Raw genomic sequence first — 72,089 nt, 5'->3', positions numbered from 1 at the left:
AATATTTTATCACTTTAATTTGAGCTTGATTTGCAATTGAACTTTGATCATAATTTTTTGGACCCATTACTTAGTCTGTTTTTAAATGCTTAAAGATGAGGTTTAACATCTAATGAAACCCATTACATTGGCCTGAATAATACCCAAAATGGTTTAATAAAAACCAATCCTTAAAACCCATTAATAACTCATCGTTGGTCATTAATAAAAACAAAACCAAATAAAAAAATCAAATAAAAATATATAAAATATTAAAATAAAAATATAATAATAATAAAAATATAATATAAAAACAATAAATAATTAAATATAAAAGAAAAAAAAAGAAAGAGCTTGGCCTAAAAACAAAGAAATGGAAAATGAGCTTGAAGCCCAAATGGCTAAAGCATACAACCCAAATAAAGCCCAAAATATTAAAAAGAAAAAAAAAACACAAAAACACAAATAGGCTATCAACCATGGCCGAAGTAAAATAAACAAAGCTCACTTGGCTTTGTTAAGTTAGTCATAAAGCGTGAAAACGTGAAGAAGCCATGCACGTAGGCGTGAGATGAAGAAACTGTTGTTGCCAAAAATGGTAAAAGCTCACACATGATGCAAAAAATGGCATGGGACGTGGGATGTGTCGTGAAAAGAACTGCATGAAGAGGGAACGTGGGGCATGAAAAACAGAAATGGGCAGGAAGAGAAAGGATCCAATTAGCAAAAAAAAAAAAGAGAAGCAAACCAAAAAAGAAAAAAAAGACAGCAAGCAAAAGAAGCAAAAAAAAAGTAGAAAAGAAGAAAGCCATGTTAAAAAAAGAATAACGAACTAGAAACAGTAGCAGAAAAAAACTAGAAAAAAGAAAGAAGAGCGAGTAAAAGGGTGGAACGGTTACAGTAGAAAAACGAGGAACCAAAAAGAAGTAAGGAGCAAAAAAAAAAAAAACAAGGAAAAAATGGTAGAAACCAGACCAGGGTGGAAGTTTCAGCAGTAGCCATTAATGAAGAAGAGAAACAAGAAAAGGTAATCCTTCTTTTGCTTATTATGGTTTGTTGCATGAATAAAATCACCATGTTTTGTCCTTGTTTTTTTTTTTTTTGTGCGGAAAATCCATGAAAATCACCAATATGACTCTATACTATATTTCCTATAAAAAGAAAAGAAAAAATTGGTTGGGGAGAAAAGTTTTTGGTCCTGTTTAAGATATCAACTGTGGAGTTTGAAAGCCATTCTTTTTGGCTTAGATTTCCCCAGTTTAGCATGGGAAAGCTTTTGAAAATCGAAAGTCATTGTTTTTTTTATAGATGGTAAAACTATCCCCAAACATAGAGAATGGAAATGGTGTGCAAAAGAGAAGATACAATGTTTAAATCCTACCTTTCTTGTTTGTTTTTTTTTTATTGCATGACAAGCGTATGCTAAGTTTCCAAAGGCTTAAAGCTTCATGGCATGTTTATTGTGGCTTAAAGTTTTTTCTTCTTTTCTTTCGATTTGCTTCCTCTATATATCTATGAATTATTTTTATGTATTACTTTTTATCTTGGCTACTTTGGGAAGCAAGAGATTCCATTGCCTTTGGTTCCAACCTTTGTTCCAAGAAAAGTATGAAGAAAAATTAGTCTCCTATTAATTAGATATGTGCATGAAAAATAAACTAGAATAACATCACATGTTGCATGTGTATGGTTCTTTATGGACAAAAAAAGTTTTTACTACCAGTTATAGGTTGGCCGAATATGGGAGAGGTTGGATTTATTTGCTGGCATGAATTTGTTGCATAGGTTTGGTTAGGGTTTTTCTAAAAAAATATTATAATAATAATAATAAAATAATTTTTATATCATTGCCTTAATGTTGAAGGGAATTAAAAATTATATTTTAAAAATTAATAATTCCGTCTGGATGTCAAAAAATTATTAAATAATAAAAGATAAATAATAATAATAATAATAATAATAATAATAATAATAATAATAATAATAATAATAAATTTTTAATGAAAAAAGAAAATATATAAAAATATAAAAATTAAAGTTTGAAAATCATAAAAAGTGATCTTACTTTAAAAGTCTGCCTAGATGTTCAAGACTTTTAGAGATATTCGTAAATTTGTTGAACCCTAAGTAAAATCCTCACCCGAAACCTAAAGTGAAACCTAAAATGAAACCCTAAATTAAAACCAAAAAATGAAACCCCAAATAAAATTCTAAATTTTAAGTGAAACCTCGAAACTTAAAATTAAAACCCTAAAACCCTAAATGATATCTTAAATTAAAAGCTTAAGTGAAACCCTAAAATTGAAACTCGAAATGAAATCCTAAAATTAAAATCCTAAATGAAGCCCTAAAGCCCTAAATGATATCTTAAATTAAAACCTTAAATGAAATCCTAAAATAGAACCCTAACTGAGACTCGAAACCTTAAGTGAAATCCTAAATTCTAGATAAAACCCGAAACCCTAAGTAAAACCTCAAAGCCCTGATTGAAACCCTAAATAAAACCTTAAAGCTTAAATCTAAGCAAAACCTCGAAACCATAAGGATTTATATAAAGATTTCTTATAAAATAATATGTTCTCGAATACCACCTATATGATGGGATATTTAGGAAATTTTGTTTCATTAGGAATTTTCATATAATTTAGTGTTTTAAAATAATAAAATTAAAGAAAGAATAAAAATAAAAAAAAATTTAAATATAAAAAATCACATCTAAACTCTATCCAAATGATAGAGAGTTCAGGTGGTTTTTTATATTTAAGAACTCGATCTTTAATTCGTATCTCATTGTCATTTATGACACACATTTACATTTGTATTTAAATTTATTGCTCATATATATGTTTTATTTAATTATTGATGTTTATGATTAGTTATTTAATTACTTAATTATTGTTTAAAAATTTTTATTCCAAAAGTAAATAAATAAATAAATTTGAAATAATATTTTAGAAAATATAATTTTTGGTACTTTACCTAAATATTAAAGAGTCGCCAATAATTATTATTTTTAAAGAATATTATTTTTATTTTTAAGGAAATGTGGTGGTAAATCTTAAATGAAAATGATTATCTTTAAATTCTGCCTTTATGTTTTAGAATTTTAAGATATTTTTTTAATTTAGAGATTTTCACACCATTTCTCAATAAAGATTTTTAGTTGATTTTATTTCTTAAAAATGAATGGAATTATAATTAAATTTCATATAAATACTATTTTTGTTCAAAATTATAAATAGTGTGAAGGTGTTAATTTTTTTCCATACGTAATCAATTGTCCAACCTAATTCTATTTTCATAGACCAAAATTATCTTTTTAATAAACCTTAAACCCATTTTATTGTTTTATTAAAAAGGTACAATTTTTGGGTGACCAATCACACTCTAAAAAAGATTAGTGATGACTTTCTATTTTTTCACGGTTTTAAATTTTTGCATCTAGCAATTGAGCTTCTGGACCAATACGCTATGATAAGGCAATCGATTACCATATGCTTGTATGTTGACGATCCTTGTTTATTAAGAAAGGCAATTGATAGTCTATGACAAAGAAGTTGATTATGTTAAGGAAAAGCTAATGACAATCTCTGTATGATTAATAATTTACTACTATTAATGAAAATCAGTTCAGTCGATTCCTAATTCTAAGAAAATCAATTACTAATTGATTGACAGTCTTTTGAAAATTGAGTAAGGTTATAATAATCCACTACTCTTAAAGAAAAGTTGATTGCTCTATGATGGAATCATTCTAGAAATTGGTAAAAACCGACTGCTTTTAAAAGCAATCAATTGGTCAAGTGATGAATGCATATTGATAATTGAAAGAAGATGATTGTTCTAAAGAAAAGTTAACTACCCTACTCTAGATAGCATTCTAGAATTTGAAAATATGAAGGGGCAATCAACTACCTTCTAGGTAGAGTCAACTACTTTACATAAAATGTTACAATTTCCAAAATCGTGAAAAATGATTTCTCTTAATATGAAAAGCTTGACCTATTTAAGGAACTAATTCATTCTTAATTATTCGAAAAGGCATATTTCTAATCAAAAGAAGTGATTTGATTAAAACAACACAATAAAAAAATCATTCTAAATAGAGATTGCTATGGGTTTATTTGATGTATTCAGAAATTCTGAGTCATTCTTTTTTTTTTTTTTCATATTTTCTTTATAGAAGGCTTGTTGTTTTAGTATTAGTTTTTGAAAAAAAAAAAAAAAACTTTCTTATAGACAAGGTATTTTGTCCCTTATCAAGGGGCTTTTAGTGGTTTGATTTTACTAATATAAGCTTCAACAAAGGCTTGATTCTATCTTATGTCATAACATTTAGGTTGGGAGAACCTATTCATTAGACACAAAAGTCATGGAGTCATAAGCAATCTTTTTTTACCTAGTTGTGATTGGTCACCATGTGAATCTATTATTATTAAAGTTGTCCTAAGTGTAAACTAAAGGTCCCTAAAAAGAATAGGTTCTTTTTTACATCAACAGAACTAAGATTGAGAGTCGATTACGTGTAATGAAGGCATTAGCACCCCATTACACCTAAAATTAGTACCAAATTAATTATGTATTATCTTACCTAAACCTTATCAAAGATGATTTTTTATCATGCAAACAAATCAATTCCAATCCGTTTATTTATTTACACAACATTGTTATACAAAAATTTTATAAAAAAAAATCATGTAATCATGCAAAAATTAAAAGCATGCAAATATCAAGCAAATATATTATAACTCATACCAACAATCACGTAAAAATATCATAAATTATATAAAATATCATATAATAATAAACATGTAAAAATTATCATGCAATAAATATAATATCATACCAAAAATATGACATGATATCATGCAATAAATATAAAATCATGCCAAAATCTTACCAAAATATCCATGCAATAATAAAAATTATCACAAAAAAATGATCATGTAATAATATAAATTATCATGCAAATATAATATAAATTATCATGTAATTGATTAATAATCATGTAATTAATAAATAATTATACAATTAATAAAAAAAATAAAGAATTCTTTTTTTAAATTAAATTAATATAAAGGGAAAAACAAAATCAATTTTTTATACTTAACTTCATATCAGAATCAATCATATTTTTACTAAAAAATCACAATTTCATTTGGTTATAGATGTGGAATGACAACAAAACTATTGAATTTTATCATGGTGGGTCGTTTATGCATATTCCTAATAAAGTTTCGGTAGAAAAATGATGTAGCATGGGTGGATGATTATCCTTTAGATAAGTTGTCATTTTTTCAATTGCAAGATTGGGATATTAAATTGGGGTATGATAGTTTTAGTGACATGTTTTATTGTATTCCTGGGCTATGCAAGATTGGGATATTAAATTGGGGTATGATAGTTTTAGTGACATCTTTTATTGTATTCCTGGGCTATCATTCTATGAGGGGTTGAAAAGAACCATTCCAATATATGTTGTAGCAGGTGAGCTTCCTATTTTCATTATTTATACATGTACACCATCTAGGAATGAAAAAGAGGTACAAACATGAAGATCTACTTAAGAATTTGTAGCTGAAGATAATACTATTATTTTGACAAAAAACAATGGTGAAAATAAGGTACATGATGGTACAACTAATTTGATAAAAACCATTAGTGTTAATGAGGTTGATGTGGTACTGTTAATTTGGTAAAAGATAATGGTGCAAATGAGGTTGAAAATGATGCTTGAAATGTTAGTGAAGAAGCTGAAAATGATGAAAAGAAAGATGGAGAAGACAGTGATGAAGATGATAATGACTATCATGCAAGCATATTGTTTTCTATTGCTGAGCATGTTGCAAACCCTAAACCCTAAAACTGAAACTAATAGAAATAAAAGTAGCAAAACCGATTGTAACCTTAAATAAATATCATGCAATCCATGCAATTTTAACAAAATTGAAAGCCTAATATATTTGAAAACTTTGCAACTAACTTAAATTAACCTTTAAACATGCAATAGAATTAAAATAAATCAAAACAAAAACTAAACCAATATATTAAACCCTAAAATATCAAAACTCTACTCTCATTCAATTTCTTAGAAACCTAATGTAAAAATCCTAAACCAAATTAAACAAACCATAAAAATCAAGTGAAAACAAAATAACAAAAACTTATTTAAACCAATTACCATGAAAACCAAATAGAAACATGCAAGACTTAAACAAATAAATCAAGATTTAAACCTAAACATGCAACTTAAACCAATTAATCTTTAACCAAAATTAAATCCAATCTTTACACTTTAACTGAATCCTTTAAACTAAGAATTGACATGAAATTGAAATAATTGAACCAAAACAGAACATGAATCAAATAGATCTAAACAAAAATAAAGTAAGAACATAATTTATATAACCAAGAAAACAAAATCGAATATAAAGATTGAATGTTGGAACCAATGACAATAAACCAAATTGAAAAGAATTTCAAATAAAAAATTTATTACATAAAAACTTAAAAAGAATGTACTAGAACCAATCTCGAAAACTAAAAAATTAAAAGAACAATAAATTTTTAAAACAAAAACTTGAAAGCTAAAGAAAGCTTAAGAAAACTTAAGAACAAGAAAACTAAAAATCACTAACAAGTTGTTTTGTCACCAACCCGTTATTTACACTTTTTCTCTAAGATTTAAACATGTATTTATAAGCACAAGAATACCTAAGGTAGGTTTGGCCAATAAGAGAACTCAAAAGGGCTTTGCATAGTTTTGGTTGGACTTGAACTCTTTGATCTAAGAATGCCTCTTGTAGTTGACATCTACTAGAACTCTCCTAAAAGAAAGCTTGTACACCATTCTTGACTTTTAAATCATATCCATCATCTAGTAACTCACATCATGCATAAAACAAAGCCATAGCCGAATCTTACTTTAAAAAAATGCATTCAACATGAGTTAATCTTCTTGAATGTTGCTTCAATTTCTTCAATCTTGTATCCTTCATGTAGTCACAGCTTGACTTGAATTGTTACTTGAAACATTAGAGTTTAAAACCATGTAGAACACTTCATTAATGTCGCCTATAAAGAATGGAATTTAAATGCTTCATGTAATCCTACTCTAAGTAGGAATAAAAATACCAAATCCTAATCCATATAAGAAATCCAAATCTAAGTAGGAAAAGTAATTAGAATTGCTACCTCATAACGCCACATCATCTTTCTTAACTGATAAAAAAACTCTTTATGCCATGCCATCTATTAGTTATCATATACATGTGTACCTACATTAGCTATCATGGACTTGCAAGCATTTAAAATTACAATTTTACCCTTCATTTTTGTCGACATTACCAACTTGAATCTTGCATGAATTTTCTTCATTCTCCTTCAAGATTGCATCTTTTCTATTTCATTAAACTTCATAAAACCAATTTTGAACTTTTTTCCCATTCTTTAACTTCAAGATTTTCATGAAAATCAAGAACTTGCAAGAGCATCACAAGATTCCTTCTTATGCATAAAAAGTCATCAAGATTGATCAAAAATCATTAAGACTCTTCAAGATTTACTCTTTTTTTCAAGAATTCTTATAAAATAAAAAATTTATAAAAAAAATATTTTGCTAAGAACTTAGTAAAAATCAACCATTTAAGCACTAAAAATAAAGCCTAGATAACTTTATTTTATAAAGTTATCATGTTATAGGAGTGAGATACATTGAAATTAATTAACCACTAGCTGAAATTATAGCAATGGCATCTAGATGATGCATGCAACAGGATTTGAGTCCATGTTGTCCAGTTAGGGTTGTTCTCACTCATCGACTGCACCTATCATATAGTCAACAACTCAATTGTCTCCGCTTTTATTGAAAGGTGACATCCAAAAATAAATACAATTCATATGCTATTCGATGAGATGACTATCACGTTGAATGATGTTTTTGTCCTTACAAACATACCGATCGTTAGGACCATGGTTTTGGTGAATCATTTGACAATGTTTGAGATGAACATAATATTGATGACATTGCTTGGAGTTCCTTATAAGGAGGTTAAAGATGAGATGAAGTGGGGTAAGGGATCCACTGTTCTAGTAGCTTAGTTGCGTAATACCTTTCGGAATGTCATTGATGCATCAGATGATGAGGCTATTGCTTATCCATCATAGGCTTTTCTACTATATTTGCTAAGGTGAATGCTATTCAATGATAAGACTACGATAAGAGTCTCGATAGTGTACCTACCTCTCTTAGAGGACCTCACTGCTATTGGTAGCTATGCATGAGGGATAGTTGGCCTTATTTACTTGTATAGGTAGCTCGACATTATGAGCAAGGTAGAGGTGCATCAGATCACTAGATATCTGACACTTCGTAAGATTTGTATTTATAATTGCTCATAAAATATTATAATTAGTTGATGTACTTATTACTACTAATATATGTGATTATCTAATTAAATATTACTTATGTATTTCTTGTAGACGTGGATTTACAAGCACTTTCAATCATTGGGCCTAATTACTAATTTGACATACTCAATAGCTTTATCGCATGCTTAATGATGAAAGGCTCATATTTATATTGATACATTGTGAACATTGTAAGAGTGCCTAGATGGGATAACAGTATTTAAGGTGTGTTAGGATCTATATGTTGATGGATGGGAGGCACATATATTGCTCGATATTACATTTTTCAATGGATGTATCAAGTGTGAGGCAATCATAGAGCAATATCTTTCGTAGATGATTTTACAACAGTTTGGCTTTGTGCAGACTATTCTTTTTAGATTGTTGGCCTCATCACATGTTGATCGAGAAGCATCATCCAACCAAGATGATATTGCATATAACATTCTTCACCAATATTGGGTTAGATAAGATATGTACGTTATGTTGTTTGAACGTCGAGGCTAGAGATGTTAAAGGCCTAGAGAGTGTTCATTAGACTACGATACTTGGTTTACGTCTATCACACCCTCAAATTCAAAATTCAAAGAATTGATCCAAATTCTAGCCTTAGTCAGTTGATATTACACATATAAGTGATTTAATAAGTTATAAATTTTATCATTTTAAGGTTTTTTAATTATTAGTTGATTTAATTATATGATCTCAATATTAATAACGTTATTAATATTTTCGTAGTGGAGCTTGGTGGCTTTATCTTTTATTAATCATATCTTGACTGACAGATTTGGTTAGAGCATTGATTATTGGAGAGATGTCATTATCCGAGCAGAAGCCATATCAAAAAGTCTAATCATATTGGTACAAGTAGCAGTAGTTAGTCTAGACGACATCGACTTTTATACCATCAGTTCATGCATTCAGATTGCCTAAACCATCTAGGTTACCTATGCTTACTCCATCTATAATTTCATCAACACCAGCACCGTGAGCCCACTCATGCATGCTCTATCACCACCTTGTGCATTGGCCATATCATTATCGTTCCCAATTCTCTCATTTTACGAAGATGATATTATCAGCCGTGCTAGAGACTTTCACGTAGATAGTAGAGCCCACTTCTTATGTATCACTTTTATATTTGCGAGGTAATAGGTCTAGGGAAAGGCCGACGAATAAGGATTGATACTAATTTTTTATTGTTAACATGTATTGATATTGATTTTATCTTTAATTAATTATGTTTAAGGTACTAATTTTATTTCTTATTTATTTTTATTTATATTTAATTTATATTTATCAAATATTAATTAGATTATTACCTCTTTAATAGGACATATCCATTACATAAAATTTCAAATATAACAATTGTTCATTGGATAACATGTTTAATATGTAAAGCATAAATAAACCTAAACCATAAACATTAGTATAAACTGTTAAAAAGTATTACAAAAAAATATATAATCAATGTTTATTGTTCATTTTATAAGTGTAATCTATAATCAAGACTGATAGAAAGGCTTGCAATAAGTCCATACCAGCAAGACGAGCCCAAAACTGGTTTTTTATATAGTTGCTTGATTTGTTATACCTATGCCAGTCTAGGTATTTATAATCACTCCACTTCTTCATTAGTTGTTGCATTTATAATCTATCAATGTTTTCAACATATTTTTGTTTTTAATTTCATTATACATTGTCTTTATAATGTTGACATTCTTCTCATCATATTGTTTTATGGTCAATAGTATACATTTGGGTCAGACCATATTGTTTGATACATTAGCAACTAATCTTTTTTCTTTTCAGTTAATCGACTTGCATATGAATGTCTCTCTAATTGTTGTGTTGGTAAATGATTGTGAATTTTACAAAGTACTGTCACACCCCAATCATCATCTATTACCAATTTAATATCATGTAACTCAAACTGGCAACCATACTTTTTTGTTTCCATTCTCTTACATTTCATTTTTTCTACCTTGCCTTATTCTTAAATTGTCTGTATACTTTGTTCACATGCCAATTTTATTCTAGGTTTTCTTAAATCTTTCACTTTAGAGTTTTTAATCACAATCACAAAACCTTGATCTTCTCCAACACATCTAGCCCATGAAATGAAAGTTTCTCTACTACAAAATACCTGTACAACATTTTAAACTTATTACGTCTATACAAACTAACATTTTATGCTTTTATGCCTTCCAAATAACACTAAATCTCATAAATATAATCTTACCTTTTCCATAGAAAATGAATCTATGCAATCATATTTAGTAAATTATGTGATGATTGATCCTATTATATTAGTGTAATTTTCAAATTGATCTACACATCATAATATGTTAAAAAATATTATTGATAGAAATATACAAATTGTAAAAAATTATAATATGTTTTTAGAAAATGGATTTTGGAAAATATAATAGTATACTTGGAAATGAATTTTCGAGAATTACTTATATTATCAAAAATTCATTTCTGAAAGTTATATTAAATTTTCAAAAATGAATTTTTGAAAATACCAAATATTATTCAAAAATCCATTTCTAAAAATTTTTTTTATGTTTTTGAAAATGGATTTTAGAAAACATAAAAAATTCAGATTCAATTGGGTGAGATTTCATTGCCTTACCTCTTCTTTCCCATTGTTGTTTCTTATTTCTAAATCCATTCTTAAATGGTTTATAAAATTTAACAAAGGTTTCTAACTTTTGGTTTTAGTTTTAAAGATTTAGAATTTAATTTATGAGAAAAAGGAATGAAAGAGGAAGAATTATAAGGAAGAAAAAAGAAACAAGAAGAAAAATAAGGTTTATAGGATGTATGAGAGTTTGAGGGTATTTTGTATTTTTCTAAAGGCAAAATTTGGTATGATATGTGGGTATTTTTAAAAGAAAATTAATGAGGTATATATAGAATATTTTGTGGTGTAAATAAAAGCCTCTTAGAGTTTTAGTTTTAATGATTTTTTATTCCTTCTTTGTCTTTACTAATTTATTAGTATTACAAGCAAACCAACATTACCCATTCACTTTTTATTTTTTGTTATAGCCATTGTACATCACTTTTATTCTCACTTTTTTTTTTTTGCCTTTTTTAAACTACATTAGCATCATTCACTTTTCCTTTTTCTTTTTTTGTGATAGTGCACAATCCATAGCCACCAAAAGGTATATTATTTGTGAACTTTTTGTTTTATTTGAATTTATTAAATTTTGTATTATTTTATGTCATTATTCTTTTATTATTATTATTTGGTTTAAAGATCTAAAATCAAAAGTCTTTTTCTAGGTTTTATTAGTATTTGGTGAGTACTTTTATACCTTATTAATGAATTAGTTTTCATGCCTTTTTACAGGTTTTTGTTAATTTTAATATATTCAAAGTATTTATATATAATATAATATCCAAACTTGTTTAGGATCCATGTAACAAGGTAAGAATTTTTAAAAGCTAAAATATAAGTATAGTATGATTAACATGCATTTTACAAATGATTTAAAAGTGTACTTTCTTGTTTTCTTGCCTATGTAATATCAATATGGATGCATTGAATGTTTAGTTAAAATTTTTCGCTTGATGTTGAGATGATGTTGAGATAGATATCTGATACAAATAAAAATAAGATTAAGGAGTCTTAGAATATAGTGGCAAATAATACTTTTTTATGAAGTGTGTGTAAGTGGAAGAGGTCAATGTTGGTAATCAACCTCACATTGATTTTACCAAGGAAAACTGGGCAAATGTGATCAACAAGTTCAAAGATAGGATAAAAGAAATTACAGACTATATAAAGCAATTGAAAAACAAGTAATATAATGATTGGGGTAAATTGTAAGTGCACAAACTGTATAAAGTAATGTAATGATGGGTGAGTTACTATTTTCTTGAGGATTGATTTAAGGGTTGTGTAGGTCTAAGTACCAATGGACAATATCTCAAACTATGTTTAGCCTAAACGAATTAAAAGGCAACGATTTAACATCTAACCTAATCTAAGAAAGCATTTAAATTACAAATAAAGAAGTAACCAAACAAAGTAATGCAAGTAAAACAAGGCACAAGTAAATGAATAAATGAACTATTGATCTAACCTAGGAATGCATTAAATTGGTAGCCATTAAAATGAACATGAATTGAAATGTAAAGCATAGCAATGGTCTAACAACTATCAAAACAGGAAACTTTATGTGATGAAAACAATAAAATCGAAAATGAAAATGCATGAAACAAGTATATGACCTTAAATCTAAGTGCATCAATGTAAAACAAGTAAATGAATATGGAATTAACCTAATTTAATAAGGAAATGAAAGCAAGGCATGAAAAAAAAAAGAGAAACCAAAGTAAAGATCAAGAACTGGTACAGAGTTTGAAATTTAAGCAAAAGAAAGATAAGACCTGACTTTCAAACAAAAAAATGAACTAAATTTGAACTAAGAACATGAAATACAATAACTAAATTATAAGATTAAAGAAAGAAATAAACTTAAAACCAACAAAATTAAGCTCAATGAACAAGATGGAAATTCATGCTAAAAAACAGATAAAACATAACCAAACAACAATTAAACTTAAAAATCATAAAGAAATTGCATGGAATTTAAAGACAGTAAATGTAAATCTACTTTTAAATTAAAGAATTAACAAGAAACAAATGAGAAAATGAAGCAAACCAATGCCTAGTTAACTGAATAAGGACCAAATAGCCATTTTACCTCATCTTTTGCCAGCAGCAGCAATAGCAACTTCTAAAAATTAATGCAAAAAATATAAAATAAATTTGAAAGTTTATAGAATGTAAATAAATTGTCAAGAAATTGCACGTAAATTTGCACAAAAAAAAAATGCACAAGAAAATTATGGTGAAAAGATGAAAAAATCAAAGTTACATCAGTGCAAGAATTTAAAAACAATAGTCAAGATCAATGAAACATTACATGAAATTGAAATAAATTGAATTGTCAAATTACATAAAACTATAAAAGAACTATAAATTGCATCAAATGTAAGTAATTTGAAAAGAAAATATGGAACAAAATCAAAGAAAACTCATTCAAATAGCCTTAAAAAAGAAAGTAAAATAAGGTGCCAAGAGAAAAATGCAAGGGAAGTTTGAAAAAATACAAAAAATATAAAGTCTCCAAATGCTGCCCATTTTAGTTTATTTATAGGCAAATCTTAGATTTAGTTCAACTAATGAACTCACTCTAAATTGCCACATAAAATGCCACTTGGAAAAAATATTTTCAACTCATCCAAATTCTTCTAGAAGCTTACTTGTGCAACTCTTCTCGACATCTTCCTTTCAAGTCATGTGGGAAATGTGAATCTTGGATCCAATACATCTTTAAATTGACCAAATGGGAGCTCTAGAATTTCTAAGTCAATGTGTCTGTTGGCCTTCTTTTGTGTTAATATTTAGACAACAAAGCTTTCATTTTTCTTCCTAGGTTTGGCCATCTTTTTTTTTTTTTTTTTTGCATTTTGCACTTTTCAAGCTTTATTTTGGTAATCTTTATGATGGAATTTTCAGCCTATGAAATGTCTCTAAAATGCCAACTAAGTAAGTAAAATTCCTTAAAAAATTTAGCTTATTTGTTGCTTCCAAAATGCCTTAAACTTACTACTAGTTGCTACTCCCTTCTTTGAACTCTAATGCAATCCTCTACAAGACTTAATCGAGTTTAATTAGCTTAACAAAGAGAAATAGACAACTTAAACATTTAAAACATGACTTGAGAGAAACACATTTAGCTCAATTGTATATAAAATCAATCTCATTTATAGTAGACCTCAAGATCAATAAAAGTATCTCTTTAATACTATGATTGGCCTTTGATGCAAAACACCTTCAAATTGCACCAAATTGCCCTTAAATCATCTAAATTCATATTTTTCCTTAAAAATGATAAAAATACCTACACAAGAGAAATTTCCTAATTTAAAAGTTTTTTTTCCACATTTTCTTAAGAATTAAGCAAAAGTCATCATAAAAGACTATGAAAGATTCTAAAAATTATAGAATTATAAAAAATTATGGATATAAGCAATTAAAAAACAAGTGGGATGTATTGAAGAGAGATTGGGTGGTGTGCAAACAATTTGTAGAAAGTGATACATGATTAGGATGGGGTCATAGCAATAATACTATTAATGCTAGCACAAAATGGTAGGCTGATAAAGTATTGGTTATTAAACAATTTAATAAATATTTGCTAAATTCTTATTTAATTATTTTTAAACTAAAATGATAGAAATAGTATATATTTGTGCTAAAGCTCAAAGTTTTGTAAGGGGGGATTATAACATATAGGGCTGATGGAAATCATGTTCTTTAGGAATATGGCTATAGGTGAAATTGCATGGACCCCCTCATCAGGTGTTATGCCATGTCAAATCAATATAGATAAGCAAGATGCAAAGGATTGGGATCTTGATAGTGATTCAGATGAAGACATTGATATTTTTAATCCTACAAATTTGACAATGAAGTCTCCTCTAAGAGGAGTTTAAGGAAAAAAAAAAACAAAGCCATAAATGATCAAATAATGAAACAAATGAAAGAAACTAGTAAGAAGTTGAAAATTGAAACTGTTATCTATGTGTCAAAACAAATGGATTATATAAGTGAAGCAATTAAGAGTTTTAATTTGACAACTACAATGACACAGAAATATGAACATTCATTTAGAAAAACCAACTTTTAATTTGCCTTTTTATTTTAGGTAGTAATCATAAGTTTTTAAAAGGTTTAAATTTCACATGTTTAAAAAAAAAGCGGAGAAATGATACATTTTCATCTTGATCATGGAAAAATAGTTATGTAGGGTAATTTATGCTACGATTTAATAGGTTTAAGATAATAATACGAACATTTTGAAGAGATAAAGTTCTCATGATTATTCTGAGGCAATTTTGTTGCTGTTCTTTGAAAATTTTTTAAACATGTTCAAATCTGAATAGAAGCATCCCTAAATTTTAGTTTTGAATAAGTAATAGGTGATTTCCAAACGAATACGACAAGAGTGACCTTTTTGGGACAAAGAGAATCATTGTTTTGAATATTGTATTTATATCATTTAGTGAGCATATAAATCTTTGTTTTGAATATTCCACTTGTATTATTTTTCAGACCATACATTTTGCATCTTTTGGTGAGCATTTAATTTTTTGCGTTTTGAATGTTACATTTGCATCATTATTAGATCATGCATTTGCATTATTAGGTAAACGTATAAATATTTTAACTATTGCATTTACATCATTATTTGAATATGCATTTGTATCATTTAGTGGGCACCTAAAATACTATTTGGATTATTGCATTATCATCATTCATAAGGAGCATTTACACTTTAGTAGTGAACATTTATGAATGTTTGCATCGTTTAATGGAGATTTTGGAAATATGCTTAAAAACATGAGAGAAAAAAATTAGGGATTATTGCACTTACACTTTTTAAATAGGAAATTTGCATTTTATCTTGGTGAAAGAATAGTTGGATAGGCATTTTCATTTTCATTTTGATAAAAAGCAATTGCATTTACATTAATGAAAAAAAATGTTTACATTTATATCTTGGTTAGGATGCATTTGCATTCATATTATTTTTAGGACATGACATTTATATTTTTGTGAACTTTGAAGAGAAAAAATTGATAAGGATTTGATATTGGAGACAAGAAAAACAAAAGGAATTTTCCCAAAAAAGAGATATAAAATGTTGAGAATTTACAATATTATAATTTAAACTTAGATTAGCTAGCATATGATAAAATTTGAGTCTAGTTTAGCTAGCATATGATAAAGATTTAAGTTAGTTTAGTTGGTGCAAGATAAGATTTAAGTTTAATTTAGCTAGAATATGGTAAAGATTTAAACCCAGTTTAGTTGACTAAAGATGAAGAGATTTTTAAGCTTAGCCAAGCTGACACATTAAAAGAAAATGTTATGGTTTTCACTTTAAAGTTGTTGAGCATTGTAGGAGAGCTTTTTCAAATATGAGATTGATTTATAAGATCTTTAGGCACGATTTATAAGACTTTCGAGCATAATTTTTAAAATTTTTATGTATCTTTTTTCCAATATGATTTTTAAAGTTATAAAGCCTTATAGTAGGAGTTTTTTTTTTTTCAAGGTAAGTATAATTTATAAGACCTATGGGCTTAATTTCTAAAACCTCCAAGCATGATTTTTAAAACTTTCAAGTGTAACCTTTAAAAACCTCTAGGTAATTATTTTAAAAACCTTCGAGTAATCATTTTCAAAATCTCTGGGTTTTCATTTTTAAAACCTTTGAGTATTATTTTCAAAGCCTTCGAAAAGAATTTTTTGTATTCTTTAAATGCGAAACTCTAAAATTTTCAAATGTAAATATTTAAATTTTAAATGTGAATCTTTGAAAATTTTAAATACAAATCTTTGAATATTTAGATAAGAATCTCTAACATTTAGTTGCAAATCCTTGAATTTTTCAATTGCGAATCTTTAAATTTTAGATGAAAATCTCTAAATTTTAGTTACAAATCTTTAAAATTTTCAAATGTGAATCTTTGTATTTTTAAATGAGTATTTCTAAATTTCATTTGCGAATCTTTGAATTTTCAAATTGTGAATTTTTTAATTTTTATATGAGAATTTTTTAAAATTCAGTCGCGAATATTTGAAATTTTCAAATTGTAAATCTTTAAATTCAAGTTTGTTTTTTTTCAATGAGAATCTCTAAAATTTTACTTTAAAATTGCCTCGGATGTAAGGAATATTTATGTCTTTACACAATTTTTGTTTCACAGAGAATACACAAAGAGCGACAACTATAAAAACCTTTTTTTCAAGATCATTTGATTTTTTTTTTTTTAAGTCCAAGGATTTGCTTTTGAATTTTTAGGCCGTAATTGGACTTGGTTTTGGTTTAAAACAAAAATCAAGAATTTAAAGGAAATTGAAGTTGATTTGGACTAAAAATTTAAAATTCTAATGAAATTACAAAAATAAAATTTTAAAGACCAAAATTCTTTTTGATTTAGAGTTTTTTTAAAATTAGGATTAAATCTCTATAAAAATAGCAAGAACTAGTGAGAATGAATAGGGAGATAAAAAAAAAAGAAAAAAGATTGAGAGAGAGATATAGAGAGGGTTTTGGTAACAAACATATTGTAGTAGAGATTATTAAAGAGAATGAAAATCCCTTAGAAAAACAAAAAGAGATGAAGAATGGGAAGGAAAATTGTTTTGCATATTGTTTTTCAACAACGACAACATCATCATCTTCATTATCAACAATGAAATTTTTGTTCTTTATAGTTTCATTGATTAGAGTATAATTCTTTGTTTTTGTTTTGGTTCCAAGGCATTCAACTTGGGTTTTAAATTTTAGCCTACCTTTTTTTTATATGTTATTACTACTACAAATAACAAAGAGAAGTTTGGTGCAACTATGCTTGCAAAAAGAAGTGAAGAAGTATTAGAATTGTGTAATAAGATAGGGACAACAATGGATGTTCATGGCAGTTTGGGAGAAGTGGCACTGTCAAATGAGGTTGCACTTAATTGCACATTTTCATCGCCATTTGTTGTTGAAGCATTAATCGAAATTCATGAATTAAAGGGAATGAATGAAAGAAAATAGCTTAAATATCATAATTAATAAGTCAAATAGCTTAGATATTTCCATTACCCAATACTATAATATCCCTGAACCAATCAATTACTTTTCGCTTAAAAAAAAGTAAACAAGTTTGAACTAGTTCTACAAAGAGCTCAAGTTTCTATAAAGAAAGGTTGCTATTTGCATCCTAACAATCACTCAACACACCTTCTACTTTTTTTACTCAATACACACTACACCTAAAACACAAATTTACTAAAAATCCAAATATCCCATCTACTTTCCCTTATGCGCTATCTCTTTTCTCTTTCTTTCCAACCAAAAATCTTAAAAGATTAAGCCCCAATCAAGCCATATTCAAAGGGCACATATTTCAATTTAAAAAGCATAAAATGAAAGGTAAAACATTTATTTATTATGCTTTTTCGTTTGATTTCCTATTTAGTTTTGTAAGAATTTATGCTAAAATTATTGGGTGTGACTCAGAACTTTTAAAAATTCACTTCTAAAAGTTTTTAAAGGTTTCTAGAAATGGATTTTTGGAAGTATTTAAAAACTTCCAAAAATGGATTACTAAAAATTCTTAAAGGCTTCTGGATATCCATTTCTAGAAACCTTAAAAAGCTTCTAGAAATCCATTTACAAAAGCTCTTAAAGACTTTTGGAAATTGATGTCCAAAGGCCTTTAAGAACTTCTGAAAATTCATTTTAAAAAATCTCTTATAAATGTCTGAAAACCCAAAGCACTTTGATATGTGTGATTATGTACTAATTAAGTCATGTATATTTGTTTCGAGAACTAATGTGGTATCATTTAATATTTATAAAAATAAACATGGCACGAATGAGAGGAACAAATGTTTGTCAAGGTAGTGGATGTGTTGTAATTGATATTCAGAGGCATTTGATTGCCTTTGAGAGAAAACGACGAGTTGATATCATATATATAAGCTAGTTGTTACTCCAGTATAGCAGACCATAGAGCAGCCAAATGTTGATCCTGTAAAGTTGGTTGTTCATCCCCAAAGCCATTTCTTGAAAGGCTGATAGATATTTTTTTGATATGAGCTTAAGTGCTCATATTGTAGCATAAATATTGAATGGGTAGGGAATAAATTAAATGAGATTGATGATTGTTGCTTACTTTTGTTACTTACTTAATGTACGTAAAATTAATATTTAGTTTCTATTTGTTGTTGTTTTTATAAGAACGAGATACCTTAAAAGCAAGCAACCATAAAATAAAGTTACAGCATTTACAGTATATTCATGATCACATTGTTGAGTTGGGATTACTGCCTTTGATCGATTGCACCATCGAATGTGAAACAATACGATGTGTCAGCATTTATTGAGGGGTGGTAGTCAAAGACAAATACCTTTCATTTACCAGTCAGTGATATGATGATCACGTTGGATGATGTCTATGTGATGATATCAATTCAGAAGTTAATAACAAATAAGGCGAACGAATTGTTGGTGAAGCCGCTTAGAATCTTAAAGGCTGTGGCATCCACTGAGACAAAGATTGCTCATGGTGCAACTATCAAGTTACAATGGCTATGGGATACATTTAAATGTGTTATCAATAGCGCTTCTAATCGATATATGGAATGAGTTACAAGAGCTATTTTACTCCATCTCTTATGATGCATGCTTTTTGTCGACAAGAATGGAGATAAAGTATTAATGGGGTACTTATATTTGTTTAACAACTTGAGCACTATCGGTACATATGCTTGAGTGATAACTTACTTAACATATTTATACAAGCAGCTTGGCATAGCGAGTAGAGCTTAGATTCATCAGTTTATTGGTTGTATTACACTTCTTCAGGTATATTAATTACATTAGTTTAATAATTTATATATTAGTTATATTTGTTTATATTATATTTCTTAATGTATCTATATTATATAATTTATGATTTTTAATGTAAATGCAGGCTTGGATTTATAAGTACTTTTCTACACTTGGTCTAGTAGCCAATATGGGATATTCTGATGATTAGCCTCGTGCTCAGTGGTGAAAGCCCCATAGTATACCGATTCATTGCAACAAATACAAGAGCAGTTGGATAACTTACCATTAGCTTGGATGTGTTGGAGCCCTTATAAGATATAACGACAACATCACCCTTTGCAAAAGATTACTTATTTCTCTAGGTGTATGATGTCTAGGGTTATCATTGAGCCTATCATCTAAAGAGGGTGTTACAATAGTTTGGTTATGTATAGACCATTCATTTTACTCCTCTAGTTTCGTATCAAGCTAACCTTGGTGCATCCTTTAATATGTACGAGACGAGTATAACTTTTTGCATCAATTTTACGATTAATGAGATATGCATGTTCTACTTGTTGATCCTCTAGGGCATCAATCTGTTAAATCGTACAAGTCTTCATAGGATTATGATGCTTGGTATGCATTATTTTCTCATTTGTACATTTAGAACCCAATGCATAGATCCAGATTTCAGTCAGTCTCAGTTGCCTCAGTTGTTTGTAGGCCTACTAGAGATATGGTAAGTTATAAATTTAATAGTAATTTCTTATACAATATACCAAATTACATGTTTTGGATATTGATTTTCTTTGTTAAAATTTTGTAGGTGATATCATAGGCACTGGCTTCAAACTGCTATTTTTTATAGTCTACATCAAAGACTGGATGTATGGAGAGATGTAATTTTCAGAGCATATGACATCTTGTCTGGGTTGCATACATAGATTCTTGGACCATCTTTGATTTTAGTGTCTAATCCCACTCACTCCTGACCTTTAACCGCAACAACAGCACAACCTGATTCCCTTCAATCTTTAGCTCCAACATCAATGGCAACACTACCTGACTCCTTACGCATCTTATCTCTAGTATCGATGGGAGTACTACTTAGTTCACTGCACTTCCCACCTGTAACATCGTCAATAGCACCTCATGTATATGTTCAAACTAAGAGACTAAGGTTTAGAAAGTAGGATTTTATTATTGTAAACCTCATACGTACATTATGTTATTGTAATTATTTTTTCATATGATTATTTACATTTTTTATTGTTCATTTATGTTGGTATATATGATATTTGATATATAATATATGCATTAAAGAAGTTGCTAAATATATATATAAAAAAAGACATCAAATAAAATATCAAATAAAATATATTAAAAATATAAAAATCTATATAAAGTCATCAATTAATTTTAATCATTTCTTGGGTGGCTACATCAGAGTCTTTGCTAAATAATAACTTAAAATCCTTTATGCACACTACATATGGAGCCTCTCATCCTCAAGCACACTCATATTGAACCCTTATTCAATTGTATGCAATCGAAGATATTGATGAGAATGGCTTCATGAACACCTATACAAAATAAATAGAAATGATAAGTATCAAGAAATGATATGTATCAATTATAATGTGATTATAAATAACAAAAATGATTAAAATCAAATCTAATAAATGGTACCTACACGAAATGACAATCATTTAAAAATTCAATCATAATGACTTTATGCTTCAATGGTACAGGTGGTATAGATCTAATTAAAGGATAGGTTAAGCATTATCTTAAAGTGATATAGACTAGTATGACATTATGTCGTGAGGTAATCAAATGACCCATATCAGGTAAGGTCATCCATTTATCTTTTAAGGCACAAGTATCAAAACATGATAATGTTTCTATTGATTCCTCAACACACTCAATGGATTCATATAATGTGACATATTTACCTTGATATCGAATCGGCCTATCAATTAAATTTTGTAGCACTTGTACCCAACCATCTATACCCAATCCAAGTAGTCTAACAATAAAATGAAAACCATAATTTCCATTTGTCTTAACACCAATGATGGTTTGTATATATGGATGTAACTCCATTCGAAAACTAGACAAATATTGCATTTTTTGTTTACCACTTGAGCACTAAACATAAAATTTATCATTTAAGTTATCGCTTTCACTAAATTAGTAGTGGTTAATGGTGATGTACTATCTTATACAAATAACATAATCTCCCACTGTGATAAGTCATGTTATATAGATTTATTTGCTTTAATTACTTTATAACTTTCTGTCTTGGTAATCTTTAGTGGTGGAATCAAAGTAGTCATTGATAGATCATCTAGTTATCGTAGTTTTTTTTATGGCTAATTTATCAAATTCATCATACTCGTTAAAGCATTAAATGATTCGCTTAACCTCTGACGTAATGATCAGCTCTTCTAATTTGACATCTACTTGTTTTTTCATTAAATCTAACTTTTACCAATAATGATGCACTTCAAATAAAGAAATTGGACTTACTATCCTTATGTGCTCTACATTCTCAGAAGCATAAGTAATTCATGAATACATTTAATAATACAACCATAACATTGCTTGTTAATCCTAACCTGATTTGTTTGTTTCGCCTCTGTGAGTATTATGTTAAGTGCACTCCTAGAAACCAAACTTCGTAACTTTTTAAACAAAGAAGACTTGTAAGTATGCTTAATAACTATAACATTTCTCTCAAACAAAGCCTTTATCTTTGTATGTTGTAGCTCAATAAGGCTGTTAATTATAGTCTATAATAATTTAAAATCTCTTTAGGATGATCCATGGTGTTTCTTAAATTTTGAAAGTGCATTCTCGACCCTAAATGAATTAATAAATGTATATTAGAACGATGGTCTTGTTATGAATTATGTAAATCTAAATAATCTTAATAAAAAACTATACAAAATCATACTTATTAGTTCTAAAATTTTCAAAGTGTATTATTTTATCTATCCAAACAACAATAAATCTCTACTTATGTTTTGTCAACTATTCTTGTTTGACATACTTAATTACATTTAGATAAGTTTGGTAATCAATCTCTAGTGAATTTAGAAGTTTTTTATACTCATCATGGATATAAGAGAACATAAAGATACTTCAACTTGACATGAATGCCTCTCTTTTTTCTTTTTGTTTAAAAAATTTCTTACAGTTCATAAGCACATTTTTTAAGATATGAAATTTAAATAGAAGATTTATTGTGCTTGAAAACATAGTATGTATTGCATTCATCAATTTTAAATCTCTGTAAGTAAAAATGACATTAAAAAATGTACCAAAAAGTAGCAAACCTTTTAACTTCAACAATGCTCAACTATAATTGTCCTAACTTTCGGCCTTCATATACATAAATGCAACAGAAAATGTTATTTCATTAGAAGTCACATCGATAATCTCTAGCTAAATGAGATGGTATCTTTTTGTTTATAGGTCAATCTATAATCAGGATACTTGGAAAGACATGAAACAAATCTATACTAGTAAGGTGAGCCTAAAACAAGTCTCTCACATAGTCATTTGACTCGTTAGTCTTATGCTACTTCATACATTTACAATCAGACAACTTTTTCATGAGTTATTGCATTTGTGATCTACCAGATTTTTCAACATATTTGTGTATTTGACGTTCATTGTATTTGGCCTTTATAATGCTAACATTCTTCCCATCATGTTGTTTTATAGCCAATAGTATGTTTTTGTGTCTGATCATACTATTTGATAAATCAACCACTATTATATTTTTTTTGTTAGATAATCGACCTACAAATGAATATCCCTTTAATTATTTTGCTTGTAGATGATTGTAAAATCCACATACTACCTTCACTCCCCCACTCATCATCGCTTGCCAATTTAAACCCATATAACTGAAATGGGCAATCTCACTTAATTGTTTCTGTGCCCTTATGCTGCATTTCTTCTATATTTGACTTATTCTTTTATTGCCATTTTTCACCACGTTCACATGTAAATCTGATTTTAATTTTTTTACCTAGACCTCATAAATCAAAGTTTTTAATCATTACCACAAAGCCAATATCTTTTCCCACCTATCTTGCCCAAGAAATCAATGTTTTCTTACTACAAAATAACTGCACAATAGTTTGAATTGTCACATTTTGCATCTACATAAACTAATATTAAATCACAAATCTTTATGCCTCACAGAGTTTACTTCACAACCATAATCTTACCTCTTCAATAATAAATGAAGAACTGTAATCGTAGTTGTTATTTCAATTCACTGGTTTATTCCACTATATCTGTGCATTTTGAAAATTGTTCTGCATGTTAATCAAACAAAATCAAAATTTTGGAAAAAAATTACTTCAAAAAATGTATTTCTAGATCATTGCATTGTTTTTCAGAAATGCCTTTCTGGTAGATTGAGAAAGTTTTTGGAAATGAATTTTTGGTAACTTTTCTTTACTTCTGAAAATCTATTTTTGGTAAATAGCTTGCTTTTTCAAAAATGAATTTCTAGTACATATTTAGCATTTTTTGAAATGTATGTCTGGCTACATTCACATTCTTTTGAAAATTCATTTTTGATAAAATCTATCTAGAAACATAATGATAATTTTGTAAATCAATTTTTGAAAACTTAATATATTTTTTGAAAAAGTATTTTCAAGAAATTCAAAATTTTGAATTTTAAGATAAAATCAACTTGCTCAATCGTCATCCCCTAATCTTCATTATTGCAGTTGTTTTCCATTTTGATAGTATATAAGATATTAAAAATTTTTGTTATGAATTTTAACAACAATCTTGTTGTTTGTTAGGAAGAAGAAGAAGAAGAAAAGAAAAAAGTTGTGCTGGAGAGAAAGAGATAAAGAGAAAAAAAAAAAGAAGGGGTGCATGAAGGAAAAAATGTAATTAATTAACATATATTTAAATAATTTTATTAAAAGTTAAATTAGGAATATAATTTTTGAAGTACATTAAAAAAAGTTGGGTACAAATAATATCACTCTAAAAGAAGTTAAACAGGAGAGTTAGTTACAGGCCATGATTATGTCCCAATAAGTCTTCCATATTGGGATGTTAAGGCTTTTCACAAATACCAAAAATGCTGATCACAAAAGCCATTGAAGTTAAGCACATCGTAGGGGTTTGTGATAAGGTCCTATAGTTTGGTTCCACTAATGTTTTGAGTTTGGATCCAAAATTAAAAAGTTGAAACAAGAATTAGATGATATGCTTAAAGGAGAATAAAATAGCCTTTCACATGGAAATGTGGTTCTAAGGTAGATAATTGTGGCATGAAACCTTTTACAAGGGATGTGAGAACCAAGTTCAAAGGTTTAGGTGACATATAGCTATGATCCAAAAATTGGTAATTCAAGTTTTATTTATTAGTTTATTTTATTTTATTTTTATATATATTTGAATGGTCAAATTAAGAAAGACCTAAAATATATGGGTTAGCAAAAAAAATAGTAAATTTAATTTTTTTGTATAACTATTTTTATTTGTATCATGTGATTTTAGCATGAATGGTTGATTTTTAAAGAAATTTTTAGATGAGAATTTTTTATTTTTTAAATTTGGACTATTATAATAAATATTTTAGATAAAAATTTCAATAACAATAATGGATATTTATTTCCAATTAAAAAATTAAAATTTAATTGTTATAAATTTTTGAGAATAAATGAAAATTATCTAATGATGAAATTCTAAGAAAATCATTAATGGTTGATTTTCTAAGAAATTTTTAGACGAGAAATTATTTTTTTTCTAAATTTAGCCAAAATAATGAAAATTTTAGATAAAATTTTCAATAATAATTAACATTTATTTTTAAGAAAAAAATAATAAAAATAACATATATTCTTTATAAATTTTTTAGAATAAATTAAATGTTAATTATTCTAATGATAAAAATCTAAAAAAGTATTATTGGTTGGTTTTTTAGAAATTTTTAGGTGAGAAGTTTATTTCTAAATTTTGTTAGATTGATGAAAATTTTAGATGAAAATTTCAACGACAATAATAGATTTGATAATTTAAAATACGACACGATAACACGATATGAAAATAATATAATTGAGAGATACGATGGTGATACAATTTCAAATTTTAGCAAACATCATGGTTAACAAAATAGAGAATATATTTTATATTTTTGTATCGACACAAATTATGACACATAACTTTTAGATGAAAATTTCAATGACAATAGTAGACTTGATAATTTAAAACACTACACGATAACATGACACAAAAATAATACAATTGAGAGATACGAAGGTGATACAATTTAAAATTTTAGCAAACATAGTGGTAAACAAAATAAAAAAATATATTTTATATTTTTGTATCGACATAAATTATGACACATAATTTTATATAAAACATAAATAAATACACTAATTATTAATATTTTATACAATATGAATATACAAAGTTCTAAATCTAACAATAGTTAACATTTATTTTCAAGAAAAAAATAAAAACTTTAGAAGTAATAAGAATTCAAAAATTAAAAATAATAATCCTTCTCCATAAAATATTAAATCAATAAAGAGATTCTTCAAAATAATGATTAAAACTCTTAAATACTCTTTAAATAAGAAAATTTTTTAAAAATTTTACAAGGTTTATGAAAAAAACTTTAAAATTTTTTTTAATATTTAAATGATAGAATTTAAACTAAGAAAAAAAAAACAATTTAACTAAGATAATTCTTAGATATTCTAAAATTAATTGATCCAATCTTTAAATGGCATTGTGGAATAACTTTTCAATTTAATTTTGAGAAATGATACTATATATAAAAAAAAAGTCTTGTGCTAGTGATTATTAATTCATTGAAAAAAAGGAGGAGGATATTGGCAATTGAAAAATGAATTTGAATAAAGAGAATTGTTTTTTGTTAAAAAAAAAAAATAGATGAATTTTTTTACGAAAATTTTTTAAAAAATTGTTGATAAGATTTTGGTCTGTGTCTCAGGCAAGAGTGGAGTTGCGATGCAAGAAAGTAGCATTGCTCTTCTAGAATGAGATAAAAATAAAGAAACGGATGTAGTTGCACGAATTGAAGGAAAAAATTGGTGATGTGAAATGCAATACTGATGTGGAGTCTAATTGAGTAAAAGTATGTTTATCTGGGAATAAAGATATTAAGATTAGAGAATAACTTTATTCAAGAAAAATGCTTGATTTGAGAAATAAAATTAAAATCAACCTATTTTGGGATAAAAATTTTAAAATACTTTGATGGGATAAAAAAAAATCCAAAATTTATAAATAAAAATAAAATAAAAATACGGGACAACATATATTAGTTAAATAAAAAAATTGTATTCGATTGGGTTAAAACTTCAAACTCTATTAGTTACAACATCTGATTTTTGTAATATATAACCATAACAAATATACTAAGACAGATCAGATCCGTCCTGAATCAAATACTATCATTGCTTGGTGGGGGGCTTTTTGGCTTCCATCCTCCGGTCGCGTCTTGCTGCTTTTCTTTCTTCCCAGACTTGTCTTCCTCTCTCTAATCAAAGTCTACTTTTTCTACTTTCGTAATTAACAAATTGATATTTAAGTATTTTTAGTTGAGGGACTTGAGAGAATTCCATAGTTCAGTTGAAAGTTGACAGAGACACAGAGAAAGCCTTAATCATGGAACCCTAAAAGGCTTTTTCCCTTGCTCTTCATCTGCAAAAGGACGAGAAATTCGGGGAAAATCAATTTCAATTGCAGTCAAACTGAAGAGGAATAACGCAGAGAGCTTCTTCGCAGATATTATCATGTGGACAAATGTTTTTAGAATCGTATGCCGCTTCAACTTTTAATTTCTACTTTTTCTTTTTAATTTCCTTTCTTTCTTTTCTTTTCTTTTTTTTTGGATCGAACTAGGGTTTTTGTTAGTGTTATTTAATTTAATAATTCTGTTATTGTTCAAAATGCGTTCTATATTATAATTTAATTTAATTGTTACAGAAACTAGGGAACATTTTCTTTTCGGAATTTTTATGTCCGAGGATGCCTTATCTATTTTAGAATGTTTGCATTAGATTCTAGGGATTAGACCTTCTACGTTCCGTTTCCTCGCTATGTCTTTGGTCTTTGGATCCTCACATAACAACTTATGCTTTTGGTTTGAGTGGTTCTTGACAAGGTATCAAAGCCAACGTGGCTTCTTACCCGTTTTTATGTTGTTTATTGCCTAAGAACAAAGATGAGTGTTCTTGTTCACAATTGGTTAAGTTTAGAGTTTCTTGTCTCTTGTTTTAAAATTACGGCTTTCTTTCTATTTCCAATTGGTTTTAAATTGGGTGTTTAACATGGTTTCAGAGCCTCTTTGACAATCTAGTCCATGGATTGAATTTTGACTAACCTTACACTGCTAAAGTATTAAATTTTAGCTAACTTATTTGTGGATCTATACTTTGGTCATGCTTTGTCCAGTGGGCTTGAACATGCTTGTTGGTGAAAACTATATTTGTACCCTCACATAAAATCTTAAGCTTTTTGGGTTGAGCAGTTCTTGATGGAATGCTTCCTCTCTGCGGTGCATACAAACAAACTAAACAGTACAGGCATTTGATCTCACAATTTTTATTTTATTTTATTTGTTTTATATTTTGCACTGAAAATGCTGTGCAAATTTTTTGAAGCGAATAAGGACCCATCCCCTAATTATAGAATTACATACTTCATTTAACATGGGTGGATTGTCAGGCCTATGTTGCCTGTCTTTTTAAGCATTTGTATCAAGCTGCAGTAAATTTTTTTGTCTCCAATTTTTTTTTTTTGAATTTTAGTACCCATAAAATTAAAATATTTTTATAACATGGACCATTTCTACAGGGAGGTCTCAGTCAAATATCATGGTTCCAGTTTCTCCCTTTTGAATCTGAATTAAACTCTCTCCCTGACAAAAGGTTAGTATCCACAGCATCTTTTTCTTCATATCTTTCTACAGTCTGCTTGGAGCTTTTAAGAAGTAAATTATCAGAGTTACGGAAAGTAAATAATCATAAATTTATAATCTGGTTTTGAGGCTGCACAGCATAAAAGTAGAGCAGAAAGATGCTGCTACGTTGCTAGTTCTCTCAGCCCACCTGCAGCTGCAGAAGGAGGGATGCCTTAGTACATGGACAAATTCCTTTGTTGGGCCTTGGGATCCATCTCAAGGTCTGCATAATCCAGGTTAGTGTCCAAACTTTTGTCATTGACAATTAACTTTCTGTGGTTTAACTTTGAAAGAAAGAGATACCAAACTCTAATATGCTACATCTAATGGTCTTTTATGGTGCTTTGTAGATGAGAAAATTAAGCTCTGGCTTTTCATCCCTGGACGTCATGTATCTGTTCTGGAGTCTGCTCAATCTGCAGTGTCCAGGTTAAGAGGTATCACATATTCCTGAGTTTTCATCGTTGACTCTGTTCTTTTCTTTTGGTACATGTGTGTCTGCATGCTTGCACGCTTAGTTCCTTACTTGTCTACACGGACTTTGTAGATTAGAGTGCAGTCTTCTTTCTGTTCTAAGTTTCCTTTTGTTACCCACATGGCACTTATGCTGTATTACTGTGTGAATTGCACCATTTTATTCTAATTTATTTATTTATTTATTTATTTAAAGTTGTTGCATCTGGACTTTGGTTGGCTCCTGGTGACTCAGAAGAGGTTGCTGCTGCCCTTTCTCTGGCTTTAAGGAATCGCATAGAAAGGTTTCTTTTCATCCATTTCCTAGACCATAAGCAGTACATCATCTTGGATATGTCTTGACATCGGTATACTAACTTTACAGGGCACTTCTAGGACTCTCCTACATGAGATTTGGTGATGTATTTTCAAAGTATCATCCTCCACAAATTGAAGAATCTTTCAGGTTTGTTTATATTTATTGTCGATTGATAGTAGTTTAATTTGTACAAGTAGGTATTGGTGGCTGAAAAGACCATGGTTACTGCAATTAGATTAGCATATGATAAAGAAATTATTTAATGATTATCTATGTTTAAACTTGCTATGCTGCTGTCAATATCATTATTGTCAAGATAAGAATCTATTGCAATTTGAAATGTTTAATTTCAATTTAAAGCATTCTTTCTTAATGATCCATCTTTGTCAGCGATATTCACTTTCATCTGTTTTTGTTAAAGCAAATATACAAAAACCGAAATGATTTCTATGATGTTTTGTATGTTATCCTATGTGCTTTATTGTGTTGCTTGTGAAGGCTAGGTTTCATGCATACTTGTTTGTGTTCTGGTTGCTACTAATTGCTCGATTCATGCTTTTCACAACATATGGTGAATGCATTGCTGTGTCACCGAGTTACTCTAGATGATTGTACTCTTTTGGTTGCATTCTTAAGACTTGAGTCAAAATTTATATTTTTGGAAAGATTTCCTCTTGGACTGTGACAGCCTTTATTTTCTGTTTGGCATTTATTCTCATTTTGAAAGAAATATAGATGGTGAATTTATGGAATCATAACCACTCTTCTACTATTATACCTTTTTGGTAGGGAAAATTTTCTTTTGATAAGTTGCAGGCCTATTGTTTGGAAAAAATGGTGCTAAAATTTGAATACAAAATGTTGGGCGGATGATCCCTTACATATAAAAGGATCTCTTGGGACCTTGAATAGAAGTCCTTACTTGGAAAGATTGCTGATAGAGATTTTTGACTTCATGGATTAACACAATTCTGAGGAGTTTGGTTTGTGACTCTATTTGATAAAAAAGTCCAATATGGTCCTTGTTGTTTTCTTGAAATTATCTAGTTTATTCAATCTTTCTTTTGTTTGATCCTTGAAATATTGTTATCCATTAATCTATGCACTAGTCCTTTGCCCATCCGCTAAATGGGTGAAAAAATAAAAAAATAAAAAAATAACTTTGAAGGAGATGAAATGTTATAGTTTCAAGTGTTGTGTTATCTTAATTTGTAAGTGGGAGAAAAAGTAGGAACACTAAGGCTTTGTTTTGTTGGTGCTTTTGCTATTTTCTTTGGAAGCAAAGAGTAAAAGCAAAGAGTAAAAAGCGAGTTAAAATACAAAAGCAAATAAAATTTTTGAAGGATCATACACAAAATATGTAAATTGTTTTAGACAAAATGCATGAGTCTACTTTAATATTGACCAATTATTTTATAATTGGTGTCACACTTGAGTTGTTTATACATTTAAAATCAATTATGATATTGCTTTTATCTTTAGCTTTTGCTTTATAGAAATTTTTCAAAAAGCTAAAACCTAATAGCAAAAAACAAGTATAAAAAACATCAAGCTCAATGGAGCCTAAATGTATAGTTAATTTAGAAGAGAGAAAAAATAGATCAAGGGGAAGTTTACATGAAGTTTAAAAAGATGGAGGAATCATGTCCTAATTTATATGAAAGCAAAATGATATATTTATTCTTATTTTAATAGATAATTTTTTTTTTGCTTAAAATTGGTTTTTATGAATGGGAATGCACATGTTTAGGTGATATTTATAGAAAGAATTTCGTAATCAATGTATTGTCTCTTCTTGAATTTGGTGAGAATAGTGCTTTAAATGGAAGATGATTTTCTAAAATATTTAACTAATCTTAATTAGTTCCTATAAGCACCGGTAATTGGAGTTGTTATCTCTTAACTTGTGTCACTAAACTTAACTATTGGTATTATATATTGTAGAACTTATAGTTGCCTTCATTTTGGGTGATTATTAACCTTTACTACTTTGTTTACAGTAATTTTTGGAAAATTACACAAACTGTCTCCAAATTTTAAGTCTTTTAAATCTCCCAGAACTTGCAATTTGAACAACCATATGACCCAAAATTTGATTGCAAACAATCAAGCCCTTTGGTAAGTGTGCTATTACCCACATCAGATACCGCATCAATATTTGAATGGTTATTTTTGGCTATTTTCTTTTATTAATAAAGCTTTGTTTATTAAGGCTATTGTTAAAATGACCCTATAAGTTGCCATATTAGATACCATGTCTTCCATGGATCAAAATTTAAATGGTTTTTTTCGGCCATGTCTTTTTTGGTAAAAAGTTAATTTTTTTTATTATTTTTCCTTGTAATTGCGAGAGACTTCTTTGATCTCTCTCACTCTACCTTTCTTATGAAATTGACAACCTCACTCTATTTATTATCTTCCTTTTTGTCATTACATCAATCGCAATAGTGTATCAAGTTCATTTTGTTCCTAACCTTCTTTCTTTTTCCGTCTTTTACTCTTTCTCCTTTCATTTCTCTCGACCCTCTCTTTGCATCTATTTCTTTCCTTCTATTACATCTACAAACTCCTAACCAAGATTGCTGCCAGCTATTGGGTGAATTCATGGCCTTCAATCATCAAATGGATTTTGTTCCTGGAAAGTGTCAAAGAGTTTCTTGAGCTACCCTTGGAAAAAGGAAAATAAAAGCTTTTAACACCAATAAGGAACGTGAGGCTGCTACACCAATGACCTATTCTTGTGTTGGGTGATAATGGTTCGATTCGGTTATTTCTGTTAATGTATAGTGTTATGAATTTTTAAAAACTAATCCAAATCTGAATCGGATTTCTTTTGAAACTGATTTGATCTGAACCAAATTTTATCGGTTCAGTTCATTGGATTTTAAAATTTAAATTTTTTAAAAAAATTTTGATATTATTTTAATATAATTTTTAATATATTTAAATAGATTTAGATATAAAATAATTACTTTTATTTTATAAAATTTAATATATATATATATAAATTAATCAAAATATATACTTTGGTTTGGTTAAGATATTTTTTGTTTTTTTACTTTCCGATCGGAAATCTAATCCAAACCAAATAGAAAGATTTAAAATCCGAACTTAAACTGAAATGAATAAGAAAAAAATTGATCTGAACCAAACTAAACACTATGGTTTCATGGCAGTTTTCTTGATTTTTTCCTCACCCCTTGATGGCAAAGTGGTTTCTTCATGAGAGTTGATGGTCCTTCTTTTCTTGTGGAGTCTCATTGTAGCCTTGTCTTAGTATTGACTGCCTTGGTGGCCATGGCATCTTCATAGCCTCTGGTGTTTACTCCACCTCTACCACAACCTAGAATGCTTCCTTTTCCTGGGGATACTCTTTCCTATGCACCACCAAGCTTAGGAATGCTGTCGCCACCAATGAGAGGAAGAGGAAGCGGGCTCAACTGATATAAAAACCAAGAGAGGAAGAGGGTCTTCAAAGAGATGAACAGAGTAAAGTGAAAGAGAAATAAAATAAAACAAAGAAAAACGGAGATGAAATATAAAAAGATAAAGTAGGGTTATTCTATTGTTGAGCATGCTTTTGCATTTCCAACGCAAATTATAGTGTAGGTAGATGGGACCTGCATTTAAGTGTGACAAAAATTGCAATTTTCTTTGAAGAAGCCAAATTTGGCTTGGAATAGGTCACCAATTATGTGGCATTACAAATCCACTAAAATTTTGACATGTGTATTTATGTGGTGTGGTGATGATGTGGAAAAATCTCATATGACTTGGCATTTTTCTTGGTAGCTTATGTGGCTATTTTAGTACCTCTCTCAGCAGCCTTGTGATGGAAGGATTTAATTGTTAGCAATTGAAAATGTGTGGTGATGATGTGGAAAAATCTCATATGACTTGGCATTTGTTCAAATTGAAACTTTTGAGAGATTTTGGTTAAAGGGCTTAAAGTTTAAGGATGATTTGTATAATTTTCATGTATTCTAGTTTATATGAACTTTTTTTTTTTTTGGTTGAGTCCTTGAACTGTTGCCATAATCATTGAGGCTATATGGCATTCTGATTGGAGTTGCATTGATTACAATCACTGAATTTGGACAAAACACAATGGCAAAGAAGGGTAAATTTACGGTAAAAATTCCTGATGGCTTTTACTCTCAGTAGCGGAAGCAAGTTGATGCTTTTGCAATTGCATTGATTTTGCCTTCAGTTGCAGCATTTTTGCACTACAGTTTTCAATATCAATCACAATGTCAAACTAGGCCTTAATCTTTGTATTAATGTTAGCCTCTTTTTCTTATAATTTTTTAAACTTTTCTTACAGTGTACTTCTGTGCCTCATTAGGAGTGTTATACGTCAAGTCTGCTCTGTTTTGATTCTTGAATTAATTTGTTTGTTTGGAATGTTGATATGTGGGTATCCATCTCAAATGCTTGCTGGGAGAATTTTCAGAGACACAGTAGGGGGAACTACTTAATCACTGTCACCATGCAATTGGATGTTTCTTTTCGTTGTTCTTTCTTGTCCGATCACCTTCCTTCAATATATGTTATTGACCTTCTACTCCTTTTCTTTTCCTCTCCTTTTTGTCCTCTCTTCAACCCCTTTGTTGCCTCCATTGCCAGGATTAAAAAAAAAAAAAAGAAAATAGAGATAGAAGCAATGGAAAAGCTGCAAAATTTTGTATAATAACCTATGTAGCTAGTTGTATTTTGCTTCTGGCTATTTTCCCCTTTTGGAATAATACTTTATTGTTGTTTTGCAGGAGAGCACAGCCTACAATTGAGTTCATCTTTGCTGCTACGGAAGAAGCACTTTTTGTACATGCTATAATATCGTCAAAGTACGTGAAGCTTCACATCTTAGTTTTCTAGCAGTTTGCATTTGGGTTGCTTTATGATTTTTCCCTCTAATATGCTAACTTTGATACCTATTTTAATTCTATTTTCAGGCATATCCGGGTGCTTTCAACTGGTGATATAGAACAAGTGTTAGATCATTCTTCTAATAATTCCAATTACGTGCTTCCTGGTTTGTCTAGTTGCCCTTTGGGATTCTAGTTCTTCAAAATGATTTTGAAGAGGTTTCTGCTTGTGTTTTTGTGTGTGTGTGTGTGTGTGAGAGGGAGAGAGAGAGAGAGAGAGAGAGAGAGAGAGAGAGAGATGGTCATGTTGAGGGTAAATGTATTATCAAGCCAATAAACTGACATTACTGTCTTGTATAATCTGTCAAGTTTCCTGCTTTTTAGAATTCTAGGTTATTTATTACATCAAACTGATTATAAATGGCAGTTATGCAACCTTTGCTGCATCAACAAGCTTTGTAATTGTGTTTTACTTTAATGTTTGGCTGCAGTAATAATTTCCCCACATGGAATGTGTGGTAGGCTCACAGGAAGTTGTCCAAATGATCTTGTCAAGCAAGTATACTTCAGGTGGACTTTGTTTGCAATCTGTTAATTTGTATTTTTGCACTGTTCCCTTCTTCTTTTGTTTATATGCTACTAACTCATTCCCCATGGTGATAGTGCTTGGATTAATATTTTCTTTCTGCTGTTAAATTTCTTCTTTTTCAGCAGCTCTGGAAAAATTAGGAACTCTAATGCTTTTATCGGTCTACCATTTCATACTTCCCAAAGTTCTGGTTGCCAATTGAGGGCCCACAACTGCTATGTTAAAGTTTGTCTTGGTTGCTCTAAATCTGGAAGTGACAAGGCATTAAATCGAAACTCCAATTTTATCAGGAATTTACCCAAGCATCATTCTACTGAAGCTTCTGTAGCGGGAAGAGGTGATCAGAAGGGATCACTAGATCTCTTATCAGTACATGAGAAAACATTTATCTGTCCATCTGAGGCTGTACTTGTCCCAGTCTTGCAAACATCCTTTGCTAGATCCTCTATGAGAAGGTGTGTTTGAATTCTGTGGTAATTTTATTCGTGCCAATGTTTATTTGTATGCATTGATCTGGATTATAAACTTGCAAGGCCAATTTGTTCAAGTTGGTGGTATCTAGTGATTTTGTTAAATATAAAGCAGCATTCTTTAAGAAATTTCTAGTGTTCGATGGTTAAGGATCTTTTTAAAGATGGACTAATGAAAATGACTATACTACTTCCTTGCCCTCTTATGTTAACTTCCTTTTCCTCTCTCCAAAACTTATTTGTGTGACACATTTGCCAAAGCATATACCTGTTTTGTTTAGGTAAGCAACCTAGTTGATTGATCTTTGGTATTGGTAATTGTTAATGATACTCTTCTAGTTCTAGGTCCATGCTAAGATTTTGCTTGGTCTTTAGCTAGTTGTAGCTCCTTTTACTGCTATATCTTCTGAGTCAGTATATGTTAACTTGCAGATTTTGGTTGCAAAATTGGATAGGACCTTCATTGGCTGGTTCATCTTTTTTTAGGCATTGGTTAGTTCTCTCCCTCTCTCTCCCTCTCTGTCCCTCTTTCTTCCCACTCTCTTGTTCTTTTTTTTGTTTATCAACTTTCATGGATTGCCTTGTGGTATTCATTTAAGTATTTAACCATAAGAACTGCATACCAATGAATTCACAACCAAAGCAAATGAGCCTTGTAAACAACCCATGGAATGGCTGTTCTAAATAAAGAAATTAATAGACGCACAAAAGTTCCTTGATACCTGCTCTATTCAAATTCAATATCAATTTTGAGACAAATGAAGGTAAGCCACAAACATAATAGCACAATTGAACAAATATAAGAAACAACCAGCAGCTTCCTATTTTGTGTGGCAACATTAGAATCTGGGTGCCTCTATTTTAATGTTGGCTGCTTCCAGGAATATGTCAGTTATAACATGGATAAGCAGGCGGGACTCATGCTGTAAATTTCACTTGTTTTAGTGGGAGAAGGAACATATGCATGGAAGTAGGGCTACCTGGCAATCATGAGTGATCTATTTTTCACTTTATACCACACAATTGAAAAACAATTTTTTTTTTTTGTAAGTAACTGTTTTATGGATGCATAAGCTAGTTTAGCTATGAGAAAGAAAAATTCTCTGATTCATTTCCATTTTCCTTGCAATATGATAGATGAATGCAGTGGATGCTGCATTTTTTCCCTAAGGTCTACTTGAAGGGACTTGCTAGCACACCTATGTAAAATGCATTTGTAACAAAACATCCAGACCTGACTATTTTAGTGTTAAGGTGAATCATTATCCCGAATGAGTAATAATACGTGAACCACAGTTGATCTTGGTTGCAAGCAATTATGTAACTATTTTAACATCCAGAGTTAGTCCCCTGAATCCTCTTTCTCTTTTTTAACCTGTTATTAATTTTGCAGTGGTGGAAATATAGATTCCATAGAAAATTCGTGGGTTGAATTCAGTGGAGTACATACAAAGCATGGTTTCAACAGCAGCAGCAATAGTAATGATAGCAGCATAAGTTCCGTAAGTAGTAGTTCCAGTGAAAGTGTGACCACAGGAGCTCATGACCTGGAGGCAGATGCAGATTCTTCGTGTAGACAGTCTGGCTTATCTTCTAATGATCAGATGGAGACTGATTGCCTCAAACTGGTTTCTCTTTTATCTACTTTTTTTAGTTACTTTTTGTCTTAATTGTTTGTACTGTTGATGAATGCAGACACTTGTATCAATTTTGGATAGAAGGGTATCATGCATGCAACCATAAAATATCCACTGAAGATGCACGGTGTTTGCATGTTCTTGTGTTATTGTGTACTTTTTAAACTCAGTAAAAGAGAGGTCTGCAGAAACATGTAAATAGCCTATGTTTGTGCATTCAATTTTTAAACACAGGGTTGTATGCGGTTTATTTAAGTAGCTTGGTTTGGAATTGACTCTTTTATTTGTTTTGTCATATCATAAATGGTGTCTGATCAGTAAGGCTTGGCTTCGCAGGAAGGATAGAATGGGGTAAGGATGGAAAACTTGTTAATCCAATGGTTAAAATTCATAACCACTTTCCTACTTAATAGCTCAATCATTAGATTAACAAATTTTCCATCCTCACCTCTTTCCATCCTTCCTACCAAGCAAAGCCTAAAAATCATAACTCCTCTTCTCTGTCCATCATCTGGTTTCCAACTGGTAAGTTATCCATTTGGATGGAAAGTACTGCAATGTTCTTCAGAGTTGATTGTTACTATATAAAGCCCAAAAAGTAGGGTTTAGATTTTCTCCTCAATGGTAACATCTTCATCTATTTTCTACTGCTTGTATGGGGGACTGGAATGGGTTCCTTTCCTTGCATACTTTTGCATTTACTCCAAAAATGACAGACTTTTGTATTTCATTTGAATGTGAAACCATTTTGACTCTTTGAATTAAAAGTTAATAACATGTCCGTAGTTTCACTCTTTTAAAATTAATATAATATTGTGGGTTCACTGAAATTACTAGTTGAAATATCTGTGTAGGGTTCCAAGCGTCCTCGAATTGGGATTACAGAGTCATATGGTCAAGCAGTTATGAATGCTTCATCTCAAGATGCTTACAAGTCTAATATTGGTTCCATGGAAGTTAACAAGTCAGCAATTACTGGCATTGGAAATGATCAAATTGGATCCAATTGGGATTGGGATGATGATGACAGAGGAATTGTTATGGATATCCAATCTCTTCTCTCTGAATTCGGAGATTTTGGTGACTTCTTTGAAAATGATGTTCTGCCATTTGGGGAGGTAATTTCTCATCTTTCCATAGATTCTATCATAAAATACTGCATTTTCTTAAATGTTTATACTATTTTCGGCTTAAAGTCTCTTGGTATAGAGAAGGGAGGTTTTTAAATGCTGTATATTGTTTAGAATTCATATACATTTGTTGAGTAGTTTGGGTCAAGGCTTCAAGCAGTGCATGTCAACTGGATAGCATGAGAAGTTATTTTTTGAGTAAACTTTGTGAATGCATTTTTTTTTCTTAAACTACTGTTTCTTAGCTAAGTATTTGAAGTTATAGGTGTTGGCCTGCATTTAGTCTTGTCATTAACATCTTTTATCCTTGACATGATTAAGCTATAATTGATCTCATCATGATCTTTCTTTTCTGAAGCCCCCAGGAACTGCAGAATCATCGGCTATTATGTTTGCTGTTCCAGATTGTGGAGATTTAGGAAGAAGTCCTGTTGGGGTAATTGATCAGATGCTTTTGCCTGAAGGTCTTCCTTCCTTTGATAGCTTTAATCAACCTCCTCCAGTTGCCACAGAAGAGTGGTTGAGCAAAAGTCAAGAGGTCACAAGCAGTGCTTTGTTGTCTGGTCCATCAAACCACACTCCAGTTTCTTCCACTGGTGAGTTTGATCATTTAATGAAAGCTGAAGCACTGATGACTTTTGCAGCAGAATATGGAGCAGTAGAAACTCCTGCAAGTGATTCCTCATCAATTTTCAGAAACCCATATCTTCCAAACTCTCGTAAAGTGGAGAGTTCTAATTCAAGCCCAAACAATTACATATATGCTGCAACACCACCCTCTTCTCCTTGCTTTGATGGATTGGATGAGAAGACTGGCGTGCCTATGAATCTGAAAGCCAAACCTGGAGGGCATGATTCAAATGCCATGCTCCAACTGAAGAAATATTACACTTATGTGGAGACCAGGAAAGAGAGATATGACAGGAGGCTGCTAACACATAATGATAGCAGTGCGACAAATGAGGTGTCAGGAACATCTCAGTTTGCTAATTTTAATTCAATCAATTCATTTAAGTCTGCAGACAGGAAAATGACACAAGGCATATTTGGCAGAGAGCATATCCTCCCATCTATGAAGACTGTGCTTGCAACTGAAGTGGAATGTGCTCTGTTCCAAGCTTCCATGTTAAGGATGCGACACTTACTTTTATCTCCCACTAGCCCTGCAACTATTAGCTTGAGTAGGCCTACAGCAACTTCCGTTTTAAACCAGCTTCCTAGTGACCCTAGTACCATGACAGACAATCTATCTAGCCGGTATGAGGTGAAGAAGAATGAATCTATACCTGCCAGAATTGCTGGTGATATTGATGGAGGAATGCTAGATGGGCACCTTAATGCTCCTGTTGGTGTATGGCGCACTGTTGGAGTTCCAAAAGTTTCAAAGCCTGCTTCTTCACCAAGTATTGAAGCTAGTCCATCCTTATCCCATAATTCGTTTAATGAGGAAAGTATGCTCTCTTATGGGCAAAGGCAACCGCTTCAGGAGCTTCTTGATGGCATTGTGTTACTCGTCCAACAAGCTACTTCCTTTGTTGATTTTGCGCTGGATGCTGATGGTGGCGATGGTCCTTACAGTTGGCTTGCATTACAAGAGCATTGGAGACGAGGCTTTTGTTGTGGGCCTTCCATGGTCCATGCAGGTTGTGGAGGGACTTTGGCTTCTTGCCATTCCCTGGACATTGCTGGTGTGGAGTTGGTAGATCCACTTTTTGCTAATGTGAGCTTTTCTTCATCATCCAGATTGCTAATTAGACTAATATCTATGGGTCCTATAACAATTAGGAGTGAATTCCTTGTGATATCATTAAGAGTTATCAAGTTAAATAATATTGAAATCTATTACTTTATACTGTCTGACCATTTTTGTGTGGATTTAATGGACCGGAAAACTTTAACATTTTATCATATAATGATCCTTATGCAAAGAATATTTTCTTTCAGATTCATGCTTCTTCCGTAATCAGTTTGCTGCACTCTGACATAAAATCAGCCTTAAAATCTGCATTTGGCAGTTTGGATGGTCCTTTGTCTGTCACTGACTGGTGCAAAGGCCGTGGTCAATCAGGTGATGTTGGAGTCTCTGCTGATGGATCATCTACAGAGTCCAATATAAGTGAATGCCGAGATTCTTCAAGTACTGTAACTCTCTCCGTGGGAGAAGCAATGAGTCCAACTCAAACTTCTGTTGGTGGATCATCTGTCCTAAAAGGTATGTTTACACGTTATTGCACTACATTTATGAGACTCTTGAAGAAATTGACACACCAAAAGGGTTTCTCAATTGATGCACTGACTGGTGCAATAGATGGAGGTAAAGTTGATGAGACCAGCCAAAGGAGATTGAACCAAGAAACCTCTGGTTCTGAGTCAGAGCAACAGCAGTGCAGCCGGCTAAGACCAACGCTTTTTGTTCTCCCATCACCTGCAATACTTGTTGGGTAAGTGTTCTTCATTTGTTAGTGATATAACTTTCTCATTAAGACACTTCTCAATTTGTTTACTTAAGTCAATAGCAAATGGCCTAACAAAAATATTTGGATTTTCTCACAGCACCACACTTGTTGTCTATGCCTCAATTACTAACTAAAATAACTTTTACGAGACATTTGACAAAGCAAAGTACACATTTTGCTTTCCTTTTAAACCTAAGGGCTTAAGTAATTTGCGATGGCTCAAAAGTGTGTTTTGTTCTTTGATACATCACCCATGCAGGACTGCTCTTCGAATTATGTGGAATGTAGACATGGGGCCCTTTGATTAAACTGCGTCTGGTTTTTTTGGCTTTCTGCTTAAGATAATGAGGAATACCCCAAACGAATATTTGTTCCACAAAGACAATGATGATAAATGTGATAAAAATTCATTTGCACGCTTGAACTATTCATATGAATGAGATTCACTTTTAGGGAGGCTCTTCATGACCTAGAATCTAAATCCCTTTGAAATGTTTTCTTGTGCAAAGAAATTCTCAACAATTATAGTTAGACCATTGAGTCTAAAAAGAGCATGATGATAAATGCTGTTACAAATTCATTGGCTTGAACTATTTCTATGAATGAGATTCAATTTTAAGGAGGCTCTTTATGCCCTAGAATGTATATTCTGTTTGAAACAGTTTCTCTTGCAAAGAAATTTGTGATAATCATAATCAGGCAATTAAGTTTAGATTATTTATTTTTATCATAGCTTTTTATGTTAGCAAATGTTAATCAACAATTCAAGCAGTCCTTTGCATTGCTAGTAGAATTGGAGGCTAAATCAGTCCTAGATGACTCTGAAAAGTTCTTCATATTTTAATTTCCAAAAGGTTGTATATATGTATATAATCTGATGGTATTAATCCATGGAGTCATGGTCTTCTCTCTCTCTGTCTCTCACCCCTACCCCCCGCCTCCCTAAATGAAAGAAACAATGTAATGACTACATGTTATTTAGACCATTAAAAGAAGGGTGGATTGTTGGATATTGGGGGTGAAAATTTCTCTTTGACTCCATGTTATCTGCACTTACTTTTAGTCTTGTATTCAAAGGTTGTGGGATACTTTATAGACAGGTGTTAACTTTACTATCTGGAGGTTGCACGAAACTTTATTTGTGAAACAGGAAAGAGAAAGTTAAGGAGTATTGAATATGGAAATCTTTAAGGATCCATTAAGTTGATACAATTAGGCTGCCGAAGGGGAATAAACAGTGTAGAAACGTGTTACAATAAGATATCAGTTAAGATTAGAGTATAACAGTTTAATTTTTTGAGATATATAACTTATTGCTTTACAATGTAAATTACATGCATAGCATAATATGGCTTGCAATTGGTAATTTGAACAGTTAATCGCATGTGAACAAAAATATATTGTGTAGAGGTAAGCCAAGTAGGCCATATTTCAATTAAATGAATTCACACATTAGTCAGTCTTTGCAGCTAGCTCTATAAGTTATGACATATGAACATGTAAATGCAAATGATGACTTTTCTTGTAGGTACCAGGATGATTGGCTTAGGACTTCGGCAAACTCTTTGCAGCTTTGGGAAAAGGCTCCTTTTGAGCCATATGCTCTACCAAAACCTGTAAGATTCAACACATGGCTTGCTGTAGCTAAAACGATGACTTTTTATTTCTCTGTTGATGTGATTTTAGAAATTGCTTTCTGTTGCTAATCTGAACGTTTGGCTCTAAAAAAAATTGCAGATAAATTATTCTGTTATATGCCCAGATATTGATCCCCTTACTTCTGCTGCTGCTGATTTTTTTCAACAACTAGGAACTGGTGAGTATGGGATTTTTATGCATTATTTATTTTCTTGAGTTTAGGATGTGTGGTAAGAAATGGAATGAGGGTTAAGGAAGTAGATGAAAATGTTGTTTTTTATAGAAATGAATGGTGCAATAAGATTCATAACTATGAGCTAACATGATTTTCTTTTTAGCCTTTCATATAGCCGACCCTAAAGTTATGGCATATAAGGTTTAGTTTGTTGTTGTTGTTAATTTATTTTCTTGAGTTTGAATTCTTTCAATTGAATATGCAGGTAGCTCAATAATTCAATTTAGCTTGAGTATTGTACTTTGGTATGCGCCTAGAGTGAAAGAAAGTTTATATGTTTCTTTCAGTATGGATTTGTCAACCTGACAGGGACTATGTAGGGAAGCATAACCCGCATAATTCTCGATTGTAAAAAATGAGTGGTTTTGGAGTTGTGCTGATCTGTTAACCAGAAGAGTGTCAATTTGATATGTCGGATATTTTGATCCTTTTGTCTTTAAGGGAGTTGATAACAGGAAAGCGCAAAGGCTGTCTGTTCCCATCCCTGTCAGGGGAGATGCCAACCATCTCTCCTTTTTATGAACACATCTTTAAGGGAGTTGAATCTTCTGAGCCCTGTCCTTGATCTCAATAGAATTATCTTTTACCAAAGATGTCTTCATTGTTAGCTCTTTTTTTTCTTCAAGTGTTATTGACTTTTTAGAACTTACAGCATCTGGTTGTGCTCAAAACTCATGTTTGTAGTGATGGTAACTTCTGTCCTATGAACACTAGGGAACACATTGAAGTCAATTGCTAATAGTTTTTGTTTCCTGTTCTAGTTATCATTTTATATTTTTAAAGTAAAATCATAATTATTTGATCCTTTGATCATATTTTATTTTTGCTAGTATATGAGACATGCAAACTGGGAACTCACTCACCTCAGAGTTTGGGAAACCAAATGGAGATAGACTCAGGAAAATGGCCTTCTTCTGGCTTTGTCCTACTTGATTGCCCCCAATCAATGAAGATAGAAAGCAGTAACGCATCTCTCTTGGGATCAATAAGTGATTATTTTCTCTCTCTGTCAAATGGTTGGGACCTGGGTTGCTATCTCAAGTCTCTTTCTAAGAAACTTAAAGCTTTGAAAGTTGGCCAATATTTGTCCACAAACCAAAAGGAAGGAATAAGTGGCCCTTGCTTGGTAAGTAGGATGTTCCACGTATGTATTTTACTTAAGTGGTTCTCTCTCTCTTCTTGTTTGATGATGGTTGGGCCATATTCACCTTAGCACAAAGGGGAAAAGCAAATTCTGCTCTTTTTCTTCTGGTGTTTTATTATTTATCAACATGGAATGTGACAAATTCATTATTTTAGACTCGACTATTGATTTCAGTTACCTTATATCATACTTTTGTGTATTATCTATTGGTTTATAGTTTTCTACTTGTTAAGATCTTCTTTACAGTCAATATTTGTTCTACTTTGTGAAGTGCATGATTTTTGTTCCTCTTATAATATATATATATATATATATATATATATTGTTCATTCAATATTATATGCTGCAATTGGAAACATTTTCTCTAAAACTATCTGCTTTTTGTCAGCATTCCTTGTTATTTTTTTAGAGTATAAATATGGTCTGCAAACATGGTTGGTTTCTAGAATAGACCTATAGCTTGGTTGTCCTTTACCTGATGGTGCATGTATTGGGAAAGGTCCTTCTTGTTATCGATTTTTTTTTCCCTTTTATAAGCATTTTTATGGCATTGAATTATGTTGAAGTTATTTACACAGTTATTATAAGGTTGGAGGATTTAGAATACATTTTCAATTGGTGTTTGTTGATTCATAATTGAAAAGCACCAAATCTCCAAAATATGTTGGCTGCAATGATTTTACGTTTTCACCAAGTATTATAACTTTTTTTTTAATCTTGTAGGAGTAGCTTGTTATGAATTTAAGGGTACAATGGAAAGTTTGACATAGAAGTTTATCTACTTCTGTTAGTGGGATTAACATAGATGCCAATGCTTTTAGAGAGGGAGTTGTATTTGTGAGGAATTGACATTATATACTATTATTATCTTAGTCTGTAATAAGTAAATTAAGATAATTTGTTTAATTAAATGTGAAATGCACCCTTAAGAATAGTTCTTTTTGTATTGCTTGACCTTCTGTGTTTTACTTTTGCCTCGTAAACATGCTTTAGAATTGCTTAACGTGGCAAACTGGTTTGTCATTACCTATTGTGTTGGTTTCTTGTATTTAGGTAATATACGTGGTGTGTCCCTTCCCTGAGCCTACCGCAGTCCTAAAAACGGTAGTTGAATCTTCTGTTGCTGTTGGATCAATTATTCTGCCCTCAGATAGAGATATGAGATCTATACTGCACGGTCAGGTGGGGAAGGCATTAAGCAGCTCAGTAGCTGCGGATGAAACATCAATATCAAATATTCCAGTAGTTTCAGGGTTTAGTGTTCCTAAATTGGTTCTACAGATTGTGACCGTGGATACCATTTTTAGGGTTACAAGCCCACCTTTTAATGAACTTGTCATTCTTAAGGAGACAGCTTTCACTGTATACAACAAAGCCCGGCGAATTTCGCGGGGATCCATGAATGATACAGTCCTGTCATCATCATTATCTAGTAGATCTCATTCCGTCTTAAATCATATGACATCTATTCCAGGAATGTGGAAGGACTGTGTTGGTTCTCGAATCTCAGGGTCTTCTCTTCCTAGAGAGGGTGAAATTGATTCCAGCTTGAGGGGTGGTGCTTGGGAAAATTCATGGCAAACAAGGACAGGAGGATTAAGTTGTGATCCAAACAGAAATGGGGATTTCTTCTATCCAGAAGAAGTTCGCTACATGTTTGAACCACTTTTTATTCTTGCAGAGTCTGGTTCTGTGGATCATGGAGTTTCAGCTACAGCTTTTGGTAATTCAACTTCTGAAACTTCAAAGATAGTGTCAGAGGAAAGTAGTGGAGGCTTCATGCAGACTGCAAATTCAACAGGAAGTATTGATCCTGGCTCAGGCTCTCAGCTTGATGGATTAGCGCCTGATGGTCTTAGTTCTAGTAATCAAAAGACTCCAAGCTTACATTGTTGCTATGGATGGACGGAGGATTGGCGGTGGCTGGTATGCATCTGGACGGATGCAAGGGGGGAATTGCTTGACTGCAACATATTCCCTTTTGGGGGAATTAGCAGTAGACAGGACACAAAAGGTCTACAATGCCTTTTTGTACAAGTTCTGCAGCAAGGTTGTCAAATGCTTCAGACATGCACCTCTTCTGATACTGGTGTTGTCAAGCCTAGAGACTTTGTAATCACACGTGTTGGAAATTTATATGAGCTTGAATACCAAGGTATATCGGTTTGGGTCATTCTTTTACAGTTTATATTTTATTTTTCCTCTCATGGCCAGAAAGTTGCTGCTTATAACCTTGTTGCAGTTTTGGCCATCTATAACAATTACAAGCTGCCTTCTGTAGTATTATTGAATGAATAGTCTAAGTTGTGCATTATTTGCTTCTGAATTGATAATTCTGCTTGTCTTTGTATATTGTTTTAAACTTGCAATTATAATCTGTTTAGCCTACTAGTCACAAGCTTTTTCAAGGAAACAGTATACTAAAGTCTACCATTTTGTTTGCTTCTGTTTACTACGGATTAATGCTGTGTTTTTTTTTTTTTTTCTTGTGCACTGTGACTATAGAGTGGCAAAAAGCCATCTATTCAGTTGGTGGATCTGAGGTGAAGAAATGGCCACTACAGTTGCGCAGATCTGTTCCTGATGGCATGCCTGCTAGCACAAATGGAACTTCATTAGAGCAGCAGGACATGGGTTTGATTCAAGAGAGAACACTTCCTTCCTCACCTAGTCCATTGTACAGCCCGCACGCAAAGGCTGGCTTTATGAAAGGTGGTTTAGGACAACCGGTCACGAGAAAGCAGCTTGTAAGTGGACAAACATTAGTTGACAACTCTAGGGGATTGCTTCAGTGGGTGCAGAGTATCAGTTTTGTTTCAGTTTCAGTTGACCATTCTTTACATCTAGTGTTCCAAGCAGATTCACTGTCTCCTGGTGAGCTATTAGTCTCTCTTTTGATTAATTTTCTTTTTCATAATATAAATGATGCTTTAACTGTTTTTATTTCCATTTAACATATGGCACTCTAGTTGAAAAATTGGATGCTTGGAACAACATGACTACATTGGGTTGTTTGGTTAATTATAATGGGGTTTCCTGTCCTACTGTCAAATGTTTGCCATAGTCTCTCCCAAATAATTTCTTCATTCAAGTCCTCTTATTGTCATGTAACTTGCAATCAAGAAATTGGTATCTTTGTTAATACTAAATAACTGAGTGTGCTGATGTGGTGCTGAAGTGTCAAATTTTAATTATGAAAAACATGATGTGGAGTCTTAGGTACCATTTGTTTCACATAAAATTATTTTTAAAAAATGTTTTCTAGAAAATATATTTTCTGAAAAATTTGAGAGTTTATGTTATTTGGATGAGTTAATAAAAAATATTTTTTATTATTTGGATGTTTTTTGAAAAATTTATTTCTTGTGGTATAATATTAATATAATTATTAAATATTATTTATTATTAAAGTAGATTGAAATTATTTATTATTAAAATTATTATTATTCAAGAATAATTATATTTTAATAATATTTAATATTAAAATATTATATTAATATAAAAAATATTTAAAATAAAATTATTTATATTTCTTTATATTAATATTTTAAAATATTTAAAATAGCATTACTATTCTTAAAATATTATTTTTGTTAATATTAAAATATTTATATTTTATATTGAAGTATTTATTATTAAATTATAACAAAAAAATTTTTATTTATATTTTATTATTAATATAGTAATATAAATATCTTAATAAATAAAATATCAAATTATATCTTTTAAACTAAAAAAAAGAAATTATTAAAAATATTCATGTTATTATTATATTATTTAACATTGATTATTAAAATAATAAAATAATATTATATATTTTATTATTTATTGATAAAATAATAATATTATACTATTTATTATTGAATATTAAAAGGATTTATGTTTAATAATATACAAAATAAAAAATTTTAAATTGAAATATTAAAAGACTTTTAATGTTAATATTTTATTTTTTAATTAAAATTAAATAAAATATTTTTATTAGTATAATAATATTTCAAGTCGAATCAAATCAAGTTCAAGTTTAAAATATTATATTCAAAATCTTACTTAAGTAGAACTATAAAATATTTAAAATTAAAATATTAAAAAATTATAATATTAATATTTATTTTTTAAGTAAAGTAAAATAAAAATATTATTTATTAATATAATAATATTTTGGGTTGGATCAAATTAAGTTTGATTTTAAAAAAAATCATGTACAAAGTCCAATTTAAGTAAAATTATACTTAAATACATTGATAAGTAATTGTCTTCATAAATAGCTTTTTTCGGCAAATTGTCTTTCTCTTTTGAAAAGAGGGAGACAAGTTCTAGAAAAATTATCGCATTTTTCATAGATCAGTTGGTTTTCTGCAAAGCAAACACCTAAAAATGCAAAAATCATTTTTCGAAAATTATTTTTTGAGAAACAAGAGGAGCTTTATTTGGCAAATTGGCTGAATGCAAGAGCTTGCAGGATTTTACCCACCCCTTTGTTGGCAACACCTACTTCTAGGCAAACTAATGAAAAAAAAAAAAAAAAAAAAAGGAACGGGCTGGGAAGAGTGCTGACAGAGAGGCAGAAAGAGGAAAACAATGTCCAAGAGGAGAGAAATCACGAGAGTGAAGTGGTCAAGGGGAGATGGAAGGTTGCCATCTGATCCTACATTTTCAATATTGCATAACTAGATTGGCACCTACTAGATCTAATCCTAGTTCAACAAATTTTCTGGAGAATAATTGCGAAATCTGGAGTCGATTTCATTGGATACCACCTGTTACAGAGATGGATCCAGATCTGGCACTATGAATACTTATAGGCTGGAGCCATGTCTTGCTGATTGCTGGTTCTAAATTTGGCTACAGGAGTTGACTAGACTGGTATTGGATTTTGTCTCCATCTTTTACTAAGGGTATGATTTGACTCTTTATTGAAGGGTGCAAGATCTTGTCATAGTTGACACTTAAATAAGTAACAAGTGCCATTCTGATCAAACATGACTAAGGCTTCGTTTGTTTTCTAGAAAACTTCTAGAAAATAAAACATTTTCATTGAAGGTATTTTCCAAAAAAAGTCATTTTCATTGTTTAAATGGTTTTATAGAAAATCATTTTCATTCTTCCTCTCTCTTCCTTTTCCTTTCATCTCCGTGTTTAAACCTCTTTCCAACTCGAAAGACCAACAAACTCCAAATCCTCTATAGCCAAGTTTGTCATCTTCATAACAATTTTTTCCATTTTCCATTATCCTCTACATTTCATCATGATCTTAACCCAAATCAAGCAAAATTCTTCAAAATACATGAAACCCATTTAAAATCCATAGAAACCTGTAAAAATAAACATTGAAAGATCAAATAGCAATATTTGAACAAAAAAGGATTTTGCCGTTTTGTTTTGTTCTTGGGCTCAATTGGAAGTGTTTTCCAGAGGTTGGCTTGTTCCTTTTTTGGTGGTGTGTTGTAGTTAGCCTTGGGATAAGGAGGGTAGCTTTTAACAAGATTAGCTTGGAGATTGAATCTTGAAAAGGGAGATCTAGGAGGAGGGAGAGATCTTTCAAGTGAGAGAGAAGCTTCAGGAGGAGAAGGTTTTATGATGCTTCTGAGCTTTCTACATAGCCGTGAAGAAAAACGTACTGGTGGAGGTTGGACTTCAAAGTGGAAGGAGTTTTGGTGGCTGTTTATTTTTGAAGAAAAGGAAGAAAAGGAGAGTCGGGGAGAGATAGAGACTGTGGAGTAGTTGAAGGAAGTCAGGGTTTGGACGATTAGCCAGTTGCTTCTGTGGTGGTCGCCAGTCACTTCAATGGTTGTCACCGGAGTTGGATTGTGGTTCAACTGGTTTGTGAGGATTTGTAGGTTGTTTTGTTGTCACCTATTTGTTATGGCCTTATGAGTGAGTTTAGGAAATTGTCTTCCGGATCTTATAAGGGAAAGGCAATTTCCCCATATTTGGGTGTTTCTTCCATTGACAAGGAATTCATTTTCAGTCTGACCAAAATTTTCCTTGACATCCTAACACGAGAAAATTCACAAAATGACTTACACAAGCCATTTTCCTCGTTATCAAATGGAGCCTAAATCTCTGCTCACAATGCCGGTTTGTTCTGACCTGGTGAAATAATTCTTACTGGTCATGACACCAGAGTGAATTCAAGGGAGGAAAATCTTTTCTTTGTGGCTCTATTAAATTAATATCTGTGACTTTTTATGGATGTACTTCATTAAATAGAGATGAGGAAGTAAAAGAAAGTTGCATTCAGTTATACTCAATAGTACTTCATTAGGAGAAAGAGCTGAAAAAATAAGGCAAAATGACAATGATCTATGATTTTCTTTTAAAATTTATAAATTAATGTGATGCCAAGGTTAAAGAAATTTGGATTTGAACCAATCCAACCACCACATTCATAAAGGTCCACATCATATTTTTTAAAACTTAGAAACTTACTCTAGGTGCACTGCCACTGTCAGCACAATTAATAGTTTAGTGCTCACAGAATTCTTTCTTGACGGACTATTCATAATACTTCAAATTGACTGAAATTAAAGTGAACATTTTCCCTTGATCCCCATAAAGTTTGACTCTTTGGTTTTGCCTTTTTGTGTCTTGGCTATATCTCCCATAACAGTGCTTGGATTTCTGAATTTTTCATCGAGCTGTATGCATTTCAATTTTATCATGCACGGCTAATGCTTATTTTTCATCCCTTTTGACTTTTAGCTGATCCTGGATATTAAATCCTTAATGAGTCTGTTATTCTTTTATGTTGGATGATAAATAAATTGCATCAAATAGACAAGCCTTCCCAGATCAGCCCTCCCATGAGCTTCAACTATCATATCCCTACTGGCTGTTTTGAGGGATGGAGTAATTAAAGTGGTAGTGGTCTAACGTCTTATAACAGTGTGTGCCACCTAAGTTCCAAAGACTATAGCAAACCTGGAACTGAGCATCAAGTCCTTTCTTTTGTTTCATGTTCACATTTAAGAAAAGTGAAAATGAGATTTATATGTATTATTTGTTATATTTCCTATTACTTAGACCCTTTCATTGTGTACCAGGAACTCAGGGTGGTAGTGTTATGGGTCAATCAGGATACCTAGAAGGGTTCACTCCTGTAAAATCTCTTGGTTCAACATCTGCTTCTTACATGTTAATCCCATCTCCCAGCATGCGCTTCCTACCTCCATCACCTCTTCAGCTTCCAACATGTCTCACTGCTGAATCACCACCACTTGCTCATCTTCTTCACAGCAAGGGCTCTGCAATCCCCCTTTCTACTGGGTTTGTGGTCTCAAAGGCTGTACCTACTATGAGGAAAGACTATAGAAATTACACAAAAGAGGAATGGCCTTCGGTTCTTTCCGTCAGTCTCATTGATTATTATGGAGTTCATAAGGTTACCCAAGATACTAAAGTAATCAGAGAAATTGCAAAGCAGGCAGGAAGGACGCTCAGCTCTGAAGCTAGAGATTTTGAAATTGATAGCCATTTGATTTTGGAGTCTGTTGCAGCAGAGCTTCATGCTCTGTCATGGATGACAGTCAGTCCAGGATACTTAGATAGGCGAACTGCACTGCCATTTCACTGTGATATGGTTTTGAGACTGAGAAGATTGCTTCATTTTGCTGAAAAAGAGCTCTCTCGAGTGCCAGATAAGTCCCTAGTTTAAGAAGTTCCATGATTTATGGAATACTGGGTTTATGTCCATAAGTCACTGTAAAATAGATTGTGTCATGTTATATGCATGTGTGATTGCAGCTCAAAAGTTTGTATCTATAAAAAGAAATAAAGTAGTTAGATCTATTGATTCTGGTAGTGGCTGCCCATTAGAGATGTGGTAGTAAAATCTGGTAGTAAACTAACTTAGAACTGCTGTTACTGTTATACATTCTAATAGGTAATGTTGCAAGATCTTAAAAGCTGTGCAACATTTTAGTCCCTTGTAGGAGAGATTTTGGTGTCTCAATGATCAATTTTGTCTTTCATTTCACTAAGTTACACTTTTGCTGTTACCTTAACAATTCCCACCTTCATTTCTCGTCAAAACTATCCATGAAGTGATTCTATTGTCGGCTTAATGTAGGGATTTTTTTTTGAAATTTTGTCTCTTGAATTTTTATTTTTAAGGTTTTTCCAATTCATATTTTCTGTTAGGGGTATAATTGAGTTGAATTAGGACTTGGAACTCGGCTAAGTTAAGAAACTCGATGCTCAAGCATGACTATACTAGATTCAATCTTAGAAAGATCAGAAATATTCTATCTGAACTCAAAAACACAAAGTCCAGCAGGAAGGTTGGCTTTGGCATGCATACCACCCTTCATACAGGATATTAGACAAGCACCAGAAGAACATAGTAGGGATCAAAACAGTTGGACACCATCTTCGAGTTGGGTTTATTTTTTGTTCCGATTGGATTCCAATAATTTTGGATTCATATCATTTCAAATACAAGTTATTTCAAATTTGAATTATTTTGGATTCAGTTTGAGTTGAGCAGACCTAAACGAGTTTGAATAATTGTGAAATTTTATAAGTTTTATAGATATTTTTATACTTTTTAATGTAATAATTAATTTCTTAATCTACCTCTAATCTCTTTTCCTTTTTATTTATTTAACTAAAAAGGATATTATGCAATATGAATGAATTCCTTTGAACCCACAACCTCTAAACGTCAGCAAAAATTTCATGCCGACTGATCTAAGCATCAATCTACATTAATTTTGTTAATGGTACATTATTAATATAAAGTTTTTGGCTAAACACATTATTAATATAATTATTTAATAATTATCAATATTAACATTTTAAAAATTTTAAACTTTTAGTTAAGAAAAATATTTATAATTTATTTATTTATGTATATTTTAAAAAATAAAATCATAGACTTATTGTATGAATTTTTTTTAGATTATAATTTGATTTTTATGGATTTTAGATAGAATCATTCTTGGATTCATATCATTATCGATTTGGGTCATGATGCGTTTAATTTGTTTTAGTTTTCGATTTTTTTTTTAGTTCGGATTCCTTCATATTAGATTTTTTAAAATTTTGGTCTTTGACTTTTTTTTTTTTTTTTTTGTGTCAAGTCAGATAATAGGAATTCAATCTTCTTGAACTCGGACAGAGAGAGAACGGCTAAACGGTGTAAAAAGTCTTTAAATTATAATTAAAAATATCTAAATTTTTTATTACAATTAATCAACCTATCTAATATCAACATTATAAATGTAAGAACTGAATTCAAGAAAAATAAAATTTTACAAAATACGCGAGTCTATCATTTGAATACAAGAATGCGTGAAGCATTTATTTTGTTTATTATTATTATTATTATTATTATTATTTTTGGTAAGTCTACCCAATTGCTTTGCTCCCTGTGGACAAAACCAAAATTGCGACAGAAAGTGCGCGTGAAAGATGTAAAAGGGTAGCACAGAAAAGATGAGTCAAAAAAAAACAAAGAAAGAGCATTATATGAGTTGATTAATGGTGTGCGTTCACACTAGAAATTCTGACCAATTGACCAATGGCAATGATCAAAGACCAACCCAGTTCTTTTTTTTAACACGAAAAAAAAAACACCGACCCGGATGATAAGTAAGAAAAAAAAATGTAAAACAGTCTGTTCCAATGAAATCAATCCATAAATTAAAAATGTACTACTTACGAATACTAGTTTTGGGCATTGGTAAAAGGAATAAACAATTTCATTCAGACACTACGCAGTTTCTTTCTTCTTAATTTGTTGATCGCTGTTTAAAGTATGAATCTAATTCACAGGTGGAGTAGCTTGGTTGCCGTATTAGGTTTCTGTAGCAAAGAAAGCGAGATTTTTGGAGTACAAGTAGATAGAAAATGGGACGCTTTATGACAAGTTACATCCAGCAGAAGCTGAGGTAAGGAACATGGACTTAGCAGCTCGAGGTTTGGCATGGCTTCATCATAACTGCAATCCCCGAATAATTCTTCATTTATACAAACATTAGCTCTAATTACATGGATGGGGATTTTGAGCCCAAATTATCCGATTTTGGTCTTGCAAGCCTATTGACACGCACTTGATCAGTACTTCTGGGAATGTGGAGTTTAGATGTTGCTCCTGAATATCCCACAACTCTAATAGCCACCCCGGAAGCAGATATTTACAACTTTGGAATTACTGGTGAGAAACCAACCCTTGTGGCCAGAAAGCTTCAGTGGAAGTTTAGTGGAGTGCATCACACAGCTTTCGAGCACTTTCTCTTCTTCAAACTGCCATTGATAAATCTTTGTTGGGAAATGGTTTTGATATTGATTTAATGCAATTTCTTAGAATTGCTTGTAGCCGCGTCTTGCCAACGCCCAAGGAGAGACCAACCACGTTTGAATTCTATCAGCATCTGAGAGCCATTGGGGAAATATATCATTTCACGACTGAGGATGAGATTATGCTACCCTTTAGCAGTGCGAACCTAAATCACAAGAGTTCGGACTAATATAAAAAGTAAGTTCAAGTATTATGAAGAATCTTCATAGGAATTGAATTTGTGATTAACCTAGAGCTAAATACCGAAACTAATACCTAAGCCATATCTAGTTTTGATGAGAATGGGATTTTACTGTAAAACTAAAATTTAATAACTTAAACTCTAAAAATTACCAAGTGAATTAAAATTTAATTACTACCAATTATGAATGTTACTATAAAAGGAAAACTCGTATAACCTAAGGGCAAGGCTTCTAAATTAACATCTAATATAGAGCAAGAATGTTAATTGCAACAAATTAAAAGGTAAGAAAACATGAATTATTAATGCATGAAAAAACTAAATTTCAATTAAAACCTAAATGACATAAAAAAAAAAAAGTATGCCTGGGCATGAATGGTATGAAATATGCATAGAAATAAACCTAAAAGAGAACTTACAAGCTTTCGGCCTACTCTAGGTAACATAATAAAAATACACAGTAATTTAACATGCTAAATGGAAGTATAAGGACTGAATGATCATAATGGAAGAAATTAAACTTAACTAAAAATTTGAACTACCTAAATGTTGCTTAATTTCAAAACAGGAATTAAAACAAGCATGGAAATCACCTGAAGTTAAATTTAATCTACCATGAACCTAAGCTAGCCTGGAAAGGAATGGAGCATAAACAACAAAAAGATAAAGGCATCTTCACATGGAATAAGAAGGGAAATTAAAGGAACATGAAACTAAAAGAGCATTAAAGTAAATAACATCAATCACAAGTAAATTAAACTTAAAATGGCAAGCACAATAGACAAGTAGCAAGCTGAAACAGAAACCGAAATTGGTAGCAATTGAACTTTAAAATAAATTAAACAAAATTAATTTCAAAATTGTTGATTCATGTATAAGGAGATTCATAGGAAATTTCTCTACCTAATAGCTACCTTATACCATCCTTATCAAGCCTCAACAGCCATGCAAAACGGCTCAACAATTGCCAGAAAAGAAGCTGGGCAGATTGTAAAAACCATGTAGAAGGAAGGGATTTTTGCACGGGAAAACAAAGTTTAAAGCTTGAAGACTTAAACAAGGACTTTAGCTACAAAGTTAAAGATCAAAGGAATGAAATGGCTTTTAGAAACTTAATAAAAGTAGGCTCAAAATGCATGAAAACCATAAACAATAGTTGTGAAATTAAAACTGGAAACAAGCAAGAAACACGAACTTTGCATAAAATAAACACAAATTTAAATTCTGAAAATTTACAAGGAAATTGAACAACAATAAAAGTATTAAAAGGAATAAAAATGGCATTTAAAAAGTAAAAAAATGCAAGGTAAATGTACTCTTAAAGCCTCAAGACCGAACAGCTAAGGGGCTGCCAGCCTTGGGCACTAAAATGAAGAGAAAACCCTTAAGTATAAAGGCAGCTGGGGCTCCACTTTTTCGGCCGCAAAATGTGCTATATATAGCCAACTTCTAAGTCTTCAAATGGCCTATCAAGTAGTGGCAAAAAGCCAGGTGCTCCATCATCTTTCAGCTCAAATGGAGGACTTCTCTGCTTGCAAAAACAGTGATCTGCATGGATGGAATGTTCTTGTTTCCAACATCATGACAAGTGACCAATGGGAGGTGGCCAACTAGGGGACAAATCAGCTTCTTCATCTGCCCTTCATGGAGGAGAGACAAGCTGTCCAAATGGACCAATCAAAGGCTGGCAGCACTTCCCTTCCAGCTGAGACAAATTCGGCTCTATGGGGTGGAGGCAGCTTGTTGTGTCTTGATTGGCAGCCCATGTGATGTCTCCTACATGGACCAATCTTCTTCATCCTTTATGCCAACTTATCAAGCAGCAGAGCATTCCAATTGCAGCCCAAGAATTCAGCAAAAACCGTGATATGCGGCAGGTAATGTAGTGGCTGCTGCTGTCACCTTGTGGTCCCACTTTATCTTCTAGTGAAAATGGTTCCCTCTCTCGTGTCATGCACTTCAAGCAAGCGTGGCCAGCTGGCCTTTGCCCTCATGCAACAAATTGGGGACCAAGGTGCGGCAGCAGCTCTCTTCTTATGCAGCCGACATCCAAGTCAGCAATGCAGCCTCTTCAACCATTGATACAACATGCACACTTGTGGAATTGCAATTCCTCATCTCATGGTACCTAAAAACTAAATTTAATACAAATTTACCCTTGATAAAAACCACGGAATAACATCAGTCCTCACTGATAGTGAGGAGACAACACTAAGAATAACAAAACACCAAGAGAAAAGGAAGAGAATAAACCTTGGTGGATAGTGTTGGGTACAGCTAGGAAACATGGAAGGAGGAAGAAAAAAGGTAGAAGGAGGATCATCGACTGTCGAAATGGAATGGCTTGCAACAGGCAACGGAAGTTTCGATTTTTCAAATTAGATTTAGGTTTTTCAAATTAGTAGTGCAACACATTAAAGGGTTGTTTAGCCAAAAAGCAAGTAGAGAGATGCAAATCGATAATGTAATCACATATCCAGAAATTGTGTATGAAAGGCTAGATGGTAATTAAGTAGTTACCATATACCTGGTAATGTAACCATGCATTCATTTCAGTGACTAGAATAGAGTATGGCTCAAATTTTAGGCCCATGGGTGCTATTTACTAAAAAAACCAACTTAGAAAATCAAGGAGGTTGGAAGAAACAAAAGTTTGGATTTTGGGATGAAATCGACGTCGGTCAAGGGCAACAGAGACGATGGTTGTCGACGTCGATGGAAACTGGTGAGATTGTAGGGAGAGCCTCCGGTCTTTTGAGAGATGAAAAAAATGAGAAAGATGAGAGAGAAGAAAAAGAAAAGAAGGGAATGAAAATGAAAAAAAGAAAATTTTCGAAAATTTTTTATTTATTCTTATTAATTTGTAATTATTAATTTATTTTTAGGATAATTTTTATTTTTAATAATTAACTTTTATTAATTAATTATGATTAATTTTGTTTTATTGACTAATTATTATTAATATAAATTTTTATTAATTAATAATAAATAATGAGAGAGAAATGAGTTAATTAATAATTATTTGTTATTAATTAATTATAATTAATATTATTTTTATAATAAATTATAATTAATTTAATAAAAAGATAAAATAATTTTTTAAACTTATTTCAACAATATTCTTTAAAAAAATCAAGCATATTACTATTAATTTTTATTATATTTCATTCTAATGTATCAAATATCGTAATAATTATTTTATTCTTTACCCCCTTATTTCTATTCCCATAGAATATTAATTCTATTACTCCTCTGTTTTATTTCATTAGCCAAACATGCCGTCAAGTTAGTATGAACAACTAATTCTGTTAGGAATTAGAATATAACGGTAAAAAGCCGCCATAAGTGGAGATAAATGACTTCTTGTAGAAGAACAAAACTAAAAGAGACATGGAAGAGAGAATAGCAAGCAAAACCTTCCGAGTAGAAATAAAATGTACTTTCAATACAAGTTGAAGCAAAGAGAAACAGCAGGTAAAAACGAATCCAGGATGGAGGAAAACGTCCTAACTTGCTTTGAGGAAGAAGATTTGAAAGTTCGCAGTGTGAAAAGAACCAAGAATGGAAAGTTCAAATCGTCGGATCATGAAATGCTAGACAACATACAAGCTACTACTTCTTACCGAGACTCCTTGACGGGCTCTTAGGACAATCAATCTTTCTTTATTTTTAACCAGCCAAGTTTCATGGATGAAGATTCAGACCAGAAAACTGAGGAAGGGGATGAAGTCCTAACAATACTCATTTTTAACTGTTATAATGTATATATCCATAAACTTACTATTTAGATATAAATTAAAAGAGTTGCTACTATTTCTTTTATTTAAATACGATTGATCACCTAATTGAATTTATCACATTTTAAAAAAGAGTTATAAATTTGACTTAAATATCTTTAAATAGTAGATTTTAGCCTACGAAATCATATTTAGGTTCGAAAGTATAGTTATGATGTGAGAAAGATTATAGCATCCTCACAGCACCTATCCAAAAGATGGTATTAGTTTAATTTCAAATTATCAAAGTCATAAAGTCTCTTTGTAATTTTACTAAATAATTTAATTATTAAAAATTGATCTTAAAATTACTCTAATAGTTTGGTAGCAATTTAAGATAATTTTCTCACTTTATGAGTATTCATGGAGATTAGTGTCTTACTTTGAAAAGTCTCTATCGTCGGATTCATTTAATTTTTTTGTTGCAAAAAAAAACTCTTATTTATAAAAATAATTTATTTTCAGAAATATTTTCTAATTTGTTGGTAATATTTTTCGTCAAAAATTACCTTTAATATTTTGGTAGGATTGAAAATTTATTTATTTGTGAAAATATTTTATTTTTAAAAATATCTTCCAATATGTTAATAAGATTTTCTGTCAAAGATTATCCTGTAATGTGTTGGTAGAATTAAAAATTTGTTTATTTTAAGAAAATTTCTTAAGTCCTCTAATAATTTGATAAGACTTAATTCAATATTTAAATCTTTCCATAGTTTGGTATAATTGGAAATTTATTTTTTTGAAAAACCCTTTTTAAAATTAAAAAAAATATAATTTAGACTAAAATTATCATGCAAATAATATACTATATCATGCAATAATCATATAGTATCATGTAAATATATTAATTATTATGCAATTAAATATAATCATACAATTATGCAAAATATATTTAATAAATCACACAATAAAAAAAAATGCAATTAGATATCATACATGCAAAAGGAAAAAATATATCTATATGTATATATATATATATATATCATGCAAAAGGATATCGTTTTGATCGTGTATAAAAGCCAAAATATTAGTTTTTTCTTCAGAATGTCTTGGCCCTCTTCTTTCTCTAGAATCAATTTCCTTTGCCTTCTCTTTACAAACTCATTAGACAATTTAACAAAACAGATTATGGTGTCGGAATCTTGAAACGGCCAACGAAATATTCAAACTAACCCAAAAACAACCCAAAAATGACCGTTCAAAATTCTCCAGCTACTGTGAATTCATTGAAAAACTCAAACATGCCAAAAAATTCAATCGTTTTCTGTAAAAATCCAAAAAATTTTCAAAATCTTGAATCCAACCCAGAAATTCTAGAATTTCAAACAATTTACCTAAACCCTAGAAATAAAAAAAAATTCCAATAACAATAACCAAAAATCAATCATAAATTCCTGAAAACAATTTAACAATATCAAAGTCCTACTAATTTTAGAAAAAACTTTAAGACCAGGTCAAAACCATGAAAAATTCTAGAACCCAAACCCTAAAAAAATTTCCAAAAACCATAATCCATAGATAAAATAAAAAAAAAATCTAGAACTAAAAACTCAGTGTCTATCATCATCCTTGTGTGTGATTATAGTTTGTTCATTTATAATGATTGAATCTCTTTTAATTTGGAAAATTAATTCCATCGTATGATTTGATATTCCTATGATTTATAATCTGTGATTTTTTATTTGATTTTTTTTCTATGAATTGGGTTTGATTTTCTGAGTTTTTCTTTTTACATGATTTGGTCTTGCATGAATCAAGCCATTAAATTCAAAATCGGATCTAAGTTGAATCCTAGATAAATCCATTTTTTTTTGTTTTTTTCTTTCTAACTTTGACTTTTTCTTTCTTTTTCCTTTTTTATAACCACAATAAATCACAAAATTAAATAAAAAAATTAAATAAAAAAATTAAAATCAAAATCAAATTTAAGATTGAAATCAAAATTAAATTATAATTAAAAATTTTGGGCTTTTATCTTATTGGAACCAAACATTTTCAATTGGACTCAATTTACGGTTGACGACCTATTTCAATTCTAAAAAAAAAAAACTATTGAATAAAATGATGTGTTTACACTATCGAGCAAAAAAAAAAAAAAGAATTAGAGTCCTTTGGAAAAATGCCATCATTATTAAAACTTTTGGAAAGAATGTTGTCTACAGCCTTCTTTATCCTAAGGTTAAAGCTCAATGTTGGAAATGAATTCATAGATCAAGTTTTTGAGCAAACCCTTTCTCTAGAAATACACATTTTGAACTCTTGTCATTTGATTATTTATTTATTTTTATTTGATTTTATATGAAAATAATTAAATTTTGTATGTAACAAGTTTTTAATACTGAGATGATCGTAAATCCATTTATGGAATCTAGTATTCTTGTGCTATCTAATTATGCGCAGAACCGTTTACTAGGTGGATCAGTCATAAACATTGATCTCAATGATGGACTATTTGATTATCTCTCGATGTCGTTTATTGGTCAGGACGAAATTCCATGATTTTGTTCGATGATGGAGATTTCAATTACAGAAATCTTGACGTTCATGAGGTTAGCTCATATATTCATTTAAATAATATATTGAATACTCATTCATATAATGTGTGTTTCGATATTATAATTGATTTGTATTTATCATGTAGCCTTTTTTACATATATCTAAAGGATAAACAAAAGATTGAACAAAAGATTGATACTTACATATTCATTGACCCATCTCATATAAGTAGTGTTGTGGGTTCTACACTTACTCGTGCAACTGTTTTGGTATCTGCAATGCAAAAAGAGTCGTGATACTTTCTAGCACCTTATAATCTTGGTTATATGAAAACTTTTTACTTTGTTAATTACTTAACTATATTTGACAAATGAATTTGCTTATTGTAATCGATACGATTATTTTCAGGGGTCATAGGCAGCTACTTATCATTGAGTACACAACCTTCATGGTATACTTCTTCAACCTAGGAAAAGAAAGGTTGAAGTCGTCACAAGAACTAGCAAATATAATAAAAAGAAATTCATCTCTGTTATGTTTAAGGTTTATCTATGAGTTAATATATGTTTACGAGTTGTTTTGTATTTTAGGGAATTAGCTATCCGTGATAAGAAGACAAAATTAAAGTTGGTTACATTTTCGATAAGTTTATATTTTATTTTCTTTAATTGGTTATGGTTTAAAAGCACTTTGACCACCCAACAATGATTTGCAAGTTCCTTATCAACCAGAAATGGTAGAATATAAATGTTATGTCTTCCATTTCATAAAAGAATAACGGTCTCCTGAGTACACCAAATAAAGTTAGCATACATTATAAAATGCATATTGATTGACATTCATTCAAAAACTTTTTTTCCAATGGGCTTAAAAGGAACAATTCACGTAAAAGGAAATTGATGAAATCCATTATGAATGGTGTGATTATGCATCCAAAATTATATAGTGAAGATTAAGGAGACGAAGTCATTTCCCTATTTTGGTTTATATAAATTTGTAAATTTATGCATAGAACTCCAAATTCTTTGTACTTCATATAATTCTATATTATTTCAGTAATACAATTTATAATTGTTTCATTTATACAAGTGACAATTTGTTCATATATACAAGTCTAAATTGTATCATTTACACAAATACAAATTTGTTCTATTTATACAAATAAAAAAAAATTTATTTATACAAGATAAACTTTTGTCATTAATATGTGACTCGTATCTAAATTCAATCTATGTTTGTCATATCCAAATTTAATCTATATAATTATAATATACATACAATACAAAACATTAGAACGTAATTACAAAATGCTAATACAATTATAATAACAAAATTGATATGATCCATTACAATCTGTAATTATAATATTTAAGCTATCAAAAATATTCATAAATGAAAATTTGTAACTTAACAATACAAAACATATGAATATTGTCAAGAGTCAAATAAGCTACATGTGTCCTACTGGAGGAAAGTCAAATAATGGTCGATAAGTATTACATTCATGTAATTACTTTCATGTATAATCCTTTCTAAATTCATATGAAAGTGTAAAGAAGAAATCAAGTCTATGAGTATCCCTTGAGATATACTCACCAGCAGAAACCATTTCATCTTGAGAGAAACAGTTTAGTTGCATTATTTTATTAAAAAGCAATATTCGCCTATCATTATTTTTAGCTTCTTTCTAGAAAAAAGATGAAATGCCCTTGATTTCATTTGCTTCCTTATAATATGCAGCATTGATATTACCTATTTGCTCGATAAAATTATTTAACATATAGTCACTCTAGAATGTTTTTTACCTAATATTGTTTTAGTTGTCATCAGAGTTACTGTATAAGCAGAACTTATTTTTTCTTTATTCTCTAATCTCTCCCTTTATGTGCATTGTTGAGCTCATTCTCATGATAGCCAAAGTCAACATCTTCATTAGCATTAAATGATTGAATTGCTTTAGCTACTATTTCAGCTCTTTGACTAGTTATTTTGTGGAATCGAAATATTGTGACAAAGTTATCTAAGTGAGAGAAAGGTTTGTTCCTTAACCCTCTAGCATGGCAATGAGTTTGCATAAAAGTTAAATTACATATGTATAAAATATTTTGAATAGAAATCAACATAAAAATAGCTTCTACACTTATGTTAAACTACTTATCGAACCCATTCATCAAAAATAACTTTATCAGTAGTGACACATTTGTTTTGATCATTCCAGTCAAATCCACTTGTATGTTTCATATCACAAATAGTATGATATTATCTCTTAAGTAGCTTTACCCTTAACTTAATGTATGGGTTTGACTTAAGTTAGGCTTGAAAAATTATTGACTCCAACATCTTTTCTAGATGTTTTAGATATCCAACTCTAAATGTTCCATTATCGCTTCTCCATTTAAGATTATTTGCCAATATATGTAGGCATTGGATAAGTATTGTATTATCATCATTTGTCGAGGAGTGATTACCTACTAATAAGCTTTTTTTTTTCTTTTTGATGTGTTTCTTATGTTGGCACCTGATGAAAGTATTTTAATATCCTAATCATATAGTTAGACATCATGCAATAAAATACATATCAAATCAAAATCTAATAAAGATAAACATATAATTAGTGCAGGAAGTAAACCAATAAACATGAAAACAAATTAAATATTATTGCAAACAATATTTATATGCATTATACACTAAAAAAAAAGGAAAATTCATATAAAACAAATAGTTTACTCAACCATATCATACAAAAATCAATGTAACTAATAAAATAAGAAAAAAAAAACTAGTGTCCTTAACCATAGGATTGCAACCAATTCGTGAACATCTTCTATGTTAGGTTATCTCTAAACTGAGTCTAAGCATTACTTGACTCAACATGCCTAATCAAATCTTGATACTCAGATCTATCTAGTTGACTATTATTTATTTCAACAATATCACTTTCAATAAAGTCAATTACCATCTCAGACTTAATAAAATTATGGATAAGGCAACAAACAAAAATGATTTTACACTGTATTTTTATTGGATAAAATGATTTTTTCCTTAAAATTGTCAATCTAGCTTTCAATATACTAAAACATCTTCCGCTACAATTTCTTGCTTAAGAGTGTTTCATATTGAAGTATTCTTGAGGTGTCATAAATTAGTATCCTAGCCTTCAATCATTCTAGTAGTACCTTTGATCTCATAAGTGTTAAAAAACTTTTCCCATTTATATATCCAACATTACATAAATAGTAAAAATATATTCTAGTATCACAACATTAATACACAAAAAATATTTTTCATGCAAAACTAAAACCAAAATATTAAAGCTAATACTTTGTGAGATTCTTAACCCATTTTTGTATGTAATAGCATCCTTGAGCACTCTACCATCGACTACAGAATCTTTTCATCCTAGTAAAACATATATGAATTGTATATCTAATGTGCAAACACCAAGAACATTGGTAATAATTTTATTTTTTTTAGTCATGTATCTAAGCTTATTAACTTAGTCTACATTCACTTTTATGTATGTTTTATCTAAGGCACCCAAACAACCTTTGAACCATTTTCATCTACTATTTATTGAATTAGTTGGTATCGATTTTGGTTTTTTAAATAATAGGGAATGCAGTCTCAAAATAAAATTTAACATAGCATAAAATTGCTTATCAATTGTCTCTCCAAATCTGACTACTTGACGTTTCATAACTTTATTTTTTGTATGATGGGCATTGATATGGAGGAAGCTAATAACTATTTCTTCTATTGATATATGTCTAGATACTTTTAAACTTTCTTGTGTTTGAAGCAATTGACATAATTTTACAAAAAATCTCATATTCATGCTACTATTAACTACACTTTATTTATCACTTTTAAAAATAATTTTGTTTAAGTTCAACTTCCTAATCTAAAGCCTATCATGAGTGTTATTAGCATAAGATAGTCTACATCTTTTTTTAAATTTCATTACAATTAATGTTACAGTAACAATAAGTAACAGTTGAAACATAATCTTCATCTTACTCAATTGCAAAATAAGCACTTTCACTAATTGTATCTTTTTTTTTATTGATAAACGAGCCATAACTGTTTAGAAGAATGATTTTTGTTAACGTTGAAAACATGTGTAGAAAGCAAATATGTGCATTTGGTTGATGGAATCGAAAACACATCCAACAAAAAACAAAAACCAATAACAAAACATTTGTGGATCAAGAACAAAAACCAAAATGAGCAACATATATGATAGATCAACAATTTTTCAACTAAAATTTAAATGAGATATAAATAAATAAACAAGAAGATAGTTAAATCAAACAAATAATGTAGAACATATCATTTGTAATAGATAGTAAACTCACCATTTATTGATAAATAGAAGATAAAATGAAAAGCATGAAGATAAAATTATAAAGGTTGAAGCTAGTTTGGTTAAAACAAAAAAGGCTTTGATTAGAGCTCTACAATGCTGTCTAAAAAGAGAAAATTATCTTTTTAATTTAAAAAAGTTATTTTAACAAAATGATATTTCTTATGTCAAAAACACTATCATTGTATTCATAAATACTACGTTTCTAAACAATGAAACGTCCTTTTTTTTATTAAAAAATAAACTTTTATTTCATTAACAATAACAACGACATTTGTTGTATAAAAAATGCACTCTTAATAGCAAAATGACAAAACGTTACACAGGTGATAAACTAGTTGTACCAAAACAACTTGATAGCAACTACAACATTTTGCTCATGAAAAATGTCATTGTTTTTAAAAACAGCACAAAAAGATAATCCATAAATTTCAAATCCTAAAAACAATGACATTTTGTTCATAAAAAATGTCGTCGTTGTATTAAAAAATTTTCAAAAAAAATTAATCCACAATTATTTTGTTTAGTTCCCCAAAAACGTCATATTTAACATTAAAAAAACAAGTACTCAAATACTTTATTAAGCTTCCAAGAAATGCAATATTGTGCTATTTATTTTCAGTACTACGTTTGTAAATAAAAGACCAAAATTAAGTTTCTTTTTATATGTTGATTTTCAAAAGGATAAAATAAAATGAAAAAATTTTTTATTTAGGATAAATGTGGGACAAAAATAACTTTTTTCCCTGAATCTTAAAAAATCACTTGGAAATGTAACTTTTTTATTTTGAAACTTTTGGATACTGTTAGGAATCTAAGAGTATTCTTAAGAATCAGATACCTATGAATCAAACATAAGAATCACATTCCCACAAGTAAGATTTTGAGAGAAAATTTCATATTTCTCTGAACTAAACGCCCTTTTAAAGTTGTTAAAATAAAAAGATAATCCTTTTGAGTTGTTAAAGAAAACTCCTTTTAGAGTTAAGAAAGGGAAAAAAATGATTTGTTTTAAAGTTCTTTCCTAATATTTTTACTTACAATTAATAAAGATAATTTTCAAATATTCATAAAAATGTTAAAAAATATATTTTTTAAAAGATAATTTGTAGTTATTTAATATTGTTAGACTACTAGTTTATATTATATTTATTATTTTAATTAATTTAATAATTTTTAAAAATAAAATGATACTTTATTAAAGTTCAATTCATTTTGAGTTAATTTTTTAAGTCATTCAAGTTTGAGTCATTTTAGATTTGAGTTATTTTATGTTCAAATCATTGTAGATTTAGATTATTTTTTAGTTCGAGTTATTTCATATTCAAATTCATGCTAATTTCATAAATTTTTTGAATTTGAGTCAATTTATCAATTCTAACTAAAGAATATGTAGTTGAATATAGGAAGAAGAACTAAAAGAAGAAAAAATGAAAAAAAAAAAATGCGAAAATTTTCTTTTTCATCTTCTAATAAGAAAATTTAGATGTAAAATTTTTTGGCAAAGGTTTTTTGGGTGTAAACTTTTTTTAGTGTTAAATCCTAAGGTTTTTTTTTTTTTTTTTTTTTTTTTTTTTTTTATAAAAAATGAGATATTAGTAAAATTTTGTAGATGGGAAGAGAAGTAAAGATTCCACAACTATATTTTCTTTTTCATCTTCTAATAAGAAAATTTCATATTGTAAATAGTAATAAGGAACTTTAATTTATTAATTAATTTATAATAATATCCATAATTTGTTTTATCTTTGGACAGATGGTGTTTCTTGGCGCTGACTATGACAAAATATTTGTGTATTCTATTTTATTTTATCTTATCTTAATCAATTATTTATTTTTATTTTTTTTTTCTTAATCTAAAGATTGATAAGAATTTGTTTGATCCCACGGTTGACAAACAAGAAAATAAGCGTGGGAAGGTTTAGTACTATACAGGAATCACAAAATGGGGTAGTCCATTATAAATATTTACTATTGGTACTATTATCAGAAATAATTAATGAGAATAAAACATTTATATGTATTTGATAAAAAGAAAATTAAAATTACTATCATTAATGTCATATGTACTTTAAAGATATATTAATTATATGTATATTCCAAAATATATGTACAATTAATTGACAATAAGTATACATAAGTAAAAAGTTCAAAACTTTATAATTTTTTTGAAGAATATTAAAAAAAATTAAAATATGTATAATTATAAAATTTCATTTTCATACTATTTTATATAATGGATTATATAAGCTAAAATAACAAAAAAAGCATGATCTTTATCACTTTATTTAAATAAATTCTTATATTTTTATTAATATAAATAAATTTTTTACTTTCAATTTGCACTCAATAAAGTCTTAACTTTTAATTTATATCCAAATAACTTTTAATATATATTTAAATAAACTCTTAATGTAAATCAATTTTTCATTTGAAATAAAATTTATTTGAATATAAATAAAAAAACTTATCTAATTACAATAAAACTAATAGAATTTATCCTACATAATGGATAATAATTTGATATTTTAAAATTGATAATATAATTTTTTGCTAACATACATATAGTTTAAATTTATTTTACATATATTTCCTTTTAAATATACATATATTCTCAAATTATGTACATTCATATCCAATAATATATACTTATGAAATTTTTTGTTAGTTTATAGTTTGATGGATGCATTGATTTTAAGGTTTCAAAATCATATTTTTCAAAATATAAGATCTTTTTTAAAATAAACTACCATGCATAATTGTAAATTTTTTATATTATTTATGTATATATTAAAAGATAATTGTACATATTTTTCATTGAAATAATATGATAATAATATGTATATTGTATTTGACACCAGTTAAAAATTAAAGTTATAAAAGTGATTTTATTTTTCTTTTTATTAATTTTACACAGTAAATATTTTTTATTATTTTTGGTTGTGTATTACTTAACATATATTCCTATTAAAGCACCCTTGTTTGAAATTCCTCATATTTTTTATCGTGTGAATATTTGTTAAAGAAAGACACGTCCACTTCTCCAGGCTCTAGGATCCGCCCCCTTCTCTTTCTCTCTGACTCGGCTGCTGCCTGCTTCTCTCTGAACAAACTCTTAACCGATTTTCCATTCTTTTCATACATTTCGTTGCTCTTCTTTAAAGGTATGTTTCAAAATCAGCTCTTTCTTTCGGTTACTGCTTTATTCAATTTTTGTTTATCTCTAGATTTTATGGTTATTTGGTGTTGGCTGTTAATCTTCAGTAATTTGATATATAATTTTCTTCACGTTTATGCATTGGAGATTAGAACCAATAGTTTTGAACTTTTTTTCTAAAGAAAAATTAATATGTGTCTCAAATGATTGAACGAAATTCTGCTTAATAAGTCTTTCGGGGAGTCTCTTTTTTTTTCTTTTTTTCTTTTTTTCTTTTTTTTACCTTTTGGTATGTACTATGCTATGATGTTATTTGATTTTGACCTGGGAATAATTGGTGAGTGTCGTGTCTGAACTACATTGTGCTTGTGAAATCTTCCAAGTTTCTATGGCAGACAGTAGAGTCTTTTCAAGTGTAATTCATTCTATTTTTTTTTTTCTATCCTTTTATCTGCAGACTGGCTAAGTCAATTGCTAGGATCAGCTAAGTAATTATTTTCTTATTGATTAAGTTGGAATTATTTTATAATGGCATCAAGAGTGATCTTGCGAAGGAGGAGCTACATTTTCAATTCCCCAACTCGACCCACTTCCCTTTTTCGAGGCTTTTCTAGTTTTGACCATAGGCAATCCTTTACATTTGAGGATTCACGAGGAACAGCCTTGGATGCAAACCGTCCTTACCAGAATTCCGATTTTACGAAAGTCGTTTTACCTTCGGTTCAAAAAAATGAGCTGTCAAATTTTCTAGCAGCTCAATATTATAGGAGTAACTCATCTGGAATCTCAAACTTGGGTTATCAAGTGGGAGATTTAGATTTTGTGTTACCATTGGGGGTCCGGTGGTTTTCACAATCTGTACGTTCTGCTTCAACTGCTACTGCTGGTCAACCTGAATTGGGCAACGAGAATGATGGAAATGAACAACAGGCTACAAAAAAGGTGAAGGAGGCTTCGCCTGAGGAATGTGATCAAGCAGTTGAAGGCCTGACTACAGTGAAAGCCAAAGCAAAAGCTAAGCAGCTACAGGACTCCCCTAAAAGTGCTCAATCCGTAATCAAGAAAATATGGGCCACGATTCTGGGCATTGGACCTACCTTAAGAGCTGTTGCTTCTATGAGCAGGTTTAAACTCCTCTAGTTTGTTTATAGTTGAACTGATGTAATTTCTCTGATACTTATTATTTGTATACCTTCTTCCAGGGAAGACTGGGCAAAGAAGCTTCGGCATTGGAAGGATGAATTTAAATCTACAATGCAACACTATTGGTTGGGTACAAAGTTGCTTTGGGCTGATATTAGGATAAGCTCAAGGTTATTGGTAAAACTTGCTAGTGGGAAGGGTCTATCTAGAAGGGAAAGGCAACAACTTACTAGAACCACAGCTGATATTTTTAGGCTAGTCCCTTTTGCAGTTTTTATCATAGTTCCATTTATGGAGTTTTTGCTACCAGTATTTTTGAAATTATTTCCAAACATGTTACCATCAACCTTCCAGGACAAGATGAAAGAACAGGTAATGGTTGCCTTGGATTTCTCCATTATGAAGCATTTGTCTGGTTTTAGTATCATTCTTATTTGTAATATCTTTGGCTTAAGAAATAGCCAATTTATGCAAATCTAGGTTTTTTTTTTTTTTTTGAGATCATTCTGATTTTTTATGCTAGGAAGGAATATTTTTATTAGTGTGGCTTTCTGCTTTTTATAATAATACTTTGAGAAGTTTCTAATAGCAATCCACTAAAGTTGAATGTTATGATTTATTATGCATAAAATCAGAATCTGGTCTCAATAGAGATGCTTAACCTGTAGGAAGCATTGAAAAGACGGCTAAATGCAAGGATAGAATATGCAAAGTTTCTTCAAGATACAGTAAAGGAAATGGCAAAAGAAATCCAAAACTCACGAAGTGGAGATGTTAAAAAGACAGCAGAAGATCTTGATGAGTTTATGAACAAGGTATCTTTTTTTCTTTTAATTTTTTTCTTCCTGGCATAAAAAGGAAGCTAATGATGTTGGTGGAAATTTCTGTTGGTTTTTCTTAAGAGAAAGATATTAACGTATGGTTCATTATGGCATTTGAACAGGTTAGAACTGGTGCAGGTGTATCCAATGATGAAATTTTAGGCTTTGCCAAGTTATTTAATGATGAGCTTACTTTAGACAATATTAGCAGGTTGGTACTTCATTATTTATTTTCTTATTGTGGAATTATCCCACACTTCATCTCTTCATTGGGTGTGTAATCACTTGGATGTGTGTGAGTTCCCTTTCCTCTTATCAGATAAAAAAAAGAAGAGGAATTCTTCATGTCCTTCAACTTAAAGTTGTCATACACTATTGATTTAGCTGTTTCCTTTGTTGGTTACAGGCCTCGTTTGGTGAATATGTGCAAATATATGGGTATCAGTCCGTACGGTACAGATGCATATTTACGTTATATGCTTCGGAAAAGACTGCAAGAGTAAGACTCTGCCTTTTTTCTTTCTTTTTTTAGGATGTGTTACAGGATGCTTAGCCGGCAGTGTTTAAGCATAATTTTTTATATCCTGATCATTATTGCATTATAGAAAAATTTATGGTTGTTTTAGGAATCATGAAGATGTCATGAATGAGGAGAAAAATTACCCATTTTGCATTGTTAAAGCCTGTATGTGATTTGTAGGATCAAGAATGATGATAAGGTGATTCAAGTTGAGGGTGTGGAGTCACTTTCAGAAGCGGAGCTTCGTCAAGCTTGCAGAGATCGAGGCTTACTTGGATTACTTTCAGTGGAGGAGATGAGACATCAGGTTAGTGCTCAATCCTGTTTATCTTTTTCATCAACTGAAAATTATGTTTCTTCAGGCAGCAATTTATCCCAAAAATTTCAGCGATATTACAAAATGCGGCTAGTTTTTGGTTTAGTATGAGGAGCTTGAAACAAAAGATTAGCAATTTGGTTGTGCTTCTTTTTCTAATAGTTAACACCAATAGGATTTTATATGGATACGTACATGCATTTTTACATACATTTATGTATAAAATTTTGGTAACATAGTGGGATTGTATTTGATTAAAATATGTGCTTGGGAACCTTATCTCTAATTTTCTATGTTGATTCACTAATGAGTGCTACTTATATAGGATTTAAAGGAATAACAAAGTGTTATCTTGTTATGTAAATATTTATTTCTCTTCACAGTTGCTTGATTGGCTGGATTTATCTCTCAATCATTCAGTGCCCTCTTCTCTGTTGATTCTCTCTAGGTAACTTTGCATTTCGACTTGTTTATTTTTGTTTGACGTATGAAAGCATTCAGAAATTTATTTCCTTGTTTTTCTCTTCAGAGCATTCTCTGTGTCTGGAAAAGTCAGACCAGAGGAGGCTGTTCAAGCTACACTCTCCTCTCTGCCAGACGAGGTTGTGGATACTGTTGGGGTTACAGCTTTACCATCTGAAGATTCTGTTTCAGAAAGGAGGAGAAAGTTAGAATTCCTTGAAATGCAGGAAGAATTTATCAAGGTTTACTGTGTTAATGCTTTACTTGATGTTGCAATGTCTTAGAAAAGAGGAAAATGCTTATTTGTGCCATGTTCATTTTTTTTTTTCCAAAGCCTTGAGATTTGTCATTGTTTATATGATTCTCCTTTTTTGTGCTCTCTTATATGATACTGGTAAACAAAAGAAAAAACATGTATGTTATTTTGACTGAATTATCAGTTTATCAAGGTTTAATTCATGTAATATAAGGTGATATACTACGGTGGGTTACAATGAAAAAGGGAAGCTATAAATCTCAAGGGTTTATGCTTTATTGCCATAAAACCTAACTTTTTGATTGGGATTGGAGTGCTTAATTTCCCTTTATGTTTTAAAGCACAAAAGTTGATTTCGTTTTACTAAATAGACATATGTATCTGTAAGTGTTATTTTTTTTATACCATTTGAGTTGTTAGATCTATAGGTTCCAGTTTTGTTGCATTTTATGTGTGTGGCCGTGTTGTTTATATTTGAAGAAACAAATGTGTAGGACGAAGAAGAAGAGGAAGAGGAACAAGCCAAGTTGAAAGAATCTATTAGCAACCACAAGGATGTGGCTTTGGAAGGGATGGCTGTTTC

The 72,089-nt window shown here is 30.4% G+C and overlaps 2 protein-coding genes and 1 non-coding gene across 10 annotated transcripts in view; 2 read left to right on the top strand and 1 right to left on the bottom strand.

The window, feature by feature from the left end:
- The first annotated feature begins 27,233 nt into the window (after nt 1-27,233).
- GCT (RNA polymerase II transcription mediator) lies at nt 27,234-51,691 on the top strand. Of its 7 annotated transcripts, none has more exons than XM_022886374.2 (22): nt 27,239-27,628; nt 28,668-28,741; nt 28,870-29,009; nt 29,124-29,210; nt 29,444-29,531; nt 29,612-29,692; nt 34,312-34,389; nt 34,498-34,577; nt 34,902-34,980; nt 35,125-35,454; nt 35,902-35,961; nt 36,863-37,097; nt 37,961-38,224; nt 38,595-39,956; nt 40,181-40,448; nt 40,545-40,677; nt 42,221-42,308; nt 42,430-42,508; nt 43,396-43,691; nt 44,763-45,864; nt 46,215-46,583; nt 50,756-51,691. In XM_022886374.2, the coding sequence occupies exons 1-22, from the start codon at nt 27,605-27,607 to the stop codon at nt 51,364-51,366; spliced, it is 5,928 nt and encodes a 1,975-aa protein (XP_022742109.1). In that variant the 5' UTR covers nt 27,239-27,604; the 3' UTR covers nt 51,367-51,691. The 7 variants fall into 7 exon arrangements, with proteins under 7 accessions (XP_089599565.1, XP_022742109.1, XP_022742107.1 ...); XM_022886372.2 differs by having other exon boundaries at nt 35,122-35,454; XM_022886371.2 differs by having other exon boundaries at nt 28,861-29,009.
- Nucleotides 43,029-43,091, bottom strand: LOC149515021 (U6atac minor spliceosomal RNA). Its single transcript, XR_016327923.1, has one exon. It is a non-coding gene; the product is annotated as a U6atac minor spliceosomal RNA (small nuclear RNA).
- A 16,146-nt stretch (nt 51,692-67,837) lies between the features above and the next one.
- LOC111295523 (uncharacterized) overlaps nt 67,838-72,089 on the top strand; it is an 8,422-nt gene continuing 4,170 nt past the window's right edge. The window contains exons 1-10 of one of the 2 annotated variants that reach the window (XM_022889047.2): nt 67,838-67,995; nt 68,446-69,112; nt 69,191-69,503; nt 69,800-69,946; nt 70,075-70,163; nt 70,359-70,451; nt 70,653-70,779; nt 71,172-71,236; nt 71,318-71,492; nt 72,001-72,089. The exon at nt 72,001-72,089 is cut by the window's right edge and continues 103 nt beyond it. In XM_022889047.2, coding sequence (XP_022744782.2) covers nt 68,517-69,112; nt 69,191-69,503; nt 69,800-69,946; nt 70,075-70,163; nt 70,359-70,451; nt 70,653-70,779; nt 71,172-71,236; nt 71,318-71,492; nt 72,001-72,089 — 1,694 coding nt within the window. In that variant the 5' untranslated portion in view covers nt 67,838-67,995; nt 68,446-68,516. The other variant, XM_089743436.1, reaches the window with a different exon arrangement.

This window comes from Durio zibethinus, chromosome 14 (genome assembly GCF_047325235.1).
Source record: "Durio zibethinus cultivar Kanyao isolate XHJ-2024 chromosome 14, ASM4732523v1, whole genome shotgun sequence".
NCBI classification, from domain to species: domain Eukaryota; kingdom Viridiplantae; phylum Streptophyta; class Magnoliopsida; order Malvales; family Malvaceae; genus Durio; species Durio zibethinus.
The sequence above is the reverse complement of the archived record's forward strand: the minus strand, read 5'-3'. Positions and strand labels throughout refer to the sequence as shown.

Excerpts from the sequence above, each read along its gene's own strand:
- GCT (XM_022886369.2), top strand. The coding sequence starts at position 27,605 with ATGTGGACAAATGTTTTTAGAATC. Across the intron at positions 29,693-34,311 it reads CAAATTGAAGAATCTTTCAG|GAGAGCACAGCCTACAATTG; the intron begins GTTTGTTTATAT and ends GTTGTTTTGCAG. Across the intron at positions 40,449-40,544 it reads TGGATCATCTGTCCTAAAAG|ATGGAGGTAAAGTTGATGAG; the intron begins GTATGTTTACAC and ends CTGGTGCAATAG.